General features: G+C 40.6%; 1 pseudogene; it reads right to left on the minus strand.

The window, feature by feature from the left end:
• Positions 1-19,833: 19,833 nt before the first annotated feature.
• On the minus strand, positions 19,834-51,804 carry LOC146398990 (Y-box-binding protein 1 pseudogene; annotated as a pseudogene).
• Between the last annotated feature and the right edge of the window lie 20,111 nt (positions 51,805-71,915).

Consider the following 71,915-nt stretch of genomic DNA (forward strand, 5'->3'; position numbering starts at 1 on the left):
TTATACTGATATTCCCCTCTGCCTCTTTGGAGAAATTTCACAAGAGCTAGCAAATGCTGCCTCCCAGGATCTAATCCTCATTTTGCCCAGAATAAAACTTAAATCACAAGTCTCATGTTGTGCATTTTTTTAAATTTGATAGATGTTAGGATTGTATTATGAAAAATATATGTGTGAGAGGAAAAAGGGACAAGGCTGGGGGAAATGTCAGGCTGTTGTTCAAGTCCAAGGCTGGGTACAGGATCAAGACCTGGGTGGGTGCCCTGGAAACCATGCAATTGGCAAAACAGTTAGGGAGCCCTGGAGCCAAAATCACTTATCAGAGGAGTCCCATGTCTCCAAGGAGCAGGTCTGCCCAGGCATCCTACCCACTATGTCGTTGGCTAAGAACAGTCTGCAGGAAGCATGACCTTGGTGTCCTGGTGCAGGACACATGGGTGCAGGGATGGAGGACTATGGTCTGTTCCCTGCCCTGGGGGCACCCTGCAGTGTTGTCTGGCTACAGTGGGGCAGTGGATGCCATAGTGAGGCCCATTCTTGAATCACCACAGCTCATACACACAGAGCTCTTACATCTCAGGAATTTTCCTTTTAGGTAGAGAAGAGGCTTTGAATCTCCAGGCAAGTTGCTTGCCATCTCTGAGCTCCATTGTCTTCTCTCTCTGGTGGGACAATGAACGCCAGTCCCCAAAACTTACCACAGTGTTTCTGGGGATCAGACCAAATAAGACTGTGGCTGAAAATGCATTCTATAGATGAAAGGATACACTGAAATCACAGTTTTCAGCTCACTCCAATCTGAGGGAAAAGAGAGGGGATAAGGGGTATCTGCCAGGGTGAGGAAGGGGCAGCATCATTCTGCCTTGAGACCTACAGTGCTGGCTCTGAGGGCTTATCTGGTTACGATGGGCTGAGTGACTCTGGGAAGAGACTTGTCCTGCCTCTCTTTGGCCACAGATCCCCCTTGAGGGGTCTCATTGCCATCCTGCTGCAATGTTGAAGTGCCTGAAAAGGGGTCATGGCACCTGGATGGAAATGAGTCCATGCAGAGCAGGCCCTCTTTGACAGAAACTGCCTTCCCACAATCAATGGCTACTGCAAAGCCCAAGAGAATGGCAGCTACAGTGCCACATGGAAAGTGAAATAGAAAATGTGGTAGGCTGGGGTTCTGGGAGGTGGCTTGTGGCCCCATCATCCATCTTGGTAAGGTGCTATTTTGGTTTGGAATTTGACTCTTCCCCACTTAATGTCATGTTTCCCTATGTTTGTAACCTACTTTGTTCATGCTCTCCTACTGTGCCTCTTTTTAGTGCTAACAGGTATTATTTCCTCCCCCAGGGGCTGCGGAATGTTCCATGGGCATCCTTAAACTTTGACCTTTCAGGACAGATTAGTATGCCTGTCTGGGCAAGAGATTCCACACCAGAGAGGTATGCCGAAGGAGGCTTTGAAAAGAGGGAGGATGTTACACAGTGCTGGGAGCTGGGAAGCAGAAAAAGAGCAGAGGGTAGAAACAGCCAGCTGCCCTTGGCTGCAGACACAGTGGGTAAGTGATTTTTCAGAACTAGGATGTTTTCACAGGAGGCCCTGCAGGCTGGGAAGGGTGTCTGCTGGCTGCTCTGGCACCACAACAGGGCACTGTATGGATGGAGCTGGAGGGTTGAGGCACTTTCTGTTGCAACTGGGGGGCTGATGGGGCAGGGAGTCAGGGGAGACTGCCTCCTCCTTCTGCCTTCCAGGTGGTCTTTAGTGCCTCCTATTTATAGAATCTCTCAGGAAGCAGAGGGTAGGGGGGCCCCAGCCCTGCATCACAGAGCAGAGAGGCACCATAGGCAGAAACAAGCTGTAGTGCAAAAAGTGGTGCCCCCCTCCACCAGAGATTTTTCCATGTGCTGACTCCCTAGAATGTATGTGAGTGTGACCTTCTTTGGAAATAAAGTCTTTGCAGATGTGATTCATTTAAGAATCTGGAGATGATATCATGCCAGATTTAGGGTGGGCCACAGATCCAATGACAGTGTCCTTATGAGCAAGAAGGGAGGTGAGATTTGGGACAGAGAAGAGAAAGAATGAGAAAAGCCATGTGATGACAGAGACAGAGACAGGAGGGAGGCAGCCCCATGCCCACAAATACCAAAAGCTGTCACAAGATTGTAGGGGCCAGAAGCAGGGGGTGGTGGTTGGGTATCATCCCTTAGACCCTCAGAGGGTGTGACTATGAGACACTGTGGAGGGAAGGTGTCACCTGCCATATCAGTGAACAAAGGATGCTAAAGTCACCAAGCCCTCAGCCACTGCAGCCATAAAGACTGCACACTAAAGGGAGTAGGATTCTGAGTTCAGGTAACTAAGCTGCACAGGAAAGGGATGAGTCCAACCAGGCCAGCTTCTTGCATCTTCCCATACAGAAAAAATAAATAAGGATATGAATTTGAAGTGTGTTTTCTTTAATTAACAGTATGCTTTTGATGTTCTGACTGCCTGGCCATTGTTGCAACTCCTGCATATCCTGGCTCCCCCCTTGCCACTTCTGAGCTGTTCCACTGAATAAAACATAATTCTCAGATTTTAGGGTGTGCTTTTTTTTTGTATTCAGTTGACAACACTTGATTCTGGACTGGGGCTTCCAGAACCAGGAGCATCCAAATGTCTGTTGTTTCAGCACCAGGACAGTGACCCTTGGTCTGGGCTGCCCCAGGGCACTGACATAGCAGCACATTTACAAGGGAAGCAAAAGCCCCATGACCTGTCCCACAGTTTATTCTCCAAATTATCAAGTAGATTAACTCCTAACAAGTGGGGTGGGAGGAGTAGGGGATAAACATGCTTTTGTCCTATCCATGTTGGTGGGGAATTATTTAAAGAGAGAATTGGGTTTCAGAGACCGAGTATAGGGAGAAGAGGATGCATGAAGACACTAAAACTTGGGGAGGATGATCCATCAATGGTTGAGCTGAGCTCCTGCTTCTAGAGATGTGGATGGGGAAGGGTGAGGGCTGGTGCAACCTTCTGCTCCTTCTATGGCACTGGCTGGCAGCTGTCAAGGTGGATAAAGCTCAGACAATAGGTGTGCATTGGGAGGGGCTTAGAGGGGTGTCAGGAAACCCTTCTCACTCAGCTGAACCATGGTAGGTAGATTAAGGAAGCCTCTCTCAGCCTTTTCTTACTTACAATATTTTTTAGTATAGTTAATTTACAATGCTCTGTCAATTTCTACTATACAGCACAGTGATGTAACCATACATCCACATATTCATTTTTTCATATTATCCTCCATCGTGTTCCATCACAAGTGATCAAATACAGTTCCCTGTGCTATCTAGAAGAATTTCATTGCTTATCCATTCCAAATGCAACAGTTTGCATCTACTAAACCTAAACTCCCAGTCCCTCCCCCTCCCTCTTGGCAACCAAAAATCTGTTCTCCATCTCCATCATTCATGCTGTTCCAGACTCCAGAGCCAGTGGAACTGGAACTAGTAGCCACCACTAGAAAGCAAGGCTTCATTATTAAAGTTCCTAGAAGTCTAATTGCTAAACTGCAAAGGAAACTAATACACATACCTGGTTCCCCTGGGTTGTGCCTGTGGTTGTGCCTGCCTCCCCTTCCTTCAGTTCTGCTTCTTTCTGCTTCTGGTAACCACAAGCTTGGCCACCATGCTCCAGGTGACCCAGCTGGAGGGGAAGCCAAGAGTCATAGAAGGTGGGAGTGGCCAGACTCAGAGATAAAATCCTACTATAGAGTGGTGTTTAGACAGGGCAATACCTTATCAATAAAAAAAAAATGCTGGAGTGCCCATATGGTTCAGTGGTTTAAGAGCTCAACATACCATCCTTAAGGATGCAGGTTCTATCCCAGGCATTACTCAGTGAGTTAAAGATCTGACATTGCCCACAAGCTAAGGTGTACTTTGCAAATATGGATTGGCTCCAATGTTGCAATGGCTGTGGTGTAGGATGGAAGCTGCAGTTCTGACTCATCCCCTAGCTCAGAAACTTCTATGTGCCACAGGTGTGGCCATAAAAATGGAAAAAAAAAGAAAAAAAAACTGCCTCACATGTATGTACACAAAGGATTTTGCAGCCATCAACCCATCCCACTGCAGCCACCCAATCATGGACCATGAACCCTTAGGGAACTCAGGATGGAAACAGGATGCCTGCCATCTAGCCCTCAGTCCCCCCACAGTGCATCCTAAAGAGACTCAGGATTAGAAAGCACAGGACACTGGTACCAGATGGATGAGATGCCTGGTACATCACTGAATGATTTCAGTGATCCCTGGCTTATGCATCTTCCCATATGTAAAAAAGTGCCAATTTCCTTAATTTTAGATGTCTGGATTTCTTTAATTAAAAGTAACCCCTTGATGTTCTGACCACCTGTTCTTTTTTGCAAAAACCACTATGATTCCTGCTTTGCATTTTTGGAGCTGCTCCTCATACCCATCTGAGATGCTGTGTCCCAGGCATACCAAATACGTTTTGTATTTTGTCCACCAAATAATATACGACTCTAAAATTTTAGGTTATGCTATTTTTTGTTGTTTTTAGTCCACAAATGATACCCCCCCAAAAAAAGAATGCCTTCCATTCATGTTTACAGCATATTATCAACTAAAGTGCCCCATGCCCTGAATCCCGATGTTGAAGCCCTGACCCCCAGCACCTCAGAATGTGACTGTGTTTGCAGCTGAGCCTTTAAAAAGTAAATTAAAGAGGAGGTGGGAGGGAGAGGATTAAAATGGCAGAATAAAAGGACTGGAGCTCAACTTCTCTTCTAAAAACAACAAAATTCACAACTAAAAGCTGGGTAATATCCACCCAAATGGACTGGAAACTTTAAAAAAAATACCCTACTTAAGAAAAAAGGAGGCCACATCAAGAGGTAGGAGGGGCAATTTCATGATATAAACAACCCCATACCCCCCTGGTGGGAAGCTCCACCGACTGAAAACTAACTGGTTCACAGAGACTCACCTACAGGAGTGAGAGTTCTGAGCCCCACATCAATCCCTCACATGCGGGATCTGGCACTGGGAGAAAGAGCCCCTGAAGCATCTGGCATTGAAGGCAAGTGGGGCTTGTGCACAGGAGCTCCAGGGGACTGGGGGAAATGGAGAACCCATTTTTAAAAGGTGCACACAGAATTTCACGTGCACTGGGTCCCAGGGCAAAGCAGTCTCCATGGGAAACTGGGTCAAACTTGTCTGCAATTCCTATAGGATCTCCTGGGAAAACAGGGGTGAATGTGGCATGTTGTGAGGGGAGGACATTGAAAGCAAAGCTATTGGGAATATTCAGCAGCATGCCTTTCTCTGGAGGTGGACATTTGGGGAAAATCTGGCCCCACATGTCACTCAGCACTGAGAAGCTCCAGGGCAAACAGCAACCCAGGTGGGTTCACAGCACCTCCCCTCAGTAAACAGGCTCCCTAAAGACCCCTCAGGCACACAGCTGTGTCTAATCCCATCCAGACACTAAGCCCCTCCCACCAGAGGGATTAGAATCAGCTCCACCTACCAGTGGGCAGGCATCAGCCCCTCCCATCAGGAAGCCTACACCAAGTCCCCATACCAACTTCAGCCACAAGGGGGGCAGACACCAGAAGTAAGAGAGGCTACAACTTTATTATCTGGAAACAGGTCACCACACCAAAAACCTATAAAAATGAAAAGACAGAGGACTATAACTCAGATGAGGGAGAAAGGAAAAAACCCAGAAAATCAGCTAAGTGATGAGGAGAGTCTCAGTCTCCAGCAAAAAGACTTTAGACTGTTGATGCTGAAGATAATGCAAGACATTGGAAATAAACTGGAGGCAAAGATCGATAACTTACAGGAAACACTGACCAAAGAGATACAAGATATAAAACTTAAACCAGAAGAGATGCAAAATACAATAACTAAAATAAAAAATTCACTAGAAGGAGCTAACAGCAGAATACAGGAGGCAGAAGAATGAAAGCGAGGTGGAGGACAGAGTAGTGGAATTTAAGGATGTGGAACAGAAAAGAGAAAAAAGATTGAAAACAAATGAAGAGAGTCTCAGACAACTCTGGGACATCGTTAAATGCACCAACATCCATATTATAGGGGAGCCAGAAGGAGAAGAGAGAGAGAAGGAGACGGAAAAAATATTTCAAGAGGTAATAGCCAAAAACTTCCCTCACAAGGGGAAGGAACCACTCACTCAAATTGAGGAAGCACAACGAGTACCATATAACATAAACCCAAGGAAGAATACACCGAGACATATTAATCAAACTGACCAAAATTAAAGACAAAGAGAAAATCTTGAAAGCAGCTAGGGAAAAGGAACAAGTAACATACAAGGGAACCCCAAAAAAGGTTATTGGCAGATTTTTCAGCGGAAACTCTGCAGTCCAGAAAGGAGTGTCATGATATAATTAATGTGATGAAAGGAAAAAACCTCCAACCAAGATTACTCTACCCAGCAAGGCTCTCATTCAGATTTGAAGGAGAGAGAAATCAAAACCTTCAGAGGTAAGCAAAAGTTGAGAGAATTCAGCAACACTAATCCAGCCTTACAACAAATACTAATGGAACTTCTCTAGGCTGAAAGAACAAGAAAAAAAAAAAGAGCCACAAAAGCAAATCCAAAGCCATTAATAAAATGGCAATAAGAACATACATATCAATAATTACCTTAAATGTTAATGTACTAAATGTCCCAACCAAAAGACACAGACTGCCTAAGTGGATACAAAAAAGACCCATACATATTATGTCTTCAAGATAACCACTTCACTTCTAGGGTCACATACAAATTGAAAGTGAGAGGATGGAAAAAAAATATTCCTTGCAAATGGGAAACAAAAGAAAGCTGGAGTACCAATACTCATATAAGACAAAATAGACCTTAAAATGAAGAATATTTTAAGGGACAAAGAAGGACATTACATAATGATCAAAGGACTAATCCAAGAAGATGATATTACAATTTTAAATATCTACGCACTCAACACAGGTTCACCACAATACATAAGGTAACTACTAACAACCTTAAAAGGAGAAATCGAAAATAACACAATCATAGTCCGGAACTTTAACACTCCACTTACAGCAATGGAGAGATCAAACAGACAGAAAATAAATAAGGAAACACAGACCCTGAATGATACTAAAACCAGATGGACTTAATAAATATTTATAGGACATTCCATACAAAAGCAACAGAATACACATTCTTCTCAAGTGCACATGGAACATTCTCTAAGCTTGATCATATCCTGGGCTACAAATCCTACCTCAGTAACTTTAAGAAAATTGAAATTGTATCAAGCATCATTTCTGACCACAATGCTATACGAATGGAAATCAACAACAAGAAAAAAATGGCAAAAAACACAAACATGTGGAGACTCAACAACATGCTACTAAACAACCAATGGATCACTGAAGAAATCAAAGAGGAAATTAAAAAAATACCTAGCCGCAAATGACAACGAAGATACGACACTCCAAAACCTATGGGATGCAGCAGAAACCATTCTAAGAGGAAAATTTATAGCAATACATGCCCACCTCAGGAAACAAGAAAAAGCCCAAATAAACTAGCTAACAGTACATCTATAGCAGCTTGAGAGAGAGGAACAGACAAGACCTAAAGATAGTAGAAGGAAAGAAATCATAAAGATCAGAGCAGAAATCATTGAAATAGAAACAAAGAAAACCATAGAAAAGATCAATGAAATGAAAAGCTGCTTCTTGGAAAAGATCAATTAAATGGATAAACCCCTAGCCAGACTTACCAAGCAAAAAAGAGAGAGGACTCTAGTCAATAAAATTAGAAATGAAAAAGGAGAAGTAACAACGGACACCACAGAAATACAAAGGATCATAAGAGACTGCTATATGCAACTATATGCCAATAAAATGGAAAACCTAGAAGAAATGGACACATTCTTAGAAAGGGACAATCTTCTAAGACTCAACCAAGATGAAATAGAAAAGATGAATGGACCCATCACACGAACTGAAATTGAAACTGTGATTTAAAATCTTCCAACAAACAAAAGTCCAGGAAAAGATGGCTTCACAGGTGAATTCTATCAAATATTTAGAGAAGAGCTAACACATATCCTTCTGAAATTATTCCAAAAATTGTAGAGGAAGGGCCACTCACAAACTGATTCTATGAGACCACCATCATCTTGATACCAAAACCAGAAAAAGAATCCACAAAAAAATAAAACTACAGGCCAATATCACTGATCAATATCAATGCAAAAATCCTCAACAAAATACTAGCAAACTGCATCCAACAATACATTAAAAGGATTGTACATCATGATCAAGTGCGATTTATCCCAGGGATGCAAGGGTTCTTCAATATCTGCAAATCCATCAGTGTGATACACCACATTTACACACTGAAGAATAAAAACCATATGATCCTCTTAATAGATGTGGGAAAATCCTTTGACAAAATCCAACACCCATTTCTGATAAAAACCCTTCAGAAAGTGGGCATAACGGGAATCTACCTCAACATGATAAAGGCCATATACGACAAACCAACAGCGAACATCATTCTCAATGGTGAAAAGCTGAAAGTATTCCCACTGAGATCAAGAACAAGACAAGGAGGTCCACTCTTGCCACTACTCTTCAACACAGTTTTGGAAGTCCTAGCCACAGAAATCAGAAAAGTAAAAGAAATAAAAGGAATCCAACTTGGAAAGGAAGAAGTAAAAGTATCACTATTTGCAGATGACAAGATACTATACCTAGAGAATCCTAAAGACTCTACCAGAAAAATGTTAGAGCTCATCCATGAATTTTGCAATGTCTCAGGATGCAAAATAAATTCACAGAAATTGATGGCATTTCTATACACTAACAATCAAAGAGCAGAAAAGGAAATTAGGGAAGCAATCCCATTTACCATCACATCCAAAAGAATCAAATACCTAGGAGTAAACCTACCTAAAGAAACGAAAGACCTGTATTCTGAAAACTATAAGACACTGATGAAAGAAATCAAAGATGACACAAATAGATGGAAAGATATACCATGCTCATGGATTGGAACAGTTTATATTATGAAAGTGACTATACTACTTAAGGCAATCTACAGATTCAAGGCAATCCCTATCAAATTACCAAGGACATTTTTCGCAGAACTCAAACAAAATAGTTTAAAGTTTGTTTGGAAGCACAACAGAACCAGAAGAGCCAAAGACTTCCTGAAAAAGAAAAATGGAGCTGGAGGAATCAGGCTCCTGGACTTCAGACTATACTACAAAGTAACAATCATTAAACCATATGGCACTGGCACAAAGACAGACATAGAGATCAGTGGAGCAGGATAGAAGGCCCAGAATTAAACCCATGCACTTCTAGCCAACTCATCTATGACAAAGGAGGCAAGAAAAGACAATGGAGAAAGGACGGCTGGTTCAATAAGCGGTGCTGGGAAAAGTGGACAGCCACATGGAAAAGAATGAAATGAGAACACTCCCTACCACCAGACACAAAAATCAACTCCAAATGGATTAAAGCCCTAGATAGAAGACCAGACACTATCAAACTCATAGAGGAAAACATAGGCCAAACACTCTCTGACATAAATGACAGCAACATCTTCTCAGATCCACCTATCAGAGTATTGACAATAAAAAGAAAAATAAACAAATGGGACCTACTCAAACTTCAAAGTTTCTGCACAGCAAAGGAAACCCTAAACGACACAAAAAGAAAACCCACAGAATGGGAGAAAATCTTTGCCAGTGAATCGACTGACAAGGGATTGGTCTCCAAAATTTATAAATACCTTCTGCAGCTCCATACCAAACAAACAAACAAACAAACAAACAACCCCATCAAAAAATGTGCAGAAGATCTAAACAGACAGTTCTCCAAAGAAGACATACAAATGGCCGAGAAATACATAAAAATATGTTCAACATCACTCATGCTTAGGGAAATGCAAATGAAAACCACTCAAAGGTACCACTTTACACCAGCCAGAATGGCCAGCATCAAAAAGTCTACAAACAATAAGTGCTGGAGAGGGTGTGGAGAAACAGAAACCGTAGTACACTGTTGGTGGGATTGTAAATTGGTGCAATCACTGTGTAAAGCATTATGGAGATTCCTCAGAAAACTAAACATAGAACTACCATTTGATCCAGCAATCCCACTCCTGGGCATCTATCCAGAGAAAACCATGACTAGCAAAGACACAGGTACTCCGATGTTCATTGCAGCACTATTTACAATAGCCAAGACATGGAAACAACCTAAATGTCCATCAACAGAGGAGTGGCTAAAGAAGTTGTGGTACATATTCACATGGAATATTACTCAGCCATCAAAAAGAATGAAATACCAGCATTTTTAGCAGCATGGATGGACCTAGAAATTATCATGCTAAGTGAAGTCAGCCATACAATGAGATACCAACATCAAATGCTTTCACTGACATGTGAAATCTGAAAAAAGGACAGAATGAACTTTTTTGCAGAACAGATGCTGACTCACAGACATTGAGAAATTTATGGTCTCCAGAGGAGACGGTTTGGGGGATGGGGGGATGTGCTTGTGCTGTGGGATGGAAATCCTATGAAATCAGATTGTTATGATCATTATGCAACTACAGATGTGATAAATTCATTTGAGTAATAAAAAAATGATACTACATGTAAAAAAAATAAAAAGAAAATGACAACCCACACAATGAATAAAAATGTGAAAATTACCTTACAGATATAGAGACCAGTATACAGAATATGGCCAAACTCTTAAGTCCACTATAGAAACAGCCCAAGTAGACATTGGACAGAGGGCCAGAATAGACATTTCTGCAAAATTAACCCAACTTTAGAGATCAAGGCCAAAGGGCACAGGAGACCAGTCTCAACATTAGCATCAGGGGGATGCAAATCGAAGCCAGCAGAGGACAAAACTTCTCACCGACTGGAGTGGCTGTTACTGATCAAATGAGGATGCAGAGAAGATGGCACATTCCTGTTTGACTGGCAGGATTGTAAAATGGGGCAGCTTCTATGGAAAACAAGTCCTTTCTCCAAAAGTTAAATGAAGTGTTGCCTCATGATACAACAGGTCCATTCCCAGGTATACACCCAAGAGAGAAGAGTACAGGGACACAGATAGATGTACATGCACATTCATAGCAGAGCTACTCCCAAGAGCAAAAAGGAGGGCCCCTTCTAAGTAGCCCTGGAGAGGTGGCTGGAGTACCAGGATGTGGTGATACATCATTCAACCAGAAAAAGAGGGAAACACTGCCATGTGCAGCAACATGGATGGATATTATGCTCAGGAAAGAAAGCAGACACTGAGACCACATTCTGTGAGGTTCCATGGAGGTGCTGTGTCAAGCAGATCCAGGCCCAGACAGAAAGAAGTCAGTGGCCCCCAGTGCTGGGGGAGGGCCCAGTGGGGGTATGTACTGATAGGAGATTTTTTTTCATGAGGTAGAGGAAGGCAGAAATAGTGGTGATGGTGGCATGGCTCTGCTAATACACTAAATGCCACTGAATGGTATAATGTAGCACCTGCAATTGATGTGTAAATTTTAAGAAAAAGCTCTGAGCCAGATTTCCCACCTTCTGGGCCCCAGGAGGCACTGACGTTGGGAGTGGAAGGTGCACAGATGAAAATAAGCCCTTGTGTTCTCCCAGCCAAGGAGAGCCCTTTGCTCCAGCCCACTAAGTTCTTCCCTGACCATGTGCCCTCCCTGGATGTGTCAACTAGGGAGGCAGGGTGGGGTGTGGGGATCAGGGATCTCTAGGACAAGAGGATCTCATCTGTTCCATTCCGTTTTGGGTTTTTTTTTTTTTTTTTTTTTGTCATTTTGTCTTTTCTAGGGCCACATCTGTGGCATATGGAGGTTCCCAGTCCAGGGGTCCAGTTGGAGCTGTAGCTACTGGCCAATGCCACATCCACATAAATGCCAGATCTGAGCCAAGTCTGTGACCTATAACACCACTCACTGCAATGCTGGATACTTAACCCACTGAGCAAGGCCAGAGACTGAACCTACAACCTCATGGTTTCTAGTTGGATTCCTTAACCACTGAGCCATCATAGGAACTCCTGCTCCATTCCTCTTAATTCTCAGCTGATTCTTCCTGGTGAATCAGGGAAGAGTACCAGCCCATTGGTTGGTGGTGGAATTGGTAAAAGAATAGCATATTTGACCATAGGCAGCCTCTGTGTTATGAAAGCATCCCTAGGTTCACAGTTCTCAACTAGTCACAGGGGGAATGGCCTCATTTTCCCTGTTCACATGGTGGGACACATCTGTCCTGGGACAACACAAAGAGGGTCTAGCCAATACAGAACACAGCTGGGGTCTGTGCGTCAGATGACACTTGGAGAACTGGGGGACAGGATGCTGAAGTGGGTGAGGCCACACATGCTCACCCAGCTGTTGTCCCTGATCTCAGGTGGGTTGAATGGGAAACCTCCAGGATCCAGGCCAAAGAGGCTTGGAGGGACCATTGGAACATGGAGAGTTGCCTGAGCTCAGACCTCCTCTCTGGAACTGCCCATGTTCCTCCTTGTCCTTCCATTCACATCTCTTGATTTCTTCCTCCTCTGTCTGCCTAATGACTGCCTCCCACCACCATTTTTCCATATTCCTTCAACATCCACACTCATCCACAGTGGTCTAAATGCTGCATTCTGCCCATTCCCCAGGGCCCATGTTTCCTCCATCCACCTCCACAACAGTCCTCTATGTTCCTCCTCCCCACCCACAGCTCCTCCACCAGCCATTCACCCTTCCACCTCCTACATCCATCTCTCCACCTGATCCAGCTTCCTTGTATGTCCACCTCCTCCTCTTCCTCCTCCTGCATCCTCTCTCCTCGCTACTCCTCCCCACCTTCCCATTCTGGGCCAGGGGTCTGAGCTCGGAACTCAGGCTCCTCACAGGTATTCAGGCACCTCTGGAAGCATCCCGCACCCCATGGAGACTTGAGCAGGCTGCATCCTCAGTGGTTGGTGCTGTAGGTCCTTGTCACATTGGCTATAGACCAGAGAGGTTCAGGCTCCCACCAGTGACCTCTGCCCCCTAGTGTCAGTATGTGGTGAGGGAGCAAGTCACATTTACCTTTGTGACCTCTCACTGCTGGAGATATGCCTCTTTGGTGGAAATGCACCCAAGGATGGAGCAGGAGAGGTAGAGAATTGGGCAAGTGTCAGAGCAGGTCAGAGACTTCAGGGCCTCCAACTGCCTGGGGAGAAGAAAAATGTGAGTGCCAGGTAGCAGACAGAATTTTTGGGTTGCTGTTATCCCAACAATAATAGGGCTGAGGGCTGAGTTCACACTGAGCCCATAAATAAAGACTCATCATCTCCAGGGGCAGGGCTGTAACCCAGCAGGACAAGATGGCAGGGGAAGATGACATGGGAAGCTGTAATCTGTCAGATGGTGTGCCCGGGAACATGGAAACTCAGGAAGGTTTGGTCCCCCAACCCTCACCTTCCTCACTCTTCCTCTCTCCATCCCTCTTAGGAGTTCAGTGGAGATAATGATATGGACCCTAAGCTCCTGGTTTTTACATGACTCAGGCCAGCGGAGGACCACCCAGGTAGGAGCAGCTCCCAGATTTCTCTGGCTCTGAGAATCAAACCAGTGGCTCACATGGGTACACTTTTATGTGACACCACCTGGATCCCAGTAGATCAGGCTGTTGGCTGGCCTGGACCTGAAACTACTTCAGCCCCTTCTCCAGCTCACCTTCATTCTCTTCCATCCACCTCCACTGCTCCATCTCCTCGTGCTTGGTCCTCCCACTCTCCATCCTCCATATACATTTCCTCCATCATCCCCCTCCCCATGAGTCAAAATTTTATTTTATTCCTCACAGTCCTGTCTTTAATGCTCCTCATCACTCACCTGCTTTCTCCATCCTCCTGCATCCACCTTTCCTCCTACATCCATCCCTTATGTGGCTTGACCTTCCTTCCTCCCCATCCTCCTTCTCCACTTGTGCCTGCATCCTCTCCCCTCCTCCTCCTCCTACAAACTCTCCTCTCCCTCCTACTCCCCCTCTTCCACTTCTGGTCCAGGATCCTGAACTCTGACCTCAGGCTCTGGTCAGGGACTTAGGCACCTCTGTCAGCAGCCAACATTTCACAGAGGCCTAAGGGGGCTATGCACATGGTGGCTGGTGCTGGATCTCCTTGTCACCTCAACCTCAGAAAAGAGTGGTCCAGGCACCCACCATGGGCCTCATTACTTGATGTGTTGATAGGGGGTGAGGGCACAGCTCTTGCTCACCTTTCTGACTCTCACTGTTGGATGTGGACCTCTCCTCTCAAGATGGTAACAAGGTAACCAGGCAGGTGAGGGGATCAGATGGGTCAGAGCAGGGCGGGCAGGCAGTTGAGTGAGCATCAGAGCAGATCAGTTACCATGAGGGCCTCCAACTACCTGGGGACAAAAACCAGAATGGGTTCATAGCAGCAGATATAACTCTGGGGTCTCTGCTATTCCAATCACTATAATACCCATCCCACTGGACAGGAGCAGCACTGACTCCTTGACCTTAAAAGTGACTTTCTTTTCTGGGAGGGTCCTCTCTCCACATAAGGGAGCATCAACAGGGGCAGATGGAGTCTGGCTGGGCTTGAAATTTGTGACAAGCTGGTTCTCAAACACTTCTTGCACTCCTCCTCTCCCCTGCTGGATAGCAGTGCCAGGAGGCTGATGTGGACCCCAAGCCCTTGTCATTGGACTTGAATCAGGCCAGCTATTTCATACCACCTTGTCCTCACCCAGCTTTCTGTTGTCCCTGGGTCTGAGCATCAACCCAGAGTCTCAGTAGGGTACAAGCGTTGCAGGGACCCCATCTGGATTCCCATAGAGCTGGCTCTGGGATGGCATGTACCACTTGCACCCCCTCCATCCATCCACCTACTCCTGCTTTGTCCTCTACGTCCAACACATCCTCCACTTATCCTCTTCCTGCTCCTTTTACTTTCCTTCTTCCCCTCAACTTCCTTTCACCTTTCTTCTTCTTCCTCCCCCTCCTGTGTTTCCTCCTTCTTCTCCTCCACCCCCTGCATCCTCTCCCCTCCTTACTGCTCTTCCCCTTGTGCCCCTGCCACCCATCAAGCCAGCTGTCTGAATTCTGACATGTGGGTCCTCACATGGACTCAGTCACCATGGGCAGGCCACATCCCTTTGAGCCATGAGGGGGCTGCATGCTCCTGGCTCTTTATCAAGGCTGAGTTCAGCATAACCTTGGCAGATACCATGGAGGATAGAGCCACCCACCCTTTTGCCTCTGTCGCCAAGGGTCATTATGTAGTGAGGGTCCTCTTCTGGCTCATCTTTCTGAACTCTCACTGTTGGATCTGGGTCTCTGATGTGTAAATGGACCAGGGATCAGGTAGGTGTGTCAGACCAAAGAGGTCAGGTGACTGCAAGAGCAGGTCAGTGACCACAAGGGCCACCAACGGCCTGGGAACACAAAGAAGAGAGGATGCTGGGTGGCAGGTGGAACTCTAGGGTCATGGCTGTTCCTCCCACGATAGGCAAAGGTTAGATGTCAGGGTCAGTATTGAGCACATAACCAAGGAGTTTATCCTCTCCAGGGATGGGGCTGTAACATGGCAGGAGAAGTTGACAGGAGCAGGTGTCACCTGGCAGGGCAAACGGACCTTCAGTAACACTTGGACCCCAACTGCAACCTTCATTCACTCCTCCTCTCCCACTTATGGTTTCCAGGAGAGTACTCATGTGGACCCTAAGCCCTTGCAGTTTGACTTGACTCAGGCCATTAATTTGCCATCCAGGCCTCACCACGCTGCAGGATTTCACCAGGTCTAAGAATCAAACAAGGAGCTCATTCAGGTAAACCTTTTAAGAGATACCACCCAGATCCCAATACCAACTCCACTTGGATGGCCAGGACCCCCTGCTTCCCCTCCCCCTCCTCCATCTGTCCTTCAACCTCTTCCATCCATCCATCTCCTCAGTCCTTTCTTCCCCCTCCTCTATCTATTCCTCTTCCTCCTCCTGCTCTTCATGCTCTTCAAGATCCATCTTCCTTGCATCCTTCCCCTCACATTCATACATGTTTTATCCTCTTCCAATCACTCTAGTCCTTATTTCTCCACCTCATTCACTTCCTCCCTCCATCGTGCTACAGCCACCTTTTCTCCTGAATCCATCTTTCCTCTTGCTAGACCTTCCTTCCTTCCCATCCTCCACCTCCTCCTGCATCCTCTCCCCTCCTGAACTTCCTGCAACCTCTCCTGTCCCTCCTTCTCCCCCTCTTCCTTTTCTGGCCAAGAGTCTGAGCTCTAACCTTGGGCTCCTTGCAGAGAGTTGGGTGCCTCAGGAAGCAGCCCTTAGTTAATGGAACCCAGAAAGGGCTTCACGCTCAGGGATTGGTGCTAGAGGTCCTTGTCACTTCAACCTCAGACCCACATGCTCCATGCACCCACCACAGTCCCCTGTCCTTGTGATAGTCATAGCAGGTGAGGGTGCAACTCAAGCCCACCTTTCTGACACTCCTTGTTGAATGTTGGCCTCTCCTCTCAAGATGGTAAGAAGGTAAGCAGGTGCGTGTGGAGATCAAGTGGGTTGGATCAAGGACAGAAGATGAGCAAGCTTCAGAGCAGGTCAGTGACCACAAGAGCCTCCAACTGCCTGGGGACCTGAAACAGAGTGGGTTCATTACAAGTTCATTGTAATTCCACACAATATTGGACCGAGGTCAGAAGTCAGGGTCAGCACTGAGCCCAAAATGAAGGAGGTCATCCTTTCCAGGGACAGCGATGTAACACATCAGGGGAAGAGTAGCACAGACTGGTCTAGACTGGCAGGTGATAGAATGGGTACATGAAAATTTAGGAAAACCTGGTTCCTAACCCTGATCTTCCTTAACTCCTCCTCTCCCCTCCACCTTAGCGGTTCCATGGTGGATCTTAAGTCATTGCCATTGCACCAGAATTAGGCCAGCAATTTCCCACCCAGGCCTCCCCCAGCTCCCTGTGTTTAGTGAGTTTTCAGCATTAAATCAGGGTCTAAATCAACTATAATCTCTATCAACCCAACTTGGAACCCAAGACTGACTCTCAGGGATGGCCTATATCGCCTGCTTCTCCTCCACATCCTCTTCCATCTCTGCTTAATCCTCCTCCATCCACCTCTTGCACCATCCATCTCCTCCTGCTCAGTCCTCCCCCTCCTCCAACTCCTCTACCATAAATTGCCTAACAACTCCATTCATCTATTCTCTTCTTTCTCTTGCTTCTGTCTTCATTCCTTGTCCTCACTCACCACCTCCTCCCTCCCTCATCCTACATCCAAGTCTGGTGTAGCTGGACCTTCCTTCCTCCCATCCTTCTCCTTTCCTGAATCTGCTTCCCTCCCTCCTACTCCATGTCTTCCTTTTCTGGACCAGGTGTTTGAGCTCCAACCTCAGGCTCCTGACAGGGACTCAGGCACCTCTGGCAGCAGCCTGCACTGCAGGGAGCCCTGAAAGGGCTGCATGCTCAGTGCTTGGTGCTGGAGGTCCTTGTCACCTCCCCCCCAGCCCTGAGTGGTCCAGGTACCCACAAGTGACCTCTGTCCTTTAGGTGTTGGTAGGGGGTGAGCGTGAAGCTCCTGCTCACCTTTCTCACTCTCACTGTTGGATTTAGGCCTCTCCTCTCAAAATGGTAATAAAGTAACCAATCAGGTTGGGGAATCAAGTGGGTCAGAGAAGGTTGGGCAGACAGACGAGGAGGCATCAGAGCATGGCAGTGACCATGAGGGCCTCCAAATGCCTGGGGACACAAATCAGAGTGGCTGTCAGGCAGCAAGCAGAATTGTGCGTTCACTGTCATTTCACCTGCAGTAGAGTTGATGTCAGAGATCAGGGTCAACACTGAGTGCATAACCAGGGAGGTCATCCTCTACAGGGACAAAGCTGTCAGGAGAAGGTGACTGGGGAATCTGTAGCCTGGCAAGCAATGGACTTGGGCATATCAACCCTCAGGAATCCTTGGTCCCCTAACCCTGACCTTCCTTCATTCCTCCATCCTAAAGCTTTCTGGGAGGATAGTGATGTAGACCCTAAGTTTTTGCCTTTGGATTTGAATCAGGATGGAGTTTTCCCATCCAGGTCTCACCCAGCTGCCTGAGGTTCCCTGGGTCATAGCATCAAACAAGATGCTCCCTCAGGTACAATTTTTAAGAAACACCATTTGGAACTAAATACAGTAGACACTGGGCTGGCCTGGACAACATGCTTCTCTTTCACTCCCTCCTCCATCTCACATTTATTCTCTTCCATCCACCTCCTTCTCTCAACCTCCCCTCTACTTCCTTCCTTCTGCCCTCCACTCCCCTCAACCATTTCCTTTTACTTAGTTACCCTCCTGTATTATTATATACTCCTCTTCACTCAACTCCTACTGCCTAATTTCTCCATCCAACTCTGGTCCAGCTAGATCTTCCTTCCTCCCTATCCTCCCCACCCTCCTCCTCCAGCACCTGGATTCTCTCCCCTCACTCCTCTTCCCCCTCTTCCTTTTCTCAGCCAGGGGTCTGAGCTCTCACCTCAGGCTCCTCAAAGGGACTTTGGAGTTCTGGCCCTGAGGGGTGCTGCATGCTGGTTGGTGCTGGAAGTCCTTGTCACCTCAGCCCCAGACCTGAGTGGTGCAGGCACCCACCAGTGGCCTCTATCCTTGAGGTGTTGGTAGTGGGTGAGGGAGAAGTTCAAGTTCACCTTTCTGACTCTCACTGTTGGACTTGGGCGTCTCCTCTCAAAAGGGTAAAAAAGTAACCAGGTGAGTTTGGGGATCAGGTGGGTCAGAGCAGGGTGGGCAGGTGAGTGAGTGTCAGAACAGGTCAGCGATGATGAGGGACTCCATTAGCCTGGGGACATAAAGCAGAGTGGGTATAGGGCAGGGGGCAGAACTCTGGGGTCCCTGCCTTTCCACCCACAGTGGAAATGGGCCATCCCTTTTTCCAGGAGCAGAAGCAAACTCTTGACATATAAAATGACTTTCCTTTGGTGTGAGGTCCTCTCTCCACACAGGGTAGTGTGACCAAGAGCAGGTGGAGCCTGGCAGACCTGGACATGGGCACCTGGATTCTCATGACTAGCTGGTCCTCCAACCCTGACCTTCTTTAACTCCTCCTCTACCACTATTGTCAGCAGTGACAGGTGGATACTGATGTGGACACTAAGCCCTTGCAGGTGGATTGGAATCAGGCCAGTGATTTCCCACCTCATCCTCACCCAGCTCCCTGAGGTTCCCCAGGTCCAATAATCAAACCAGGGGTTCATTTGGGCATGGCTTTTGCAGGGACCCTTCCCAGACCCATAGAGCTGGCTCTGGGCTGGCCTGGACCTGATGTTACTCCTCCATCCATCTATCTTCTCATGTTCCTTTGTCCTCCTCCTGCTACACTTTTCCTCCTGCTCTTTTGTTCCTTCCTCCCCTTCCCCTCCATTTTTCCTCCACTTCATCTTCCTCCCCCTGAAACCCCTCTGTCTAGTCTTCTTCACACTGTGCCCCCCAACTGGAGTCAGTTTTCTGAACTCTGACCTTGGGCTGCTCACATGAATCAGGCACTGTGGGCAGCAGTTTTCACCACTTGGAGACACAAGGGACTGCATGCAGCTGGCTCATAGTCAGGACTGGGTTTGGCATCATCTTGACCAGACCAGGGAGAACTGAGCCATCCACCTGGTTGTCTCTGTCCCCAAGAGTCAGTATGCAGTGCAGCTTTTTCTTACCTTTCTGAGCTCTTGCTGTTAGAGCTGGTCTCTGCTGTATAAATGGACCAAACTTCAGGTCCATGGGTCAGAACATGGAGGGCAGGAGAGTGTCAGAGCAGGTCAGATATCAGGAAGGCCTCCAACTGCCTGGGGACACAAATCAGAGAGAGCACCACACAGAGGGTGGAACTTGAGAAGTCTCTGCCATTCCACCTAGAATAGGGCCAAGGTCAGAGGTCAATGTTAGCACTGAATCCATAACCAAGGAGGTCATCCTCTCCAGCGACAGGGCAGTTAGCTGGCAGTGGAAGGTGACTGGGCCAGCTGTACCATGGCAGGCAATGGACCTGGGCACAGGGACCCTCAGAAACACTTGGTCCCCCAGCCATGACATTTCTTCACTCCTCCTCTGTTCCTTCCTATTAGGGATTCCAGGACAGTACTGATGTGGACACTACTCCCTTGCCAATGGACTTAAATCAGGGCAGAGATTTCCCACCCAGGCCACACACAGCTCGCTGAGGTTCTCAGGGTCCAAGCATCAAACCTGGGGCTCACTCAGGCACACCACTGAATCAACCCCATGCAGACAGCAGTACCACCTGCTCTGGGCTGGCCTGGACCCCCTATTTCCCCTCATCATCCTCCTCCATTTCTCCTTCATCTTCTCTCCACCACTTCCATCCATCCATCTTGTCCTGCTTATTTCTCCCTCTCCTCCATCTACTCCTCCTCCATCTACTTCTCCTCCTCCATCTTCCTGCTCTACTTCCTTCATCCTTACTCTTCTTGCTCTCACTCCTGTCTTTTTAACTCCTCCTAATTCACCTCCGCCCTTGAGCCTCCTGTATACACCCTTCCTCCTACATTCATCTCTCCTTGGCTAGACCTTCCTTCCTCCACATCCTCCTCTTTCTCTTCCTGCATCATCTCCCCTCTTTCCTCCTCCCACTCTTCCTTTTCTGGGCCAGTGGTCTCAGCTCTCACCTCAGGTTCCTCACAGGGATGCATACATCTCTGGAAGCAGCAAACACCCCACAGAGCCCTGAGTGGCCTACTTAGTAATTGGTGCTGGAGGTCCCTGTCACCTCAGCCCCATACCTGAATGGTCCAGGCACCAACCAGTGGCCTCTCTGTCCTTGAGGCATTGGTATAGGGTCAAGGGTGCAGCTCATGCTCACCTTTCTGACTCTCACTGTTGGATATGGGCTTCTCCTCTCAAAATGATAACAAGGCAACCAGGAAGGCGTGGGGATCAGGTGGGTCAGAGCAAGATGTGCAGGTGAGCAAACATCAGAGCAGGTCAGCAACCACAAGGGCCTCCAACTGCCTGGGCACACAAAGCAGAGTGGGTGCCAGGCAACAGACAGTACTCTGGGGTCACTGCTATTCCATCCACAGTGGAGCCCATCCCATTGGCCAGGAGCAGCCCTGAACTGTTGGCCTGAAATTTTACTTTCCTTTGGGGGAGCGTCCTCTCTCCACACAGGAGAGGGTGACCAGGATGGGATGGACCTGAGCACCTGGACCCTCACAACCAGCTGTCCCTGAACCCTGATCTTCCTTTACTCCTCCTCTCCCACTGCTTGTTAGCAGTGTAAGGAGGATCCTGATGTGAACATTAAGCTCTTGTGGTTAGTCTTGAATCAGGCCAATGATTTCCCATCCAGAACTCAATCAGTACCTTGAGGTTCCCCAGGTCTGAACATCAAACCGAAGGATCACTCAAGTGAAATATTTACAGGGACCCCAATATGACCCTCAAGGGGCTGGCTTGGGCTGGTCTTGACCTCTTGTCCTCCTGCTCCCCCTTACTGTGCTGGTCCACCTCCTGCTCATTTTTCTTTCCCTGCTCCTTCACTGTCCAACTTTCCTCCTTCTCCCCTGCACCACCTCCTCATTCCCCCATGCTCCCACTTCCATTTCTCTTCATCTTCATTTTCCTCTCAACTACCCCACCTTCCCCATTCCAGATGTCTATGCTCTGTCCTTGGCCTCCTTCATGACCTGGACACTGTGGCTGCAGTTTGCACCCCTCAGCACCCTGAGTGGTTGCATCCCCCTGGCTCACCTTCTGTGTTCCAGTGTTAGTGTCAGCTCAGCTAAAGCTCTGGGGTAAGGAAGTCACATGCCTAGTAGCCTCTGTCCCCAAGGTGCCCGTTAGGGATGAGTGTGCCTATCTTGCTCACCTTTCTGAGCTCTCACTGTTGGAGTTGTGCCTCTCTTCTAGAAACAGTGACAAGGTGGATGAGGGGGATGGTAGGTCAGAACAGGACAGACAAGAAAGCTCCAGAGCAGGTCAGGGACCATGAGGGCTCCCAAAGGCCTTCAGACAAGAAGAGGAGTGGGTGCCAGGCAGCATCAGAACTGTGAGGTCATTGCCAGTACATCCATGAGGGCCCATCTCATTGGTTGGCATCAGCCCTGATCCTTTCACCTGGAAGCTCTTGCCTTCAGGGGAGGGTCCTGTGACCAAGCTGGTCTCCCCCAGGAGGAGGCCTGGCCTTGTCCCACTGCCCCTCAGCCCACCTCCCCAGGTGTCCAGCACCCCTTGGAGGGGTGTGTATCACAGTTGTGCTCTGTTCCTTCCCATAGGACACTGAAAAGCTTTTGCACTTATACCAACACTAGGGATCATCATTAACTTGGGGGCCAGTATCAGTGGCTGTTTAACATGTGTATTGTGGATCCATCATGATTTTATTAAAGGTCCTTATTTTGGATCTCTCAGGTCTTTCCATTTGGCAAATATGCAGGAGCCCAAGGGGAACCGCAGTCCCTTGCTTTTCTCCCATTTGGAGATGCTGTCAGTCATCTCTGCCTATGGTTATAAATAAGGGTATTTGTGGTGTCCCACTGACCCCAGCTTCACTCTCTGAGACCTCCTGACCCTCAGACATTCTCTCTCAGCTCTGACAATAAAAGCTGTTATTCTGAGAAGTGCTTGTTCTCAGGGCTTTTGCTCTCCATCTGCATATTTCTTAGTAGTGAGGTCAATAGGCATATTTTATCTCTCCTCCCTTTGTGTTGTGACCTATATGTCACATCATTTCCCATCTATTTGCTTTTAAAAATTTGATTTGAAGAAATTCCTCACTCATAAGGACTTTAGAAGTGCAAATGTCTTCAGTTTAAAATTTTATTTAACTCCATTGAGTGCCCCCCATGCACAAATTTGACTTCTCTGTGTTTGAATCTGTCCCTTTTTATATGTAGCCTCTAGGATTTTGTGTGACTTAGCAAGGCTTTTCCTATGTATGTTATTAAGTTTGTTTGTCTTCTTGGCTGCCATGGACACCCCTCTTGAACATATTTTTCAGTTTTTCTAGCTATAGTTGCTTAGTTACTCTGCATGTGCACTTTTAACGCCACCCAAGCAGGCCTCCAAAGAGCTGGCATGACATTTTTCCTGGGCTCATCTGTGTCATCCACTTAGGGAGAAGCAGGTCCATGGAGGAGCCACCCCTGCAGTGGACACTGATGGTGGTGGGCTTGAGAGTTACCTGCCTGGGCCTGGGGTGGGGTGTGAAGGCTAGAGAGACAGTCACATTACTACAGAGAGGGGTGGGTTTGGGGTGGGGCCTCTGTAACTTCTCTGATACCAAGAGTCTCCCAAAAAATAGCAACCTGGGAGTTCCCATTGTAGCTCATTGGAAATTAACCTGTCTTGTATCCATGAGGATGTGGATTTGATCCCTAATCCTGCTCAGTGAGTTAAGGATCCAGCATTCCTGAAAGATTTTGTGTAGATTGCAGGCTTGGCTCTGGCTGTGACATAGACTGGGATCTGCAGTTGTGATTCAATCCCTAGTCTGGGAACTTCCTCATGCCACACCTGAGACCCTAAAAAAAATAAAAGTAAAAAGAAAAAATATAGCAAAGTGATTAAGACCACTGGTGGACCCAGGCCAGTCCATTGTGCTGGTGGCCTGGATCACAGCAAAGTCACCTGGTATAGGTGTCCCCTCTAGCTCCACCTCCGACAGTGGCACATGTATGCTTTGTGGATGTGACAATTCAAATGTGCTGTGTGGGTGGGCATCTGGCTCCTCCTCTGGGCCCAGCTGGTCCACCCTACACATAAGCATTTCATCACTGTCACCCACAGCTTGGGGTGGATCAGGCATGGCTGCTCCCCAATCTCCCTCCCTGACCTAGGTATGTGCTGAGGGTACAGAGGGGTATGGGTACTGGTCCAGGACTACCCATCAGGGCAGGAATCCACAGCCCTTCCCATCACCTACCCTCCTAGCTGGTGGGGCTCAGATATGGCAACCACACAAAGGAAGTTCAGTCCCACATGGGCCAGAAGGTGTGGCTGCCAGCCCCCAAGGCTTGAGTGGCTGGGATCCCTGGAGTATCAACTCACTGCCTCTGACCCCAAGGGTGACAGATGGGGTCCCCCACTGTCAGGGAAACAGAGGAGACCTGAAGTTGACCATGACCATGGTGTGGATCCTTCTCAGCCAGCCCTCCTGCCTTGGGCTCTTGCCTTTAACTTGTAGCATGGCCCCAGAATAGCAGCCATACAGGCCTGGAGACCCTACTGACCATGCCCACCATGTCACCACCTTCCTTGGGACAGTTTCTTAGGGAGACCTGCTACCTCTCCCCTGTTCCAGTTTTCTCCTCACTCAGCACCTGTGAACCACTTTAAAACATGTTACTGATTTCCAATGTTCCCAAGTTCACATGGGCAGGGTGGCCTCTCTTATAGTCTCTGTGCCCTGGATAGATCCTAGAAACAGAGCACAGACCCCAGAATGAAATCCGTTTAAACATGTGTGATTTGAAGGCATAAGTTCTAGAGATGCCAGTGGGTAATAACACTGCCCTGTGATGTAAAAGTCAAAAGGGTAGATCTCATGATTACATCACATTAAAAAAGAGAAAAATGAAGTACAGTCAATGTAAAGTAAGACAGTAAAAATAAAGCCCAATACATCAGTCACTACAATAATTGTAAAAGGGCCTCACTTACTCTTTGAAAGTAGTGATTTTAAGCAAAAAAAAAAAAAAAAGTTCTACCTAAATGCAGGTAAGTCTGGCATTTTCTGTTGGAGTTAAGGATTCTGTGTTGTCAGTGCAGGAGCTAGAGTTGCTCCTGTGGCACAAGTTTGATTCCTGGCCCAGTAATTTATGCATGCTGCAGATGTAGCCAAAAAAAGAAAAAGGAAAAAAAATGTTTCAGAAACACATGTGTAGGTATTTCCCATAGTAGCTCAGCAGGTAAAGAACCCGGATAATATCCATGAGGATGCAGGTTTGATCCCTGGCTCTGCTCAGTGGGTTAAGATTCCTGCATTTCCACAAGCTATGGCATATGTTGCAGATGTGGTCCAGATCTGGCATTGATGTGGCTGTGCCATAGGCCAGCAGCTGTAGCTCCAATTGTACTCTTAGCCTGGGAATGTTAATATGCTGCAGGTATGGCCTTAAAAAGACAAAAAAACAAAAACAAACATATAAAACAAAACACATGTACAGCCAAAAAATATACAAGTTTAGTGGGGAGTGGCCCTCTTGGTTATTTCAGACCCAGAACACAGTGACAACTCTGTGGTGCTCTCAATACTTCCTCATTGATGGATTAAAAACCCATAGATTTTGAAAGAAGACTCATTTATCAATGGATCACAGGTCTGAGCAGAATTCACAATGGGAATTAGAAATACTTAGAATGACTATACAAACAGGCATGTGAGATGTAGCTCAAGTGGATTTCAGAAGAGTTGAGTCAGTGTGGTTGAACAAGGTGACAAGAGAATCTGCAAGTCCATGAGTGGGTCATGAACTCATGGGGCTGGATGCAGAATAGGCTGAGTCAAGGGCAGGAGAAGAGTTTTGAAGAGGGCCCAGGAGCTGATCCTTCCAAAAAGCCTGGAGCCCATGAGCATGCAGATGAGCACACAGCTCAGGGGCCTGATGGTGGGTGAAAACTCCCCAGGAGCAGTGGTGGAGGCAGGGACTTGTCTGCTCACCTGAGGCTCAAGAGATGTGCCCAAGGGTCCTGTGGATTTGGCCTTATTGCTAGTATTCACTGAGCTCACTGAATGCAGTGGGAGCCTTGTCATTGGCAGAAAGCCTTTTGTGGTCCTGGCCATGTGGATATGTACCAAGTGATGCCCACCAGGCCACCAGATGCCATGAAATTCTGGAGAGAGTGAGGGGAGTCTTGGGGCCTCTGCAGGACAGGTGATTTTTCAGTGACAATAAGATCCCTGAGAGCTGTGGGACCAGTCAACCAGAGTGCCTGTTTCCCTTCCACCCTTCCCTGTCCCTGAAGAGGAACCAGGCTCTCCATCCCTCTGCATATTCGGCCCTGTCAATGACCAGCACCAGGAGGCTGGCCAAAGCTCCACTTTCCTGACTGCTCCCAGACTGGCCCAGGCTGGAAAGTTCTGAGGGTGTGCCAAAAGGACACTTCCAGTTCACTGCCACATGTGATCATCAACCACTTCTGATTTTCTGATCCCTACAGAGTTGAAAATGCCAATGAAAACCACAGGAAGTGCACTATCCCTGACCAGAACTCTGAGGAGGGCATTGCCCCTGCCAGGTGCTGGATGACATATCCTGTGCCCCCAGCAGGAGTCTGGAACCTGATTCCTCAAGAGTGCTGAGACCCAGCTGGAGTGGGCAAGCAGTGGGAACTTTATCTGTGTCCAGAAGCTCTGTTATAGCAGCTCAGTATAAGTCCCACCCAAGGCCACACTACAAAGGGACAGAGTCACGAAAGAGGAACTCCTGTGCCACCACTTCTTCTGTCTCTGTCTCTCTCCATCTGTATCTCTGTCTCTCTCTGTTTTGAACTCCATGAGCTGATGGGCTTAGTCCAGGTCCCTCACTCTGGCCACCAAGTCCGTGCCACCTGGTCTTGTGGTGCCCATCTAGTGTCACCATCTGTGCCCATTTGTGGAGCCAGCTACACCATGATCACTGCAGATAAGGACCCTGTGTTGCAAGTGACACTGAACACCACATATGTGTTCTCTTTGGATGGCATGTGTGGCAGGTCCCAGCTCTGGCCCCAGCCTTTCCATGGAGTGGGAATTACTCAGCAATATGCTCCCCACTTCAGGGAAGCCCTGAGAAACCCATCTGCTTCCAAAGGCAAGAAAAAGTAAACTAGGCGGGAATAATCAAACTCCCCATTTGCAGAGGACATGGCTGACTAGACAATCTCAGGGCTGGTGCATGTGTTTTTTCAAGGAAAGTTTTGTTCGGATATATGCCCAGGAGTGGGTTTTCTGGGTTATATGGTAGTTTTATGTATAGTTTCCTAAGGTATATCCATAATGTTCTCCATAGTGGTTGTACCAGCTTACATTCCCATCAACAGTGCAGGAGGTTCCCTTTTCTCCACACCCCCTCCATAATTTGGTATTTGTGGAATTGTTAATGATGGCCATTCTGATTAGTATGAGGTGGTGTCTCATTTTGATTTGCATTTCTCTAATAATCAGTGATATTGAGCATTTTTTCATGTACTTGTTGACCATCTATACATCTTCCTTGCAGAAATGTCTATTCGGGTCTTTTGCTCATTTTTCAATCGGGCTGTTGGCTCTTTTTGCTGTGGAGTTGTATAAATTGCTTGTATATTCTAGAGATAAGCCCTTGTCAATTGCATCATTTGAAACAATCAACTTCCATTCTGTAAGTTGTCTTTTTGGAAATGTGAAATTTTAAAATAACATTTATAATAGCTCCAAAAAATCAAATACTCTGTAAAGATCTACAGAAAACTTGCCCATGGCTAGGACTTCCAGTATGATATTGAATAAACTTGGTAACATTAGATTTCTTTGTTTTTTTACTACTTTCAGGGCAGAGAGGAATCTGGTTTTTGCTTTATATGTGAGTTAAGCTGTACTTTTTGGTAGATGACCCTTATTGTTGCCAAAAATCAGCCTCTATCCACCAGTGCTCAGTAGAAATGCAGAGACAGAGTTTTGGCTAAAGAAAAAAACAATAGCTTTTATTGCTTTGCCAGGGAAAGGAGGCCACAGCAGGTTAATGCCCTGAAGACTCTGCCCTCTTTGGGAGAATTTCAGGGGAGTTTTATTGCAAAACAAACAAACAAACAAACAAAAACAGGCTTTCAGATAGAAATCAGGATTGGGGAAGACATGCATTCTACTTTTTTAGGGGGATTTTGTCATCAAAGCTGGTGTCAGGAGATAGCAGGATCAGGATAGTTGTCTTCTGGGTTATTGCCTAGAATAACAGTACTTGAGAAATGGGCATATTGATCACAGATTAGTAAAAAAAAAACTAGGATATATCCTGAGAAAACCTCATGTGCTACTCATCTTTAACCCACAGGCAGTTGTGCTCAGGGTACCTAATCTTTAGCTTATGGGTGCTTGTGTTTAGGGTGCAATGAAGCCAGTGATAAGGACAATGAAAGACTATGCTGTTCAGTTTTATGTATTCCTTTCTAAATTAACCATAAGGAATATCACTTTTCTCAGAGGTGTAGAAGATGTCTATGTCATTCTGTGTATCCCTTGAGAGGGAATCAGGATACTGGCCTAAGGTTGTACTTTTTTTTGTTTTGCTTTTTTTTTTTTTTTTTTACTGATCCTCCTTTTTTTGCCTCTCCTTCTTTCCCTAATCAGAAACTGTCTGAATCTGCCCCTGGGAACTCAGGGAAGGCCATGGAGGCTGAATAAGGACCATTTCCTAAAACCAAGAAATGTGGAGCCCCCAAAGGCCTTGCTCAGTTACAATGATTGGCTGTGACTGTTTCAGTGTTGGGATAACTAGAGTTCCCTCATCATTTCTGGAATGTTCCCCCTCATCAGCTGTTCCTCTCTCTTTGTTATTTTACTCTTTGTGTTTCCATGATCAGAAAAACATGTAAGCATCATTATGCAACTGGGAGAGGCAGACAAAGAATCATGCAAACAGGCATGGTAAAGAGTGAGGGTCAGTGTTCTGTGGTTTTCAACTCTCACACTGAGTGACTGTTTAGAAGAGGGTTTTGAGAGTCAGTAAAGGCTTAAGAACCTCCACCCAGAACAGCAGCCGGGAAGAAGTTCCTGCATTGTCCTGTAGGTGGCAGTAGACTAATCTCTGGATCAGGAACAAAACCAAATTCAGATTCTGCAAGGGCCCTGCTCTCCCGAAAAGAGGCTTCCCACATGGAAGAAAGTTAGTGCAGGAGAGCTCATGGAGTCACAGTGCCTAAGTGGAAGATGGCAATTCCTCTCCCCATCTTCCCCATGTCTAGACACCTACTAAAGATAAGCCTGTGTTCCATCTTGAAACTCTGTCCTCCAGTGACTTCCGTGAGGCCATCCTGGTTTTCATGCTGCAGAAGCAGCTACTCTTTATGTTTCCATTCTTCATAAGAAATAAGTAACATACCTAAATGAGAACCCATGTCCATCTTGACCCAGAGTCTATTATTCTTCCAGAATACCACGATGTTGGAGCCCGAGTGAAATGCAAGGTCACTGTGGCCTATGAGTCATGTCTCGTGCACAGAGAATTAGACAACAAAAATTAAAGGGTGAACAGGAAGCAGATCTGCATGATGAGACGATAAGGAGGCATCTTGCACAAATGCTCTGTGCCACATTACACCCCGTAATGGGCCAGGTGGTGCTTCAAACTTTTGACATTTATGCCATTTGATCCTACAAACAGGTCTATAATTGTCTTCACTTTTCAGATGATGATGTGGAGTAGGAAGTGTTGGGTCACCTGACCAAGAGGTAAGGTTTGGCAGACTTGGGGACTGATCAAGAAGAATGATGTGGCCATGAGATGGCAGGTGTCCATACTGAGTTTACTAGGGTGCACTCTGCCAGTTTGTTGATAAGGGATGTCCCTCACAATATGGGACCTTCTAGAAGCTATAGCAAAGATAGCATCACCTGCCTGATAAAAGCAGGACAGATGCTGGGTTAGAGGGAAATGGCAGGGGACTTGTGTGTCCAGAAGACATCACTCAGTAGCATGGAATGAGCCTCTGCATCAGAGATAACCAATGGGAGCTATGACTTGAGGTCTTTGGCAGCCAGATGTTTGTCTTATCTATGGCAAGCAGGTGCTGTGTGCAGTGGAGTATGATAAACAGACAGGTTCTAAACGGCTGAAAATCTGCTTATTGGAACACTATAACAACCAGGTGTGTGAAATTAAGTATGATTCTGATGGGCTTGGAGCTAATGGGTCCTGGCCTGCTGTGCAGAAGTAAAAGATATGGGACTAGTATACCTTGACTCACAGATGTAACCATGCTCATTATGATGGTGGAAAGGAGAATGGGGTTTAAGCCCCCATACTCAATGGCCAGGTGGCTCATACTCTTCATGACCAAATGTGCATTGGGTTCTTTTGGCCCAGGCACTTGTGTGTCCCTCCTCCTCACACAGTAACCTCCTGATTGATGATTGTGATTCCAGATACAAGGAAGGAAATGAGGCTGTGACTTATGCTCAGGGAGACTATGCCTGGAAGTAACCTTCCCAAGACGTAGTCTTAATCAGCATTTTTTCTTCTATCTCATTTTGCCATTATTGCTCAAACAATACTTTAGGGAATGGTCCAAAGCACATTGGAAGTAGGTTCTAATTTTGTGTTCTAGCTGCCACAGTCTGTTTCTCATCTGTGGAAGTGTCTGTCCCAGAGTTTCCTGGTGGTGAGCCTGAGGTCCTAAGAGTAAGTCAATATCAAACACTCTGTTCCACCACCATCACACAGCAACATTCATGGAAATGTGAGGATTTGGGGCCTGCTGGGAATTGTCTTATGTTCTTCATAATATACTGCAGCTTGATTTTTATTTCTATAAATTGTGGCCACTGGACATTGGTCCCTCCAGGGTCATTCATCTGGGTCCCTTCTAGAATAATCCAATTGGACAGAGAAGGAGGTGAGTCTGTCCCTGGAGGGGAATCCAGGTGTGAGCTTGGGGTAGGGAGGTGGAAAAGAGATGTGGGATGTCTGAGGGATGTCTTGTTCCCACTTTTACTGTGAGTAGAAAACCCTCTCACTCCCTCTTGGACACAATCTCCTCTGGACACTCAGGTGAAATGACAGGAAATGTGTGGCAAGGGGAGAAGTAGAGAGGAGAGAGTTATTTGATTAGCCTTACACTAGATCAGTGTCCTGTACATATTTTTCATTATATTATATATATGTTGGTTTGCTTATTTTTAGAGCAGCACCTGTGCCATAGAAGTTCCCAGGCTAGGAGATGAATCAGAACTGTAGCTGCCAGCCTGCACCATGGTCACAGCAATGCCAGATCCAAGCCACAGCTGTGGACAACACCACAGCTCATGGCAGTGCCAGGGCAAGATTTTTTGATGAAATTATTCACAAAATAAAAGCAGAATGTACAAAATAGTCATCTAATGGAGAAAATGTTAAAAATTGGATACAAACCACACTACATAAATCTAATTTTCATATCATGTTTAATAGTAAAATTCCATAAATTTGTTGGTGCTGGGCAATTGTCTTATGACGGATATGTGTATTCCAGGGAGGGTAGGTTGTATTTTTATTGTGCAATTGATTTTCCTTGCACTTAATCATTTTAAAAAAGGATTGATGCTGAAAGAGAAAAATAAAATTTTGATGGGCAGAAAGGGGAAGGGGCAGTGGAGCACCTCCATCAAAGATTTGTGTTTTCCTGGGTATTGCTGCTTAGATACATCCATGGTTCATTAGAGGTCAAGGGCAGTCCTGTAAAAAAAAAAGTTTCATTCTAAGCACAAAGATAAAGCCCAACCCAAAATATACAAAAATCTTCCTGAGTGGAGTTCCTATAGTGGCTCAGTGGTTAATGAATCTGACTAGGAACAATGATGTTGTGTGTTCGATCCCTAGTAGGACATTTGTGAGCCTGTGGTCCCCACCAAGGGTGATAAGAGCAAGGAGGCAGGGGAAGCCACAAAGACTTAGGCTCCCAAAGGTCCTACTAGGGAAGAAAAGTAATGGGGCCCCAACTTCAGACTCAAAACACAGCAACCCTGAGGCTGCCCCATCCTCCAAGGAGACCCCAGAAGCCACAGAAGCACCCAGTTCCATGCCCAAGGCCCAGGCCCCTGTGGCCCCCAGAGCCCTTGACAGCCCTGCAGATGAGGTCAAATATAAGACCCCATGCTAATTCAGTTCAAACCATAGGACTCAAAAGTAACAAGGACAGCCTCTGGAGGAAAAAATGTACAGCTTATCAATGATCTCTCTCTCTTTCACTCTCTCTCTCCTCTCCTACACTAACTTGTTTCAAATTGGATGTCATGATAAGCATTCCCTGAGTAAAAGAATGTGGTCCCATCAAGGGAGGGAGGGAGGGGGTGGGGAGAATCCAAATAGTATTTTTGTGGGGGAAGAACTAATATACCTTCAGTCACCTCTACCAATCAGTCCAGGACTTCAATGTCTGAAAGTACAGTACATCTCTTTGTACCTGAACTGCTGTTACTTGCTCTTTGCCACTAAGTTCCCAAATATCTTGCCTTCTGCAAGGGGGAATTGGGAATGAAGCATTTTGATTCTGGAGCAGGGCCTATGTTAAGGCTACCAGATCTTTATGAAGGCAGTATTTTCTGAGTTTTCTTTTTAATTTACAGACTTTCTTGTGTGTGTATATATATATATATATATATATATATATATATATAAAACATTATGGATGAATGCCATCTTTCAGACAGCCGCTTTAGGCTCTCCATATGTATCTCCATAGAGGGACTTGATGCTTCCTCCCCAGGTATTATTGGGAAGAACAAACATTCTCTCATCCTACTCAGCTGCCCTAGATTTCTCGTGACATGTTAGTGCATGTCCAGGTTTGGGTGCACCTGTAGTTCTGCTCATTCATCAGTGGAAATGAAAAAAAAGCCTACATTCATTGAAGTTCCATGTTCTCTTTCATTCAATGTCACAGACACCAACATATCACTCATTGGAAAATGGAAAAAATAAGAAAACAACAACAAAATATGTAACATGGGTGCATTGAAATTTTATATAATTGCATAAATGCTATAACAGTAATAAGCAAGTAAAAAATGAACAAAATGAAAGTTTGGTATATCATTTCTATTTTATCAATATACATCACTACATTGAAAAAGTAGAAAGCCAGTCACCTCAACAGATGTGGAGAATAGTTAATGATAATAAGCAAATATTTATGATAAAAATACTCAGCAAACTAGGGATGGAAGGTTAAAATAAAGAATTAACTTACTTGTTTTTGGTTAATTATCAATAGCATGGAAATCGGAAGCCCTGGAATTTTAGTTAGAAGGAATAAAGCTTTTTCTTTAGAAAAATATGAATGAATTCCTTCAGAGACCGAGGAATAAAGATAACAATTAGGATGAAATCTCATTTCCTTTTGTAGCTGGTTTTTTTTAATTGAAACAAATTCTCATAATATAAAATTAACTATTGTAAAATGAAAAAAAGCTCAGTATATTTAGGCCATACTGTGCAACCATACCTGTATTTACCACCAAAATATTTCCATCACCTCAAAAAAAAAAAATGTTGTACCTATTAAGGAATTTTTCACTTACTTCTGCCCCCAAGTCCTGATAATGACCTGATAATGACATTCTGTTTAGATGTAATGTTTACCCATTTTGCATACTTCATATAAAATGAATCATAAAGTATGGGATTTTTGTGCTTGGCATCTTTCATTTAGCATAATTTTTCAAGGCACATCCACATTATGCCATATACTAGTATTTTGTTTTTATAATTGAGTAATATTTCACTGTAGATACCATATTTAATGTAGCCTTTTCATACTTTGAAGGTCATTTGGGCCATTTTTCTTTTTGGCTGTTGTGAATAGTACTGTTATAAACATTGAGCGGTGTGTATTTCTTTGAGTACCTGATGTCAATTCTAGTTGGTATATACCTAGGAGTGGCATTTCTGAGTACCTGGAATTAGATATGTTTTGAGGTTTGAGGACATAATACCTGATACTGCACTCACTTCAGATACAAATTTCATGTCTGAAGAATTCATAAGACCTAATTTGCTAATTTGTTAAAAGGATTCAAACAGCTTACCAAAAACTACACTAGCAATTAGAGTTTATCATGAGATAGGCATACAGATCAGTATGCTACACAAATTAAGAGATACATAGGACCAAGCCTATGAAAGTTTCAGAGACCCTTTCTCTAGACCCCTCTATGTTTAGAAACATAGGAACATACATATATATACTCTCATAAGAAAATAGAAAAAATAATTAAACTTGGATTAATAAAAGCTATCTGTAGAATATTGTCATATAGATGGTTTTTCTCTTACATATTTATATGTCTTATGTCCAGATGAAAGCAAGATATGTAGTCTTGTCTGTTTTTCTTAAGACTAAATGAATGGAGTTGATTATACAAATGTCCTAAGGCTTTAGGAAAATAATGTACAAGCTAGATATCACACAGGACATGTTGGCATCTAATTACTGAAACTTCAGTCTTTAATGCAATACTTCAGTGACTTTCTCTAGTCTTCATTCTTGTTGGCATGTATTTGTGATGCAGTTTGGTGCCAGGATTTAATTTTCAGGTTTTATCTTATCTTTGATATCTCTGGGATTTCTTCGTATGTTAGAAAATGGTAAGATATTTTTGGGGGGTTGTATTTTAAAAGGAATCATATTATATATTCATTTTCTAATATTTCCTTGTTATTATACATAAATGTAACTGATTTCTGAATGTTAATCTTACATCTTGCTATTTTCCTGAATTTCTTCATGAGAAATACAAGTTTTGTGTGGAGTCCTTAGGGTTTTCTATATATATTATCATGTCATCTGGGTAGAATGACATTCTTACCTCTTCTCTTCCAATTTGGATGCCTTTTATTTCTTTGGTTTGTCTAAGTGCTGTGGCTAGTACTTCCAAAACTATGTTGAATAAAAGTGGTGATAGTGGGTATTCTTGTCTTTTTCCTGATTTTAGTGGGAAGGCATTCAGCTTTGCTCCATTGAGTATTATGTTGGTATTATATTGGATGTGTGTTTGGCTTAAATGGCATTTATTATGTTGAGATATGTTCCCTCTATACCCACTTTGGTAAGAGTTTTGAATCGCGAGTGGATGTTGGATTTTGTCAAATGCTTTTTCTGTATCTATTGAGATGATTGTGTGATTTTTTGGCTTTTCTTTTGTTAATGTGGTGTATAAAGTTGCTTGATTTGTGTATGTTGAACCATCCTTGAGAACTTGAGATGAGCCCCACTCGGTCATGATGTATGATCTTTTTGATGTGTTGTTGGATTTGATTGGCTAAATTTTGTTGAGATTTTTTGTGCCTATGTTTATCAAAGATATTGGTCTATACTTTTATTTTTTTGTAGCATATTTTTCTGCTTTTGACAGTAGGGTGGTGGTGGCTCCAGAGAATGTCTTAGGGCTTATTCTTTTCTCTTCAACATTTTGGAAAATTTCAAGAAGGATGGGTGTAGGTTCTTTTTGTATGTTTGGTAGAATTTGCCAGTTAAATCATCCTTGACTTTGGTATGTAGGGAGTGTTTTTGTTACATATTCAATTTCATTTCTGGTAATGCATCTGTTTAAATGATCTGTGTCTTCATGATTCAGGTTTGGAGGGCTGTATGTCTCTAGAAAGTTGCCCAGTTATTCCAGTTTTTCAAATCTGTTGGCATATAATTGTTCATAGTAACTTTGGTCATTTTAAATGTTGTAGTTGTCTACTATTTAAATTAGTCCTGTGATTTAAACCTTTTGCAGATATATTGTTTATGATGAATTCCCAAATAACCCCTACATTTTAGTAGCATATCACTATATATTTTCCCATGTAGCAGTGCTGGGAGGTCAGTTAAGTTGGAAAGACTGAACCCCCTGACAAGATCATTCAGGTACACAAAGTTGTCCATCACCTATCTATTCAGCCCCAGGACTTCATTCACATCTCTACCAATTGACATAAATAAATTCCCATGCCAGGATTTTATCAGCCAGTCTAGAATGTCACATATCACTACTTTTCTTTTCCATTGGCAAACAGAGGGTCATATGCTGTAAGTGGTGCCAGATAATTGAGCCCAGCTCTGTGCTCCCAAGAAAGGCACAATGGATTTTGATAGACACAATTTTATGCCAAGTAAAAAAGAGTAAACAAGAGTAAACAAGAGTAACTTCATTTTCATACATAGTCAAGATATGGTTGATGGAGGAGGATTACCACAGGAACTCTATAAATAGGTTAGTCACGTATAAGATACAATAAAGAACACTGAACAGCAATTAACATACTATATTCTGAAATATTAAATGACGGGGTAATTATTCATACTAAATAAGAAATGAATCATCATATAGGATTCACATCTGAAGTTTGGAATAACTTCAGATCTAAATTTAAATGATAGTATACAAATATGCTGATTAATAGTTTTCCAATTTTCAATAAAATAAGGGGTCTTTTAGTCAGAAAGATGCCATAAATACACTTTGATAGTGATAAACTATCTTTTTAATCAGATATATAAAGTTGTGATATAGATCAGTTATCCCAGTACCTCCCCACCACACTCCTGTGTGGTAGTGACATCCTAGATTCTGTCTTAGAAAGCAGGACCTGACTCAGATGCTTAATAAATACTCCCTGAAATATTTCACTTGGAAATAGACCTATTTTTTCATAGTGCAAAATGACAAGGGAAGGAATTCCATTAAAAGTCACCCCAAATGCACCAACTCTTACAGACTTGGGAAGATAGCTGAAGTCAGCAATATCTGACAGAACCCGGGAGTCCTGCAGCACACATGCGTTTCTCTTTGAGCCACCAGAGGGCACTGTGTGGCTGTTTATAACAATGACATTTTCCCACATCCAGAGTTTTACAAGTTGGACTTCAAGTCATGTTTTATAATCTTATAGTATTGCATTAAGAAACATTGTTTTAATTTTATTTTCCTAGTTGATTTAAATCTAAAGAAAATCTCCTACAATAAATAAATAGAGGATAAGCCACTGATAGAAAAATATTCCTTCTGTTCACTGGAGTTTGGCACTTGCCATCAGCCTCTACATGGATTAAATCATGGTCCACTGCAGCTGCTGACCTGCAACACCCCCTGAATGGTGCTCAGGTTGGAGATCAGGAGTGAGGTATTCTGTGCTCTGGGAAAACTGCCAAACAGGTCTATAGATATAATTGGTATTTTTAGGAGAAGATTTATGAGCTCAATCCTTGAATCTCCTCCTGTCTAGAAAAACACTAAAATCCTTCCTGGTGATGTCTGCTCCTCATGACCAGTAGTAACCTTCATGAGACCAGTAGCAAATTTTGTGAAATAGTATGAACCCTCCTCGATCACATATACACAAGGTTATTTCCCCTGCCTCTTTGGAGCTTTATTTCAGAGCTATCTGAATGATAGCCCAGCCAGTTAAAAGCAAAAGCAAATGATGTCCCAGTCATCAGTGCCTTCAGCCACCTCCAAGGGTGAGCAGGTGAACCATGAGGGATCTCAATAAGGAAACAAAGAATACCTGCCATCCAGCAGCCATCAGACTGCAGCCACTCCTAACACTTTCCCTGTGAAATCACAAGATTCTGGCTTCAGATAACTAAAGTGCATGTCAAAAGAATGATTTCAGGGAGCCCAGACTTTTGCATCTTCTCACAGAAAAGTATTCAATTCCTTGATATATCTGGTTTTCTGTTATTAATAGTTTTTGTTCCTATTCCATACTCTTGGTTGCAAAAATTCCTACATATACTAACTCCCTCCTCACCTCCTCTACGCAGTTTTCTCAGGACTACTTGAGACACCTGCTTCCTGCCAGGCTTAAGTTCTCAGTTTGCCCCAAATAAAACAATTCTACACTTTTAGATTGTGGATTATATTTGTTTGAAGCAACAACCAGACTCTCTCAGGAGGTTGGAGGGAGTGGGCTCTCCATCCAGCAGCCCTCACAGTCAGGCAGAGGAGCTCTGGGACGCCCTCCCAGCACACACTGAAGCCTGCAGGGTCTCTGAACCAAAAAGGAGACTGGCTCATGGGCTCACACTCAGTGGGTCTGCTGCTGCTTTTGCCACACACTTCCAAGCAGGGGTTTGCTTGGATCAATTCTTATATCTTGAATGCATTATAAAATCACCATTAGGAAGTTCCCATTGTGTCTCAGTGATAACAACCCAACTAGTGTCCATGAATATGCAGCTGGATCCCTGGACTAGCTCAGTGGGTTAAAGGATTCAGCATTGTCCTGAGCTGTGGTGTAGGTCAGAGATGCCCCTCACATTTGGCTTCCTGTAGCTCTGGTTCCCATTCAACCCCTAGCCAGGGAATTTTCATATGCTGCAAGTGTGGTCCTAAAAGTGGTAGGGGAAGTGAGGAAGAAAGAAAGAAAAAGAAAGAAAGGAAGGAAGGAAGGAAGGAAGGAAGGAAGGAAGGAAGGAAGAAAGAAAGAAAGGAAGGAAGGAAGGAAGGAAGGAAGGAAGGAAGGAAGGAAGGAAGAAAGAAAGAAAGAAAGAAAGAAAGAAAGAAACAAAGAAAGAAACAAAGAAAGAAAGAAAGAAACAAAGAAAGAAAGAAAGAAAGAGAAAAAAAGGAAGGAAGGAAGGAAGGAAGGAAGGAAGGAAGGAAGGAAGGAAGAAAGAAAGAAAGAAAGAAAGGAAGGAAGGAAGGAAGGAAGGAAGGAAGGAAGGAAGGAATAAAAGCACCATTAGGTATTGATGGGTTATTTTAGGAGAAGATTGGTCTTCAGGCACTACTGAGCCTGAAGACCAGCCTGTGGTGGCTATGAGCACCCCACACCCACCAGCTCCCTTGCATCCTGGAGCCACCTACTGTCACAGGGTCACTGTTTCCTGTGTCCCCAACAAGGGGCTTTCCTTTCACATTTCCCCTTGGGGCCTCAAGAAGCAGGGGAGGCAGGCAGTGCTTTGGAGTCTTCTGTGACTGTTGGGGGATCCTCAATTGTGGGTTGGTTAGCTCCCACAAGGAGCACCCCACTTGTCCCTACCCAAGGCTGGCAGTGCCAGGTGGCACTGTTCACAAGAGTTTGGCTTGGGCAGGGAGCCAGCATGGAGCCTCAGGCTGGATAGTGAGGCCAGCCCCTCCACTGCCTTCTGGGCTCTGATTTCTCTCTCTAGACAGTGCTGGTGGAAGTTTGGCTTCAGGCCACTGGGTAACTGGTGCACCTTGCCAGGGACTCACAGAGAAGCCTCTCAGGACCAAGGGGTGGCAGACCTGGTGAGGGGTGGTGGCCTGGCTGGCCCCCCACCCACATATCTGAATGCTGCTCTTCTTCTTTGCTGTTAGGAGCCTGCAGGCTCAGCCTGGAAGGTGGTGCAAGGCCCAGGGCAGCTCAGGCAGATGCGGACCTGGCTTGGTGACTCAAAGATGTGGGTGAGGCTGGAGTGCTTGCTGGCAGTAGGGGTCGGTGGTGGCAGATGCAGCAGCCATAGGCTGGTGGACAGGATGTCTGTTAGACAGATCTAGAAACTCCCAGAGGCTCTCTGACCAGCTGGTGGGCCTTCCCCTCTTCCACACCATTCACTGGACCCTCCCTGGCCCATGTCCCTGCTACCAGTCCTCTCTGAACTGACTGCCGACCACCTCTCTGAGAGAACAGAGTGAGGGCAGGGAGAAGATTTGCAGGTGGCCATGGTGGGTGCTGCCTGAGCTTGAGGACACTGGGGGACCTTGTGCTGTGGAAGGGGTGGAATGGTGGCAATAGAGGGACAGCCTATCCCTGGGGGTCCTTATGCCCTTAGGCTGCAGCAACTGCACTGTGTGAAACACACAGCAGATATGGCTATGCCCAGTGCCTCTGTTTCTTGGCTTCATCAGCCCAAGGTCTTGTCAAATGGCTTTTGGTGGGCTCCACCACAGTATATGTACCCACCTACCTAGTGGTCTCCAATGGGATGGGCCAGGAACTCTTCTTCCACTCCATGCCCAGCTCCTTCCCCAAAGCCACAGAGGCCATTGCTTAAGAAAACATGTGTATGGTTGATGTCAAAGAATGTTTTACCTATGTTCTCCTCTAGGAGTTTAAGGGATCATGCCTTATATTTCAGTTTTTAAGCCATTTTGAGTTTATTTTTGTGCATGGTGTGAGGCATTGATTTACTTGCAGCTGTCCAGTTTTCCCAGCACCACATGCTGAGGAGACTTTCTCTTTCCCATTTTATATTCTTGCCTCCTTTGTCAAAAATTAATTGACCTAGGTGTCTGGATTTATTTCTGGTTCTCTATTCTGTTCCATTGGTCTGTGTGTCTGTTTTGGTACCAGTACTACACTGGCTTGATTATCGTGAATACTGCCTGAAGTCTGGGAGAGTTATGCCCTGCTTGGTTTTTGTTCCTCAGGATTTCTTTGGCAATTCTGGGTCTTTTGTGGTTCTATCTAAATTTTTGGATTGTTTGTTCTAGTTCTGTGAAAAATGTCATGAGTAACTTGGTAAGGATTGAATCAAATCTGTAGATTGCTTTGGGTAGTAGGGCTTTTTAAACAATATTCATACTTCCAATCCAGGAGCATAGGATATATTTCCATTTCTTCAAATCCTCTTTAATTTCCTTGATTAATGTTTTATAGATCTCTCAACATGTAAGTCTTTCCTCTCCTTGGACAGGTTTACTGCTAGGTATTTTGGGGTGTATGACTTTAAAAGTTAACCTATTTGGATACCTTTTATATTTAATTTGCTTGTTTGATTACTGTGGCTAGGACCTCCCATACTATATTGAATAAAAGTTATGAGATTGGGCATCTGTGTCTTGTTAACAGATGTTAGTGGGAAGGCATTCAGATTTTGTATGCTGAGAAGTTATCATACCAGGGATGTTCTACCATATAACCCAGCAATCCCATCCTTGGGCATGTATCTGGACAAAAAGTTCCTTGAAAAAGACACATGAACCTATATGTTCATTGCTACACTATTCACAATAGCCAAGACATGGAAACAACCTAAATATCCATCAACAGATGAATGGATTAAGAAAATGTGGTATAAATATGAAATGGAATACTATTCAACCAAAAAAGAACAAAATACCACAACTTTTAGCCACATGGCTGGAAATAGAGACTCTCATACTAAGTGAAGTATGTCAGAAAGAGAAAGAAAAATACCATGTGATATGAGTTATATCTGGAATATGATATATGGCACATATGAACCTTTCCATAGGAAAGAACATCATGGATTTGGAAAACATACTTCTGGTTGCCAAGGGAAAGAGGGAAGTAGTGGGATGGACTGGGAATCTGGGGTTAATAGGTGCAAACTATTGCCTTTGAAATGGATAAGCAATGAGATCCTGCTCTACAGCACTGGGAACTGTATCTTGTCACTTCTGATGGAGCATGATGGAGACTAATATGAGAAAAAGAAGGTATATATGTATATGTGACCCAGTAGAAAATTGCTATACAGTAGAAAATTGACAGAACACTGTAAACCAACTGTAATAGAAAAAATATAAATCATTAAAAAAACAAAAGGGCATTTAGGTCAAAACCACAAAACCAGTGACTATTTGAAGGCCATTTTTTTAACCTACAGCAACTTCATATGGATCAACATGGTATATTTGCAAAATATTTGAAGTCTCCATTCCTTTGTAATACTTATCTATAATAAAAAATATACATTTAGCTTCCCCTTCCTGACACATAGCTCCTAAAACAAATGGAATTTCCTAAGTGATAAGAGCATAAAGGTGACAATGGATTGTCTTTTATTCTATGTGTGAGTTTCTGTTTAGAAGGTGATTTTGGTAAGACATTTGGGATTTTGGCCAGGTATCAGGGAATCATCCACACACTGTTGGAGGGTGGAGGAGGAGGGGACAATCTTGTGGGATAAGCCTGTAACCATTAGGGCTGAGCTAACACCAGTTAGTTTCAGAGTTAAGTCAGATCACAGAATGCCTGGCTGGTAGTCTGCCAAGAACTGGAGAATTGCTCAGTGTGAAAAAAACACATGGTCTGGATTACAGAACAGTTCAGTGGGTGATGGATAAAGGAATCAGACTTTTCCTTTAGTTGGTATAGTTTTTCCTTTATCCCTTGTGAAGTGCTTGCCCTGAAATATAACAGCATATTCTTATTTTTAGAATGTCTTATAACAAAGAATAAGAAATACAACTTTAAGTTGAATAAAAATTTGTGATGAGCCTGAGGAAAAATTATAAATGCATTTAAGTAACTGTTTATATGAGAAATTTCACAGCTATAAAATACATTTGGTAAAGGATTTGCATGTTATGGGGTTTTTTTCTTTGTTTTTGTTTATTGGCTGCACCCTCGGTATATGGGAATTCCCAGGTCATGGAACAAATCCACACCATGGCTATGACAATGCCAGATCCTTAATCTGCTGCACCACCAGCAAACTCCTGCATGTATATTTTTTTAGGTTTTTTGTAATAACATTCTTTCATATTTTTATTTCCTACAGTTAATGAAATATTTTCTAAACAGAAACCTATTTTAACAGAAAAGCAAAACTTGTTCTTTTTCACCATATTTTCTAATATGACAAATAATACTTTTCAAAACTTTTGCTATTCTGTGAACATTACTTTCACAGCTCATTTTTTAGAAACTCATACCTATTGACTTGCTTTTATAAGTTGCTGTTGGTAGCTGGTGGCTGTTCTTTTTATTATAGGAACATTTGAGTACAGCTGATCCTTAAACTATGTGGGCCATTTACACAGATTTTTTAAACCCTATGCCATAAGTATGACACAATCCATGGAGGAGCCAAGGATAGAGACAACCGTCAGTGGATTTTCAACTGTGCATGAATTTGTGCCCCTAATGCCCACAACTTTTCAAAGTCAATGGTATAGACAAAAGATCAGTAGCGTAATGAACCCCACACCTGACACTCAGCTTCAACAATCAGCCCTAGGATGGCCTGACTGCATCAACACTCTGGTGCCTTCTTCCCATCTCCACCTCACATTATCCTGAGCAGAGTGTAAACAGACTGGCTTAACTGTAAACATTTCAGAGGTATATATATTTTTTTAATCTAGGCTCTTCCCCTGTTTTATCCTTTCCTGCAAAATACAATTCTACTCCACATTCCATTAGCTATGCCTAGCCAAGGAGCTTCATCTACCCTACAACTGAGGTTTACTTCTGGTCTTAGAACAACCAAGTTCTTTTCAGCCTAAATAAAGTCCCTTTGTGTTTGCTGTCCCTCTATATGGAAAATGTTGCCAAAAATGTACTATAATTAATAAACTCACAGTTACTACAATTAATAAATTCATTTTTTGGAGATCCCATTTTGGCTCAGTGGGTTAAGGACCCAACTAGTATTCATGAGGATGTGGGTTTTATCCCTCACCTCACTCAGTGGGTTAAGGATCTGGCATTTCCATAAGCTGCAGCATAGGTCATGGATGTGGCTCAGATCTGGCATTGCCATGGTTGTGTTATAGCCTGTAGCTGCAGCTCTGGTTCTACCCACTAGCCTGAGAACTTCCATATGCCACAGATGTGGCCCTAAAAAGCAAAAGAAAAAGTAAAAATTTATTTTTTTGTTTGACCTTCCCCTTCTTTTCATGTTTCAATTAAGAAAGCTAACAGTGTCTGGTGCAATGTAGCAGCACCAGAAATATCAAACCAAAAAATGAATAAATCCATTGAATATCTTACTGAAAATTTACCTAACTCTTGATAGTCATATAGCCCATTAAATTCCAAGCAAGGCACAATCAGAAAGTGCTGGCAGTTACCCATGAGTCCCACAGAATTGGGTGTGCCATTATCATTCTTACTTGATTGCACATGTGGAGCAAATGAAACAGCAAGGATATTTTTACATTCCCAAGTGTTTTATCCAGCTTACACTGATGGAACTTTTCCCACCTTGCACTAAATGTGTTTGTCGCCCATGCTGTTAGGTATGAGGACATATCTACCTGATCTTCTATAGGCATGACTAGAATGCCTCCAACTTTTAGTAATATTTTCATGTAGTTTTCATGGCCTTTCTGAACTCCAGCTCCACGATAAATTCAACCATACTCATGACTGTGGCACTATCTAGAGTCAATAACCAACCACAAATGCAGGCTCACAAATCTCAAATCTTTCTGGAAAAAACAAAAAAAAATAGTTAATTCATTTTAACAAAAGATTAGATCTAAATAATTTACATAATCCAGTTCTTTGGACTAATGAAGTTGCCAAAATTAATTATAAGGGTAAAACATCATTATAAAATCTAATTTAACTATCTTATTTATGGAGTTTAACATCAATCAGATACACTGTTTTATTATCAAGATGTAGTGTACATTTTGTGAAAACATTAATGTATTTTTGGCTACACTGAAACCTTACTTAAGGCTAAAAAATGAATATAGTGAAAAACCATCACAACACAAATCTTGTGATACCCCAAAAATGACCTTTGATGAGGATGAATCACAAGGGTCAAACAGAAGAGAAAAGACCTCACACTTGATGGCCATTTCCAAAAGAGGCAGAAGGCTTGTGGCCACAGGAAGGGCTCACACAGTCTCTGGCTCTGTTGGGCATCTTGCTGCAGTTAAGAGCAGAAAGTCTTGTCAGGAAGATGCTACTGCCCTGACCATATTCTCTTGCAATGACTGAGATTATGGAGATTTTCCTAATAAAATCTGGCAGAGCTATGGTACATCATTGGAACAGAGAGTAGAATGAAGTGCATTTGGCCCTTATAATCTCCCTCTGCAATAGAAGAATAAAGATGGTTTCAAAGCAAAGGCATTTTTATCCAGGCTGCCTGTTCCTGGTTATAGTGTTGATTCATGATCTAGACTCATGCTTTTACAAATTATCATATTTAGAATTCTACTTTATTACTTTAATTCTGACAGAGCTGAAAAGTCCCTAATATACATAATTAAAAGCCCAATGTGGTAAAAAAAAATGGTAATCTTTTTAAATTAATTCATGGAATGCCTTTTCACTTTTAAGCTGTTTGAAGTTAATATAATTATATAAAAAATCTAGCTATCATTTTAAGATGAAATAATTTACATGAAAAGGTTAGGCATGAAATGAAGTATGACTCTGAGTCATAATCATTCTATTTTGTAAAATGTTATCCTATCCTTTGGTAATTAGTAGATTTATTACATGTTTCCACTAAAGTTCACTAAAATACATTCACATTATGGCCACTGATATTTAAAGAGTTTAACGGAATGATATCCTGTCCTCAACTTCCTGTTCCCTTGATGGAGGGGTTTGGGGGTGAGGAATGGTGTAGAGCCTGCCCTTCCTCTCCACACACTACAGGAGGCCATGTCCCTCCCCTCTGTGCATCCTGCTGTGACTACCCCTTGGGACTCACACTTTCTGAGTCTCCCCCAAAACTGCCATGCGCCCTGCTGTTCAGAATGGATTCATGCCCCTGAGAGGTCCATATGAGAACCATTTTGTTGCTGCTATCACACTGTCCTTCCAGACTCACTTCACGATTCTGCTTCCCACTCCATCCCACCACAACACACTGTGCTGCAGCTACAGGTTGAATTACTGCCTTCTAATTGTTTAGAGGTACTATCACAAACCTCATACCCATGTTATGTGCTTCTCCTTTGATGGAAATACCCCTCCCTCCCTTTGGATAAATGCTGAGCATCCCTTCAAATATCAGCTATGAATGAAATCTTACACAACTCTTTAGCAGGATCTCATTCTTCTACTTGCAAAATACACACAAAAATGTAAACTTACCTACGTAATGGACACTTTTAAATTTCTCTTTTATACTCAAGATTAGCACAACCTGAAATTATCTAAAATGCCACCAAAATGTAATTCATTGGCTTTTAAATTATTAGATATTTGGACCACATGGTTTAATCATCCTATCAAACTCAGAGTGAGCATACTTTAAAAGAAGAAAAAACTACCATTTTCATCTAAAATTTTCCTTCTTTCATTTTAAATAATTTTATTTTATAATAATTTAAGCTGGTCTCATAATTTTCAGAATAAATGTACACATATAATTTAAGTTAAAAGAATTTGAATTCTTAAACCTCTTTTATCAAATCTGTTAAATCAACTTAAATATGCTTATAGTTTAAAAGGTTCCTACCAGTTAAAAATATATGATTGCTTACAGAACTATTACCTAGGAAAACACCATTACATGCAAACAACATACAATTAAAACCACTTCTCATATTGGTGATATTTTTATACATTCTCACCCCAGCAAAATGAATTAGAAAGAATTTAGAGCCTGATTCTAAAATCAATCATGTGACCCTGGTCAAGTGACCTTATACAAGTGATTAGCACAATTCACTCCAAATACTATTTATGGAGCACAAGTTGTATATAAAGACAAAAGGAAAAAGGAAACACTTCTGTCTACATATAGTTGCATAGACATACATCAACAATCTCACTCATTAAAGATTAATTTACAACTATGATAAATGCTGTAAAGAAAGGTATATGACTAAATAAGACTAAGTATCCAAGGAAACTATAGGCCTTGGGAGCCAGAGAAGTCCTCCTGGAGAGGTGCTAAGCTGATCTGAAAGGTGAGTCAGGACAATCAGAGCCTTGCTACCCAGGATGGTAGCCACAAGCTGCAGGTGGATATGAGCCCTAAAAATGTGGCAGGTCCAAACTGAGATGTGATGAAAGGACAAAATTCACACAAGATCTCAAAGATTTAGTATAAAAATGTAAAATATCTCAGTATTTCTTTTAAGTGTATGTGTGTGTGTATGTGTGTATTTCAATAGCTACATAAATTGAAATACTAAACAACTACCCTTCTACATTATCTTCTAAAAATACAAGCTTAAAATCCTTTCTTTAATATCATCTTTACGTTGGAACCCTCTCCTGGCTTTCCTGCTATCTCTTTGAATACTTCTGAATTTTAATTTTATGTCCATCTCCTATTATAGTCCTCAAAAAAATAACTAAGTGGAAAACATAAGAAACAATTGTTTCATAAATTTTCCACCTTCCAACTTTTAATGTGAACCTAAATTTGACAAATTAAATATGCTAATGACAAAAAAATCTCAGGACTGGAAAGGAAATTGCCCAGAAAATTAAAGAAAAACTGTGCATATGGCACTCTCTATATCAATATAATTGTTCTTATTTTACTAAATTAAATACTATAAATAGGTGTAGGTTCATGTTACAAAGTAGAATATTTTTCCCAAAGTGCCAAAAAAAGCAAAACAAACTGTTAAAAAAAAACTTGCCTTTAATGAATAAACAAACTGTCATCTAATTGAAAAATGCTTTCGGGAGGTTTTTTTCAAATCTTTAATAAGCCACCCTTATACTAAGAAATAAAGCATTTCAATGAAGATCTGAACAAGTATGCTGCTTCCACATACCAAGTATTACAAAGAATCATAGAGAAAAATCAGACTTCTAAGTTTATAAATCATTCCTATTAATACTATTTCTAACAAATACTTATGGGATTTTACACTTTCATTTAAACAAATCAAATTAATTCCCTTTACCAGAATACTCAGATTTGAAAGTTTAATTGAAATTGAGATAACGTTCCAAAGGACTGGACTATTTCTAGGTATAAAACAGTAACACATCAGGACATAATCAGGGAGAAAAGTGTAAGATTTTCAAATATGGGTACTAAAATATCTGGAACATAATGGAGAACTCATATATCAAACACATTATTTAAAAATTGTAACACTAACAATTTTATAGTTATAAAAATGTGTCCACCAGAGACTGAATTCCACTGGGGACTATTTATTATACTGATAGCTATGGCTTCACATTTTCCACTAATGATGCATGAATCCTTCATGTTATTAAAAAAAAATCTCTCAAACTGCCTGTACTTATATCACTATTTTAAAAATATACAAGTGGGTTGTGGATTTTCTTTCCTAACAAAGGATTCAGAGAAGGGCTTTAATATTTCTGACTTAGACAGAGTTGAGTATCTTACTTAGACCTTTTGTACTGAAAGTATAGTTTGTTTTTATAATAGCATTTCATGCAAATAAATTCATACCAATTCTGCTGATAATATTTTTTTTCAAAATGTCTGTGTTAAAATTTTTCAAGCAAATGTTTATGAATATGCTCAAACATGTATGAAGACTGATTTGAGACTTGGACGGTAACTACCATGTGATCAGAGTAAATTACAACTGCTACTAATTTTTCCAGTGTAAAGAAGAAAATGAAAAAATATTTTCTTCCTTCAGCTTCAACTGCATTCTAAAATCTGCACATTTCCAAAGTTCCACAAATCTCTGTAATAAAAAGATATATTTTATACCACACAGGAAGGCTCCTGAACACTGATCACCCATATGGGCCTCTACCCTGATCTCCAAACATACCACAATGCCCTGCCTGGGCTCTCCACCATTCAATAATTGGTGTAGAATATGCTCTTCCCATTCGTGTGCTTTGTGTTCACATCTACCACTCTCCTCACACTGAAATCCTTTTTTTTTTTTTTTTTTTTTGGTTCACCCATAGTTTATAGAAGTTCATGGCCCAGTGACTGACCCACACCACAGCAGTGACCCAAGTCATAGAAGTGACAACCCCAGATCTTAACCCACTGGAGCACAAGGGAACTCTGATGTCCTGTATTAACTTGTCTCCAATATTCTAACAGGTGAGTATTTTTGAAAAACAAAGCAGAACAAAGAAAACAAATAAGTGAAAGACAAATTAGAAATTAATAATCTAAAACTGAGTCATTAATTTATTCCAACAGGATTTGAGGCAAGTTCTAAATAGAAATTAATAATAAGTATTTCTTTTTTTGCTTTTTTTTCAAAGGCCACACCCACCGCATGTGGAATTTCCCAGGATAGGGATCAAATCTGAGCTACAGCTGCCAGCCTACTTCACAGCCACAGCAATGCAGGATCTATATCACAGCTCACCAAGTCATGGCAACCTCAGATCCCTGGCTTACTGAGCAAGGCCGGGGATCAAACCTCATGGATGCTAGTCAGATTTATTTCCACTGTGTCACAGTGGGAATTCCCAGTATTTTTTTTAATTTCATCATGTCTTGTGAATATTAAAGAGTAATCACATCATAAAGGCTTTGAAATGTAGGAAATATGATTATTAATCAATATCTATCCAACTTATAATTCCCTCCTTAATATTACCATAGCATAAAGTATCCTTAATATAAAAATATTGAGCATTATCCCTTTGAATTTGGAATTTTTTTTCAGTTTTTCCAGGAATACCATTCATGAATGACTTTATCACAATTTCAAAAGAGATATTTGTCTATAAAATTGACAGATATTATATATTAGAACTGTGTTGGGTTAATATAACATCCCTAGACATTTTAATAACCCAGAAAATTTGAAAGGATTGAGTTACAAAGAAAAAGTGTACAAACCCAACAGTTTCTAACCACAAATCCTATTCTAATTCCACTACATGCTTCAAACTCTGATGGACAGTTTCTACTTGTGTTAAATTATTTTATATTTAATTTCCAAAAAAATGTCTTAATGAAATTAATATGTTCTGCAACATGGAGAACATTATTCACCATATCAAGCACCATGGCTGTCAACAGTTTATTTTCTCAAATGATATTTAAACAATATGAGAATCAAAGACCAGATGAAGTGTAAACTACAGAAAGAAGAAAGGGAGAGGATGGGGGACAGGAGGGGGGCAAGAAGGGAGGAAAGGAAGTAGGAAGGAAGTGGGAGAAAGGCCACAAGCTAAGAATTCTTCAGCACATTTTCATACTAAAATATTTACCTGTGAGTTCCCATTGTGGCTCAGTGGTATGGAACCTGACTAGTATCCATGAGGACATGGGTTCTATCCCAGTCTTTGCTCAGTGGGTTAAGGATCCAGCACAGCTATGGCCATGGTGTAGGCCAGTAGCTACAGCTCCAATTCAACCCTTAGCCTGGGAACTTCAACATGCTGCAGGTGGAGCTCTAAAAATAAAAGGTAAATAAATAAATAAATACATAAGTAAATAAATAAATACATAAATAAAACAAAATATTCACCTTAGTGATTAGTAAAATATGGCCTCCAGTTTTTTAAATAAACTAAACTCATGTCTAACCTTGGAGATAAGATTAATACTATAATTTGATCCTATATATGTATCCTTTCATTTTATGCAGAGGAGAACAAAGAAAATTAACATATACTACTCCAAAATTAGTACTACTCACAGTCCTCTTTTCCAGAAACCCTTCAGGGTGAATAGTAAATAATACCTTGATTCTTTTATTCTTTTAATTGAGGCTTTTTCCTGCAATTGAATTCTTTACCAAGGGACACAGTTTTATTTTAACTAATGAACTTAGGGCTCCAAATTCCCTTGGATAGGAACGAAGACACTGAGTTATATGTGAAATTGGATTTTTTAGTATTTTTTTAATCAGAAAATTATTAGTCCAATGATTTTTTTAAATACCTTAAAATGTAAGATTCCTTTTCAAGATAGTGTTTCTTTGGAAATAATACATTTCATTGATGGTCATGTGCAAAACATTTTTTATTTATTTTTTGACAATTATTTAGGACCTTTATTAACAGTGCTTTCAGTTTATTGACTTTTTTGAAAAAAATCAAGCTATAAATTTTATTACAAATTAAAAATGACGTTCTTAAAAATCTCAACATAACCAGATATGAAACAATTTGAAAACTTTTAAAGGTGTCTTTAGAAAAACTAGACCTTTAAAAAAAAAAAAACAGCAAACACACATACACAAACACTTTTGCCATTACCAAAAAGAGACATCTTTAGGTAAAAATAATAAAAACCCCATGCTGCATAGATAATGCATATAGTTCTAGTTATCTGGTCAACAGGCAAAAAACAAGCACTTCATTTCTATGGCTCCAATCTTTTGTTCATTTCTTATTGCCGAAATTTCATACTCATTTCTTCTTACTTGGTGGCTAAACTGGAAGATGGTAGAGACAGTAAGATGGCATTTACTCAGCTCCACCCTGCTCAGGCTTGAGAGAAGATGAATATTCAGCTGGTGGTTCCTCTGCTTTTGTCTCTTTGACATCTTGTGGTTTAGGGTTTCTGGGCATCTGTGCCTGTAATTGAAGTTGCAGTGGTATGGATGTTGAAATGGCTGCTGACCCTGGGTCTCATCTCCTTAATGTTCCTTATCTTCTTTTTTTAATTATTATTTCCCCAATACAATTTTTTTCTACTCTACAGCATGGTGATCCAGTTACACATATGTGTACACATTCTATTTTCTCACATTATCACGTCCCATCATAAGTGACTAGACATAGTTCCCAGTGCTACACAGCAGGATCTATTGCTAATACATTCCAAAGGCAGTAGTGTGCATCTGTTAACCCCAAGCTCCCAATCCACTCCACTCCCTCCCCCTCCCCTTGGCAACCACAAGTCTATTCTCCAAGTCCACTTATCATCTTCATTGCCATTGTCTCTGTTATCTTTGGTGTGGAGGACCCATGTGGAATCGTGGTCTATAGCTCTGATATATATGCTGTCCCACTCTGTCCCTTGTTCTCCTGCACCGTGGTTGTCAGCACCCTCCATCACTTCTCCCTGCACAGGAGTGTTGGAATACTGTGGTCACTGCCCATCTGTAAGTAAGGTGGGAACTTTTGCCTGTGGTAGGTCTGGTAGAGCCAGTAGGGACAGCACTGTTGGGCCCAGCCTTGAAGAGCACTGTGATCCCCCATTCTTTCCCCCACTCTTACTATTCTGGCAATTCTTCTTGCAGTTGCATGGAGGATGCCTGCAATATGGATAGTGTCTATAATGGTTATGGTTTTCTGCATATTTGCTGCCTTGCACTGGAACTCCACCAGGGCCTGTACATTTGCTGCCTCTACACACCCTTTTCTCCTTCAACAACATCAAACTCCACAGTCTCCCCATCTCCTACACTGCCAGGGTACCTCCTGGGGTTATTCTTTATGGAAATCTTGTGTACAAATACATCTTCCTTGGTGTCTTTCCTGTTGATGAAACCATATATGTTTCTTACATTGAACCTTTGTTGAGATGAATTCTTGTTCCTGACAGCAGACATCACTGATGTGAAGCCTCCCAGGCCCAGCTGCCTCTCCCTGAGGGTGGGGGTGTCCTGGGGTGGGAAGGGAGTGGCAGACAGCTGCTGAATATCAGCTGACCATACCTGCTGTGATGGTGACTGGAGCTTGCTGCAGCAGCTGCAGCTCCTCCATGGTGTGATGGTAACTAGGCCAGCAGCAGCAGTGGGGCTACTCAGTGCTCTCTGGGGCCTGCTCTCCTCTCCCACTACCGATGGAACTCAAAACTTATTTTTAAAATAGCCAATTACTGCCTTCTCCAGTAAGTTTTAATGTATTAGATTTTTTTCAAAACTACCTCAATAATGTGAATAACTTTTGTTATGTTCTAACAATGCATTTCAAATTCTTGTAATCATTTATCTCACTCATTTTCTGACAGAAAAATGTAGATGTCTGAAATAGAGTTTAACTTATTAAGTTTAATATATTATTCTGTTAATATACTGTAAATATTTGGACTTTCTGAACTTTGACATTAAAGATGTAATTTGCTAAAAATATCTAAAATGTAAATCACACTTCTGATGAAAAAGTGCATGTGTACCCTCACAGACTGGAATGAAATTATTTCTTTCATTTACACAGATTTTGTATATGTTTTTCTTTTGACTTTCAGCTTTAAAATATTTGAATTTGAGTTGCCAATAACTTTCTAAATTGTTTTTTTTCCTTCAAAACAAATAGTGCCCTATAAGTACTTGTTTTTTGTCTTATGGGAATTAGTCCTCTTCCATATCACTAGGTAATTGAACCAACTCATTATAATTGGCATTCAAATATTTTGGAAATGAACCAAAAAAACATTTCTGTCCATAGCATGCCTTTATAGTGACATCTTACTCTATATTCTCTCATTTTGTCTTTCTTGTGCTTTGTTTATTTGTTTTTGCAGACTCTGATAATCAAATGTCTTTAGTTACATATTCTATAGTGCTTTTGATTAGTGCATAGACTATGATTTGCAGGTATTCTCTTGACATTTACAATTTAGACACACCCCTGACCTTTCTACTCATTCCTAATCTGTTACTTATACATAAAATTCTCTTGTGATGAAATTCAGAATGGACCGTAAGTGGAAGAATGTATAAAATCTGAGTGTTTGTGGAAATAAGTGTCACTACTGAGATTTCAGGGAATTGTGAATTATAAGTGAAGCATGGTAGATGATTAGAGGGACAAATTAAATGTTTGTAGACAAAAAAAGCAGAAGTGTAGCTCATTTTCTAAATATGTAAAATTTCAAACATATACAAATGTAGACAGAGAAATATGGTTAAATCCCTTGAGACATAGTAAAAGCATATAACCAACTTTATTTCACTAATATTATCATCATGTCAACCTTACAGGATTAATATTGAGTTAATTTTTGTATAAAATTTGAGGTTTATATAGAGGTTGAGTTCTTCACATTTTTTTTTGGTTTGTTTTGCATGTAAAATTTTTCAACAGCACTTTTGAGACTATAGTTTCTCAGCTGAATGGTTTTGAAATTTCATCGAAAAATATTTATGTTTGTGTGGGGCAATTTTTAAACTGTCTTAAATTCCATTGGTATAGTGGCTACCCCTCCACCAACACTATATTGTTTTCATTATTCTAGACCATAAAATATGCAATATGTACATATATGTATATATGTGTGTTCTGTTATAAAATTCAATGTAAAACTATAACAAGCCAATTGAGGCAGATGCATTAGTGGCCCAGACCCTTCAGGAATTAAGTTTTGCATCTCACACCAAACACATAGCCATGACCACCTGAAGATCTTTCTGGGGGCAATGGGAATAAGGATTAGATGGTTAGAAGGAGAGAGTTATCAATTATAGTTATTGCTAATAAAAACTTGAAGAAATAAGGACTGTAATCTATCATTGTTGAGTATTTCTTCTTCATTTGATTATGAATATATCAAAGTATCAAGAACCAGAAAGAACATTACCCCATTACTTTGTATCTCTTTTGGCAAAATGATAACAATTCTTTCGCTGCATTTTGAATGCTGATATCATGTTAAGTGGATTTATGTCTTTGTTGTTGCTCTTATTTGGAGATCAGTCAGCTAAGGAGATGAGTATGGTTATCAAGTTGACAAAGGATGGACTCTGACAGCTAGTTTTATGTCAATATGTCCAGGCTATGGTGCCCAGCTATCAAACAATAATCTAGGAAGTGTTTTGAGATATTCTGTATAAGTGATTAACACCTAAAATCAATAAGTTTTTTTTTTAGGTTTTCTGGGGCCACACTTGGGGCATATGGAGATTCCCAGGTTCAGGTATAATCAGAGCTACAGCTGCCAGTCTATACCACAGCCACATCAACACCAGATCCAAGCCATGTCTATGATCTACACCACAGATCACAGCAATGCTGGATCCTTACTCCAGTGAGTGAGACCAGAGATTGAACCTCAACGTTACAGTTCCTAGTCAGACTCATCCACTGCACAAGGATGGGAACTCTTCAATAAGTTTTAAGTAAAGGAGATCACCCTGTATAATGTAGGCCTCAACCAATCATTTGGAAGCTCTTATAATCAAAACTGAGGTTTCCCTGAGCAAAAAATTCTGCCTAAAGGCAGCTTTTTCCTGAGAGTTTCAAAATCAACAGTGAGAGAAGAAACAACCTAATTAGCAAATGGACCAAACACTTAAATAGATTTTTTTACTTAAAGGGATAAAAAGAGGTCAAATAATTGCATAAAAGATGCTCACCACAATTAGCCATTATTAAAATGCAAATTAAAACCACAATAAGGATATTCTACAAATATATATTTAGTGGCTAGAATTAAAATAAAATAAATCACAAAGTGATATAATTAAAAATTGGTACATAAAGAGATAAGTCTTTATTAGTGATAGTTTTCAAAGCATGGACATAATATTTCTAATATAGGTTGCTCCATGTCTCTACCCATTCTTTATACAAGTATAAATCTATTCCTGCTTCCTATGGTTAAATCTAATATTCTTCCCCATTGTATTTTGTGTGTGTCTATGTGTGTTTGTTTGTAGGAGACATTGCAGAAAAATTATTCTATCACTGCATACTCACTAAGCTGAGAAGAGCCACAATTAACCTGAGGACACCTCTGGCTGGGAACTCAACAAATGTTCTATTTGGAATTTTAAGCTGTGACAAGTAAGGAGAGTTGAGGATAGACATAGGTCTTGTCTGGTCACTTCGCAGTACTCCAAGAAATATTCCTAACCTCTCTTCAAGCTTGGTGTGATCTTGTAATTAAAGTTGAGGTGAGGGACTGAAACCCTACATGCTGTTTTTAGTTTGTACAACTAAAAAAGAAGTGAATACTTCCCTTATCCATGGCCCCCTTTCCAAAGTCTGGGAGGTTATGAGGACTACCAGGCTAGAGTGGATGCGGGGGTGGATGATATGTGTTTAAGACGGCATTACTGCCCCCACAGACCTAGATTCCCCACTTCTGAATTTATAATGGCAGAGAAATAAACTTCTACATCATTTAAGATACTGTACAATTGCATCTTTTTAGAACATCTTAGTTTGTGCTGCAGGTAATATATAGTCATAAATTTCTGATTTTGAAAGTCTTCTATTTCTTAGTAAACACAAAATTCAATAAGAGAGGTAGAGAATTTAGAGAGGGAGTTATATAGACAGATATGTTGTTGTACTAAACTCCTTGAGTTGCAGGCAGAAAAGTTTAATTCATTTAGTAAATTGCTTGGGGAAGGAGCTAATATCCAGGGTAAAGAATATTTCCTATTTAAAGAACATGTTTGTTAAGACAATAGAATATATTATAGACACTGGTTAGCCTCTGTTTCAAATAAATGTGAATTATCTAATTGTCAAAAATAGTTCTCATTTTCTCTCTTGTAACTCAATCCATAAAGGTAAGCATTATCTTTAATGTCAGTGCAAACTGGTCAGCATGAATCATTTTTGTCTAATAATTTTACATACATCTGTACATATTTTGCATCAACTTAAGAACACTTATGTTGGATAATTTAAAAGAGAAATCCTTTGACAAACTTCTTATTTAATTTCAAACTCTGATTCAGACAGATTTTGACAGTATGATTCTCAGCATTACATTATCAAATGCGAAATTACAAATTATTTTGTAATATAATGGGGCAGTAGAAGATTACTGCCTTCTTCTTCATATTCATCATCATCTTAGGTGCTATAATTTAAGGGATGACTATATAGTAACCATATATTTAATATTTATACATATTAAATCTTGGGATATCTCATCAAAATTTAATTGTATATAACTAAAGAATAAGATGCTGGATTAACCTTATTAAAATGGGTTTGCATCATTCTAATACCAAGGGAATAATTTTTTGGTTAAAATCAAGTTTGATGGTAAATAAGTCTGAAAATGTTAAAGAAATAATAAGGTGTTTTCACTTTTATCTTCAGAGGTGTCTCCTAAAGAAAAATGTTTTCTGACATTAAAAGCATTTAGGTTATTACTTATGTTCAATTTGATTTTATGAAATTGCTCTAAATAGCATTAAATGCATTGTGATGTAGCTAGTGCACAAAAAAAAAATCATTATTAAAGCGAAAAGACCAGTAGTTCCTGTCATGGCTCAGTGGTTAATAAATTTGACTAGGAACCATGAGGTTGCGGGTTTGATCCCTGGCCTCGCTCAGTGGGTTAGTGATCTGGCATTGCTGTGAGCTGCGGTGTAGGTTGCAGGTATGGCTTGGATCTTGTGTTGATGTGGCCCTGGCATAGGCTGGCAGCTACAGCTCTGATTAGACCACTAGCCTGGGAATATCCATATGCCATAAGTGCAGCCCTAGACAAAGACCAAAAAAAAAAAAAAAAAGGAAAAATGTGGAAAGACCAGAAAAATAAGCACAAGTTATTTGAGTAAAAACAAATGTGGCTACATTTTCCTGAATTATTTCATGTTTTTCTTTCTGAATTTTATAAATAGAAGATGTAAATGCTCCCAAAATTCAGAAACCAGCAAATATGTTGCAGGATTTGTGGAAATCTTTGTATCTGAGATTGAATTTTGAAGGTAAGTATGTATAGATAGGATTTGAAAAATTATTTCTTAATTTGCAAATAGTTTTACATTAATAATTTCATTTAATAGTCATAAAATATTGTTCCATTTAACAAATAATAAGTTGAGGCTAAAAGTGTTTTCAGTAAATGTGGATGCACTATATTCTTGGCTGCAAGCTCTGTTGTTCTTAGTTTTTCTGGCTATTTTATGTACCTCAGTTTCAGTATGCTTTTCAAATGCACTAACCTGCTTGAAGAGTAAGGAAACATTTAGAGAGAGGACCAAAAATGAGAGACGACCTTACATAAAGAGCAGAGAGAAAAAGAGGAATAAAGTAGGTGATGGTCTCTGAAGACAATGGTTAGTCCATCAAATGTAGAAGCATGATGCATGCTGGTCTGAAAAGATTGATTTATACAACAAATAATTGTAATCACAGTCCACATAGTACACTTTACACTGAATTAAATAAGTGAATAACATATGATTAAATGTGTCAGGATGAGATAAATAAACCCCCAAAAAATATGGTCATGTAGTCTCAGACACATGAAATTATTATTTACTAATACCACCTATCAGCCATTAGGTTCTGACCATTTTAAAGAGAGAGTTACAGCATTTCCTACAATCATATTTTCTTTGATAGAACTGTGTAGTAATGAATCAAGTTTGAAATGCCTTTTGTACTTTAATATGGAATCTGAAATATTGTAAATGTTAAAAGAAATTACTCTTTAACTTTCCTTTTTTAACTCACAGAAAATCCTCAGGATTCACAAGTTTCATTTATTTATTTATTTATTTATTTATTTATTTATTTATTTTTGTCTTTGTGTATTTTTAGGGCTGCACCCATGGCATATGGAGGTTCCCAGGCTAGGGGTCCAATCAGAGCTACAGCTGCTGACCTATGCCAGAGCCACAGCAATGCCATATCTGAGTTGTGTCTGTGACCTGCACCACAGTTCATGAAAATGCTGGATCCTTAACCCACTGAGCAAATTCAGGGATTGAACCTGCAACATCATTATTCCTAGTTGGATTCATCTCTGTTGCTCCACCATGGGAACTACAGGATTCTACAAGTTTTAGATGAACTGTTGCTTCTGCCCCATATGTGCATATATTTTCATAGCTGAAATCTGGACAATTGTCTTCATCTAACACCTCTTGAATATGGATATGTGTGTCTCTTCTTTGTAACAACTTATTCTCTGTGAACTTTCACATCAACACTATGAAAATAATGTATAACATGCTGAAAACAGAAATAATTTGCTACTTCTGCCAGAGGGAGTGAAAAGAGTATAATTTCTATCCCCAGCCAAACACACACACACACACACACACCACAGAAAGCATGCTTGAACTGTACCTGGGGAAGGAGGAGGTCAGTCTGAATTCTGGTTAGGAACCCTCACTTACACCTTAAGCACTATTTCAAAGAAGCAATCAAGTTGATTCACTTTTAATTTATTCAAGCATTTAGTACATAATTTTTGTGGGAAAAATATGCTACACGTTTCAGTAAAAGATGTATAGAATATCAAAAGAAGCATATAACCTACATAGAGCAAAAAGAAAAGTATAACATAAAGCTGGGCCATCTCAACTTAACATATTCACATGCCTCAACTAGCAGACATATGTGCACAAAAAAAATGAATGGATTAAATTGATTTAGCAGAATAATAGCAATTGTTGAGGAAGTGAGTAATTTGGGAAGTTCTCAGAGATGAGTTGTGGCTTATGTCTCTTTCATATGGAGAGGAGAACATTATAGTTAGAATTGCTTTCTTGAATGAAAATGCTAGGTGCTCCAGCCTCTGACTTCATGAGTGTTTCTAGATAGGAAGACCACCTTAGAGTTTCTTTCCTCTTCACTGAAAAATCTGAATAAAATTGATGAATGTTGATTTTATAGGCCTTATATTGGAAAACACAGTTTTAAAATGTAAATATCATCCCAAGTATTGAGTGATCAGCTCACTGATTTTGTTTATAATAAAATAGATTAAACAGAAAATCACATTTAAAGAGAACATTGCAATAACTTTACAAAATAACTGTATTTATCCCTAAGGTTATTTTATATGGCTTACAAAATTTCAAATAAAATTAATTTTGAATTGATAATAATATAAAATAGAATTGAGAGGTGAGGGAAAAATGTCAACTGGGAGAAGAAAATCACTCATATAATTGAACATAAATTCAGATTTTGCATTTTGAGTATTTAGATGGCTAGAAAAATTATAATTGTATCTTCAGAATCAAATAAATATGATGATCTTTAATAGAAAATGGAGACTAGAGAGGTTTTTTCCTTAAAACATATTTAATAATAATGAAAAAATAATTCACACTTTTAGACCTCTTATCAGTTATAGGTTTTGCTTTTATAGGAAAGTAGATAAACTGGAAGGAATATAATCCTGTTTTACATAAGAAAACAAGAGCCAGTGAAAGTGAAGTAACGGTATAGCAAATTAAATCATTCCCATGAATGAAATATGAAGAGGTGGAAGAAGAAGACCATGTGTTAGAAGTTATTTTCAGAAATACCCAAAGTCACATACTCACATTACATTAGTGTACCTTCCCTAATCTTCCATGTCTTTATCTCTTCCTATAGTGTTTGAAGTATTTAAAATTTGAACTGATATTATCAAAGAAAGTGAACATCCATTAGTGGAGTTGTTAATGCCCATCCTTCCAATTTCATTCTCAAATCGGCAACACAATTTAAGAGATGATCTGGTACAACTGCTTCTAAGAATTTTGCTGGCAGTTCTTTTGACAATTATGCCATTCTGTAGTTTAATTCTAATTAGATATATGTGTAAAAATTAGTGTTAGATCTTGTTCTATATGTAGTTATATTTAAATTTATCAACCTATACATATATTCTACCAGCTAAAATAATGTGCTACATTTATTTGATTAGGTATGTTATTAACAATAGTATACACACACACACTCAATCAAATACATATATTTATATACGTATATTTAACATTTCATTCAATGTTTTACATAAGAATTTTATACACTATCCATAATGGAGAAAAGGATGTTGATGATAATACTGATGATAAAGATGATGATTATGATGGACAGAGCAATGGTGGTAGTTTTTGTTTATGAAGTTTAGTAAAGCAGTATCAAAATGTCATGGGAACATTGCTGTCCCCAAAATTCAAATAACTGAATTTTAATCTCCTTCTTACCAAATTTTGAGTAAGTGATTTAGCTACTCTTTTTCATTTCAAACTTTCAAGGAACAAAATTAATGTGAGTATGCTTTAAAGCTTTTTTTTTTTTTTTTTTTTTGCTTTATTCAACACTTTGTGAATCAGGTGACATTCAAACTAGCAGGTAGATGGGAACTCCATAGAGCTATGCAAAGCAGGAGTTTTTCAAAGACAGAAGGGAGCAGAAAAATGGAAGTCATACTAGACAAAATTATTGCAGTTGCTTTTTTGTAGGGGATGGGAGAGGCTTATCAGGTAATTTATGTAATTAAACCTAATTAGGCAATTCCTGATTGGCTGATTTGGTTCACTTTCTTGGAGAGCTAAGGCAAGTTAAGTTTGGAGACACAAGGATTGGAATAAGTGACTCCATTTTGGTTCTGTTGTTATATCTTTGACATAATAATTAGTAAAATGGTGAGAACACATTCTTTCCTATGAATTCCCAGGATAATTACAAGGCTCAAATATCCACTTAGTGTGGAAAATCACCAAAAATTGAAGTGTTGGCTCTATTTATTCATAATGAGTCACCAGTTCTGATTTATTTCATATTCAAAATTGTGGGAAAAAAAACTATGATTGTTTTATTTTTCATTGAAGTAATTGATTTATAATATCAGTTTCTGGCAGGAGTTCCCACTATAGCTCAAAGGGATCAGAAGCATCTCTGGAGCACGGGGATGCAGGTATGACTCCTTGCCTGTCAAAGTGGGTTAAGGATCTGGCATTGCCACAGTTGTGGCACAGGTTTCAACTACTACTTGGGTTTTATTCCTGGCCTGGGAACTCCATATGCCTGGGAGCAGCCAAAAAAAGAAAAAAAATTGGTTTACAGCATACTGATTTAGTACGTTTACAGATTACAGTCCATTAAAAATTTTGTATTATAAATATTTTTTCCCACTGTACAGCAAGGGGATCAAGTTATCCTTACATGTATACATTTTCCCCCCACCCTTTGTTCTGTTGCATTATGAGTACCTAGACATAGTTCTCAATGCTACTCAGCAGAATCTCCTTGGAAATCTATTCCAAGTTGTGTCTGATAAGCCCAAGCTCCCGATCCCTCCCACTCCCTCCCTCTCCCATCAGGCAGCCACAAGTCTGTTTTCCAAGTTCATGATTTTCTTTTCTGTGGAGGTGTTCGTTTGTGCTGGATATTAGATTCCAGTTATAAGTGATATCATATGGTATTTGTCTTTATTAAAAGACAATGATTATAAATCCTTCTGCTATACAATGTGTACTTGTTTCTTATCTATATTATACATAGTTGTTTGTATCTTTTAATCCAATTTCTGTAATTGATCCTAGTGCTCTTTTTGAGGGAGGAGACATTCTAAAATGTCAATTACTAGATGTTCCCCTGTTGCTAAGTGGGTTAAGAGACTGACTGGTATTCTTGATGATGCAATTTTGATCCTGGCTCAGCAGGTTAAGGATCTGTTGCTGCCACAAGCTATAGCATAGATTGCAGATGTGGCTTGGATTCTGTATTGCTGTGGCTGTGGTATAGGCCTGCAGCTTCAACTCTGCTTTGATCCCTAGGCTGGGAATTTCTGTATGCCTCAGGTGTGGCCCTAATATAATACAAATCAATTTCTTAGGGAATATAGTCCTCTTGTTTACACATTGGATTAGTAAACTATATTTATTTTTGTAAAAAATGTGCCAATCAAATAATTGCTCATCTAAACAGGAGCAATGGAACAGAAGTAAATTTCCATTAATATTCAAATAAAATACTAATTAATATTATATCATTATGAACTCAGGTTCAATTAACAACTGTAGGGTTATTAATGCCTTTGTACTTTCACAAAGTTCCTTGAGACTTCTATATTATCCATCTTATCTCACTACTACTTGTCTTCACAATCTGTTAACTCACAGTGAGGCATCCTTTAGATATTACTTTCTGGACATTTAGTTATTTATTTTCTATCCATTACCATCCAACATAACTGAGATTGACTGAAAATAAATTTATGACATGGTCTATAAAAATAGTCTTCTGGTTTAATATAATTCTTTGACTAGCTCATGATTGCCATGTAGGACTCCATTATTTTCTTGGCATATACACCAATAAATTATTCTCATTTATCTTTTTTCTTCTGATTTTTAAATTACACCATTTTTCCAGATAGTAGAATTTCCTGATCTCTGGCCACCAATTTTATACAGGATCCAATCTATGATTTTCTTGCCAGTTGATGAAGATTTAGATTCTCTGTCATGTAAAAATAGCAGCTTCAATTATAAGTATATCACAAATATATATATATATATATGTATATTGATGTATATGATAATGATAAAGGAAACATACACATTCCCATCCAGATTCATTTTGGATGAGTATTGTTATATTTTGAAGATTGCTTCTTCTAGGGGGATATTTACATAATGTCCTTAAAAATACTATTACTTTTGGCATAATGTCTCTAAAGAAAATGCTTCTTGATTTTCCCATTGTGGCTCAGCAGGTTAAGGACACAAAATTTTTCTCTGTGCAGATATGGATTCAATCTCTGGCCTCACTCAGTAGGTTAAGAATCTGATCCAGCATTGTCATAAGCTGTGGCCTACATAGAAGATGCAGCTGGGATACCATGCTGTTGTGGCTGTGGTGTAGGCTGGCAGCTGTAGCTCCTATTCAACCCCGATTCCAGGAACTTCTGTATGCACCTGATGCAGCCCTAAAAAGAAAAGGAAAAAAAAAGAAAAGAAAAGGAAAGGAAAGGAAAGAAAACTCTTCTGAAAAACTAAGCATAATTACCTATAAGAATGGAGAAACAATTATAATTTACAAAGCTTTATTTCAAAAAAAATTGGATGACCTATAGAAATGTGTCTCTAGAGGATATATAAAAAATTACAACATAATGTCTTAAGACCCAAAATTGTATGTATCCTGTATTCTCTGAGCCACAATTTCTAACACCTTTCAACTGCTGATTGACTCAACATATCACTCTCTTCCATGGATGTAGTAATTTTTAATAATAATATTAAAATTGTAGTAAATCTATTCACATTTCTTTTTAGACTTTTTTTTGTCTTTTTGCCTTTTCTTGAGCCTCTCCCATGGCATATGGAGGTTCCCAGGCTAGGGGTCTAATTGGAGCTATAGCCACTGGCCTATGCCAGAGCCATAGCAACGTGGGATCTGAGCCATGTCTGTGACCCACACCACAGCTCACAGCAATGCTGGATCCTTAACCCACTGAGCAAGGCCAGGTATTGAATCCACAAACTCATGGTTCCTTGTTGGATTCATTAACCACTGCACCAGGATGGGAACTCCTCTTTTTAGACTCTTTACTCTGTTTTCTTGAAAGACATTAAGTGAAGTTGCAAAGAAAGCCTTGTTTGTAAGTGAGGATAAAAAGTACTATTCAGTCTAAAAAGGCAAAAGGACCACTGCACATTTGTATTATATATTATATTGATATTATATATTATTTCCATTTTGTTGTATATATGCAGTACACACACATTTATATAAATTGTATAAATACTACTGGTCATAATATATAATAGAATGCTACAATATATATTATTATATATAATTCAGTGCCTATTTTTATATTACAGTGAAGTTGCTTTTAGTGACAATATCCATTCTATGAGGATAACATGCAAATGCCAATTCTACTCGAAAGCATTTTCCTGTTTACACTGAAAAATTTTTTTGGCTAGTATAAAAAAAGGAGTTGAATATCTGCTGGGGTAGTTTGAGTGTCATAAACTATTGCCTACTTTTTACCCACTAGGAATAGCAGGAACCATTTAATGGTGTTTCATCATAGACATTATATCTTCAACTCATATATCTGTCCTAGTTATCAGGAATTTGGTGTGGGCAAAGAAGTTGGTGTTCTTGTTTCTCTAAGGACCAATGAATTAGACAAGAGAAGGGGATCCCTTTCAAATTCCTAAGCCCAGAAACAAACAACAATATGAAATTTTATATTATTTTCCAATCTGAACCCCAAATGCTGTGAATGAACTCTTTGTCTGTTCCAGTCTCTACCTCTAAGTCCTGTCTGAGAATGGTTGATGTATATCTTTGCACCTGATGCAAACAGTTTACTTTGGTCTATTTTCACTTCTGAAAAATATTTATTCAAGATTTTTTCTTGACAGAATATTTTAAATCAACTATAATTTAAAAAAAAAATAAGGAGTTTCCATTGTGGCTCAGTGGTAACAAACATGATTAGTATCCATGAGGATGCAAATTTGACCCCTGGTATCACTCATTGGGTTAAGGATTTGGCATTGCAATTAGTGGTGGTGCAGGTCACAGACACAGCTTGGATCCTGCATTCTGTGGCTGTGGCATAGGCCAGAAGCTAAAGATCTGATTCAACCCCTAGATCTGGAATTTCCATATGCTACATGTGTGGCCATAAAAAAATGTTTTTCAGTGAATACACAATTATGGTACTAACAATCAGGACAACAATGTGTAACAATTAAAGCAATAATTTTGCAAATAAATCCAGGATAGAAGTACTTCACTTTTAAATGGCAAAATTCTTAGGCCTTTATATAGGATTTCCTTTCAAGCAAATCCAAGGACCAAGTCTCACCTTAAACCAGCAAGAGAAATCCTATGGCAAGCAGGAATCATGAAGCTGAGTAGCTCTCAGTAGAGAGAGATGACTGCAGAAGTTACAATACAACTGTTTTTTTTTTTTTTAACTGGGTTTTTTGACTGGTTACTGGGTTATCATTTTGTCTCATGAATTGAAATTTTTAAGATATTTACTAGATGGCCAAACACAAATTTTGCTAGGATTAGATATGAGGATGGTAAAATTTCTTATTTTACAACAAAGTCTGTGGGATTTCTTGTCACTAAATACCATTTCCTATAATTGTGCCATGAGGATGTCCAGTAAAGAGATAAAAGTATGATACAGATCTAAATGCATTAGTTTTATCAGTCTAAACACACATCTAAGGTAGTGGCCTGGTGAGGTGGACACAAGGAAATGTCTTAAGTGCTTGGAAAAGTCAGAGGGAATGTATCCTTGGTGCAGCCCTCCTGAAATACGACCTTTAAACTTTATGTGTGAAACCCAACAATTAACATGAAAAAAGTGGAATCAGACTCCTAAGTCACTTAACCAGCTTTATCCTAGGTTGTGATATTATATGATGCATTGCTGAATAATTTATATCAGTTAGGGATCTAATCCAATGAATATCACACAAGCCAACCATCCTATTTCATTAGGAGATTATGATAAAGAGAAAAATTGTTGGAGCTGTTGCTGTGGCACAAGTGGGTTAAGATACCAACAGCAGTGGCTTGGGTCACTGCTGAGGCACAGGTTCTGTCCCTGGCCCAGCACAGTGAATTAAAAGGATTGAGCATTGCCACAGCTATGGCGTAGTTCTCTGCTGCAGCTGGAGTCAATCCCTGGCCCAGGAATTTACATTTGCTGTGAGTGGGGCCATGAAATTAAAAAAATAAATAAATAAAATAAAAATAAATTTAAAAAATAAGAAGAGAATAATGGCCTCTGAGGGATAAACCCGAACACCTGGAAATTATAAATATGCTACATTACTTGACAAAATAGGCTTGGTCTATAGGCTCAATGTCAAAAACAGTTGAGATGGGGGGGTTATCTGAATAGGTCCCAATTGATCACACAGCTCTAAAAAGAAGAAAAGGAAGAAATGAAGGTATTCCAAAAATTTTTTATCTGTTTGATCAGGGAAAATTAGGACCCAATTTTTCATTGCTGGTGCCAAAGACTGATGGGGTCATGAGCCAAGGAATGCCATGATCTCTTGAAGCTGAAAATGACATTTGGCTGGCAGCCAACAAGAAGTCTCCAGTCACATGACCTCAAGGAAGTAAACTTTGCCAATAATCTAATTGAAGAAGAAGTAAATCCCCACTAAAGCACACAGGAAGAAATGCAGCCCTGCTGACACTTTGATTGTTTCCTGGGTAGACATATTTTGGACCCATTATCAATGAAGCTCCAAAGTAATAAATGTGTGCTGTTTTAAGCTAATCAATTTGTGGTAATTTACTACAACATCAAGAGAAAAGTAATACAGATATTCACATAAAACCATGTAGGAGATGTTTTAAACATGCTCAGGATATACCAGCGTAAATCTTCTCTCCCTATAACAACTTACTCTAGAGTATGGATATTTGAAATACTCAATTTCTCAGCCTCTTTTCCAGCTGAGTGCGAGAATATGACTCAATTCTTGTTAATGAGTGTAGATATCAGCAAGTGCTCTGTCCTTTGCTTCCCCTTCTTTTCCTTCTTGGAAGGTGCAGAAGTAATATCTAAGAATGGAAAAGCAGGGAGATATATAAGAAACCTGCCCCTCTGATGTACCTAGATCTCCTGCTTCTGAATTTTTGGGGAGAGGAATGGGGGGTTATTCCCAGGCCATGTAGAAGTTCCAAAACCAGGGATCAAGTACTTGCTGCAGGAGTGACTTTAACCCTTGCAGTGATGATGCTGGGTCCTTAACACACAGGAAAACTCGTTACATCTGAATTTATAATGACACAAATAATTTCTATTTAATTTAAGATATTGTACAATTGCATCTTTTTAAGAACACCTTAGTTTACACTTCAGGTAACATGTAATTTTCTGGTTTTATAAGTCTTCTATTTTTAATAATCACAAAATAAAGGAAGGGGGTAAATAATTTATAGAAGGGATAGTATGGACAAATATGTTTTTGGTTGTTGTGCAAAACTATTTGAGTGGCAGGCAGAAAGTTTTAGTTCAATTAGTAAGGGACCTGGGGAAGACAATGATCCCGAGAGAAGAATATTTCCTATTTAAAGAGCACTACTTATTATGACAGTTAAACATATTATAGATGATGGCTAAATTCTGTTTTAAATAAAAGTAAATTAGCTAACTGTCAAAAGAAATTTCTCATTTTCTATCATTTAACTCAATGCATAAAGGTAAGCATTATATTTAAATTCAATGCAAACAGGTAAGCAGGAAGCATTTTTGTCCAAGTCAAATTTAGTTTTAACTGAAACTGTTTATATTTAGCATAAGTAAAAGAACATTCTTTTTTAAAAATTTCAAAAGAATGCTTTGTTGTTATTGTATTTGTTTAATTTCAAAACCCTCATTCATATAGCATTTTACATTCTTGATTCTTATCATTATACTATCTAATGAAAAAATACAAATACTTGGTAATCTAATGGGCCAGTGTAGATTAAGGACCTCTTCATACATATTATAATCATTTTAGTGCTAATACTTATATGGATTATTATGTGTTTAGCAAATATTTAAATAATTCACTGAATTAAATCTGGGGATAGCCCATAAAATTAATTGTAGATAAATAAAGAAGAAGATAATAAAGGGACTTTTTCTTACTTTTTTATTACTCAAATGAATTTATTACATATGCAGTGGTATAACGATCATAACAATCTGATTTCACAGGATATCCATCCCACAGCCCAAGCACATCTCCCCAACCTCCAAACTGTCTCCTCTGGAGACCATAAGTTTTTCAATGTCTGTGAGTCAGCATCTGTTCTGCAAAGAAGTACAGTCTGTCCTTTTTTCAGATTCCACATGTCAGTGAGAGTATTTGATGTTGGTGTCTCATTATATGGCTGACTTCACTTAGCATGATAGTATCTAGGTGCATCCATGTTGCTAAGAATGCTGGTATTTCATTATTTTTAATGGCTGAGTAATATTCCATTGTGTATATGTACCACAACTTCTTTAGCCACTCCTATGTCGATGGACATTTAGGTTCTTTCCATGTCTTGGCTATTATAAATAGTGCTGCAATGAACATCGGAGTACCTGTGTCTTTGCTAGTCATGGTTTTCTCTGGATAGATGCCCAGGAGTGGGATTGCTGGATCAAATGGGAGTGGAGTTCTATTTTTAGTTTTCCAAGGAATCTCCATATTTTTTCCCACAGTGGTTGCACCAATTTACAATTCCACCAACAGTATACTAGGGTTCCTTTTTCCCCACACCCTCACCATCACCTATTGTTTGTAGACTTTTGGATGATGGCCATACTTCATAGTGGTTTTGATTTGCATTTCTCTAAGAATGAGTGATGTTGAACATCTTTTCATGTGTTTTTTGGCCATCTGTATGTCTTCATTGGAGAACTGTCTGTTTAGATCTTCTGTAACATTTTTTGATGTTTTGTTTTTTGGTATTAAGCTGCAGAAGGTGTTTGTAAGTTTTGGAGATGAATCCCTTGTCAGTCGACTCACTGGCAAAGATTTTCTCCCATTCTGTGGGTTGTCTTTTCATTCTGTTTGAGGTTTCCTTTGCTGTGCAGAAACTTTGAAGTTTGATTAGGTCCCATTTGTTTATTTTTGTTTTTATTGTCAATGCTCTAAGAGGTGGATCCAAGAAGATGTTGTTGTGGTTTATGTCAGAGAGTATTTAGCCTATATTTTCCTCTAAGAGTTTTAGAGTGTCTGGTCTTCTATCTAGGGCTTTAATCCATTTGGAGTTGATTTTTGTGTCTGGTGGTAGGGAGTGTTCTCATTTCATTCTTTTCCATGTGGCTGTCCACTTTTCCCAGCACCGCTTATTGAACAAACTGTCCTTTCTCCATTGTCTATTCTTGCCTCCTTTGTCATAGATAAGTTGGCAGTAGGTGCGTGGGTTGAATTCTGGGCTTTCTCTCCTGTTCCACTGATCTCTATTTCTGTCTTTGTGCCAGTGCCATACGGTTTAATGATTGTTACTTTGTAGTATAGTCTGAAGTCCAGGAGCCTGATTCCTCCAGCTCCATTTTTCTTTTTCAGGAAGTCTTTGGCTCTTCTGGTTCTGTTGTGCTTCCAAACAAACTTTAAACTATTTTGTTTGAGTTCTGTGAAAAATGTCCTTGGTAATTTGATAGGGATTTCCTTGAATCTGTAGATTGCCTTAGGTAGTATAGTCACTCTGATAATATTAACTCTTCCAATCCATGAGCATGCTATATCTTTCCATCTATTCATGTTATCTTTGATGTCTTTGATCAGTGTCTACATTTTTCAGAGTATAGGTCTTTTGTCTCTTTAGGTAGGTTTATTCCTAGGTATTTTGTTCTTTTGGATGCAATTGTAAATGGGATTGCTTCTCTAATTTCTCTTTCTGCTCTTTCATTGTTAGTATATAGAAATGCAGTAAGTTAATGTGTATTAATTTTGTAACCTGTGACTTTGCCAAATTCATGGATGAGCTCTAACACTTTTCTGGTGGAGTTTTTAGGATTCTGTAGGTATAGTATCATGTCATCTGCAAATAGTGATAGTTGTACTTCTTCCTTTCCAATTTGGATTCCTTTTATTTCTTTTACTTCTCTGATTGCTGTGGCTAGGACTTCCAGAACTATGTTGAAGTGGAGTGGCAAGATTAGATATCCTTTTCTTGTTCCTGATCTCAGTGGGAATTCTTTCTTCTTTACACCATTGAGAATGATGTTTGCTGTGGGTTTGTCATATATGGCTTAATGATGTTGAGGTATGTTCCCATTTTGCCCACTTTCTTAAGTATTTTTATCAGTAATGAGTGTTGGATTTTGTCAAAGGCTTTTTCTGTGTCTATTGAGAGGATCATGTGGTTTTTATTCTTCAGTTTGTTAATGTGGTGTATCACACTGATGGATTTGTGGATATTGAAGAACATTTGCATCCCTGGGATAAATCCTACTTGATCATGATGTACAATCCTTTTAATGTATTGTTGGATGCCATTTGCTAGTATTTTGTTGAGGATTTTTGCATCAATGTTGATCAGTGAAATTGTAGGGTCTGTAGTTTTTTTTTTTTTTGTGGTATCTTTGTCTGGTTTTGGTATAGGGTGATTGTGGCCTCATGGAATGAGTTTTGGAGAATCCCTTCCTCTGCAATTTTTTGAAATAGTTTCAGAAGGAGAGGAGTTAAGTCGTCACTAAATGTGTGATAGAATTCACCTGTGAAGCCATCTGTTCCTGGACATTTGTTTGCTGGAAGTTTTTTAATCCCGGTTTCAATTTCAGTTCTTGTGTTTGGTCCATTCATCTTTTGTATTTCATCTCAGTTTAGTCTTGGAAGATTGTATTTTTCTAAGAATTTGTCCATTTCTTCTAGGTTTTCCATTTTATTGGCATATATTTGCATATAGTAGTCTCTTATGATCCTTTGTATTTCTGTGGTGTCCGTTGTTACTTCTCCTTTTTCATTTCCAAGTTTATTGATTTGAGTCCTCTCTCTTTTTTGCTTGAGAAGTCTGGCTAGGGGTTTATCAATTTTATTGATCTTTTCAAAGAACCAGCTTTTCGTTTCATTGATCTTTTCTATGGTTATCTTTGTTTCTATTTCATTGATTTCTGCTCTGATCTTTATGATTTCCTTCCTTCTACAACTTTAGGTCTTGTCTGTTCTTCTCTCTCAAGCTGCTTTAGATGTAAAGTTAGCTTGTTTATTTGCATAGAGAGCAGATACAATAAATAAATAAATAAAAGCAAGAGGCAGTATCTGAAGGCAGTTTCTGTAGGTGTGTGATTCATGCTGGTCTAAAAAGATGTGATTCATTCAATGAACAGATTTAATCATTGTCCAAGTGCTACATTCTACATTGAATTAAATAAGTGAATAAGACATTGGTAAAGGCATAAGGATGAGATAGTTAAAAAATGATTGTGTAGTCTTTGAGACATGAATTCATTTCTTAATATTATAGTATTAGTACAATCACTTCTTAAAAATTTGCTTCTGACCATTTTAAAGATCTAGTTATAGTATTTTTACATTTCATACAATGACATTTTCTTTGGGAGAATTGCATACAATGGGCAAGATTTAAATACTTTTTATACCTTAGCATGGTATTGGGAATATTGTAAGTGGTAAAAGAAATTACTATTTAAATTTCCTTTTCTAACTCACAGAAAATCCTCAGGATTCATAAGTTTTAGATCAATTATTGCTTCTGCCCCATGTGTGTCTCCAATTTTGTAGCTTAATTATTGACCATTGTCCTCCCTTAACACCTGTAGAATATGGATATCCTCTTCTTTGTAAGGACTTAGTCTCTGTGGACTTTCAAATCAGTTAAAATGTACTATTAAAATTATGTACATCATACAGAAAACAATGATGTAGTTTGTTACTTCTGACAGAATGAGTGAAAATAAATTCTAAACACACACACACACACACACACACACACACACTCACACACCACTGAAGGCACCCTTGAATGATATCAGGAGGGTGGAGGAGGTCAGTCTGAATTGTGGGTAAGAACTAATACTTACACTTTGTGGACTACTGCAAAGAAGAAAACAAGTTGAATCATTTTAATTTATCCAAGGTATTAGTCAATCACTTTTTGTGAAGCAAATATACACTTCACAGAATTGAAGAAAATACAGAAATACACTTAAATCATGGCCATAACAAAGGAAAAACTACTTGATAAGGATTAGTAATCTCTCAGACTTCCCATTATAGCTCAATGGGTTAAGGAGACAAAGTTCTTTCTGTGAGAATGTGGGTTCAGTCCCTGACCTCACATTGGATGGGTTAAGGATCCTGCATTACTGCAAGCTGCAGCATAGATCACAGATGTTGCTCAGATACAGTGGAGATGCAGCTCCAGGTGCACCCTTAGCCTGATAACTTCCATATGTTGTACATGTGGTCTTAAAGAGAAAAAAAAATAGGATGAGTAATCTAAACCCAACACATTCAAATGCACGAAATAACACACACAGATGTGCAGAAGAAGAATAGAGAATGAACTAAATGGGGAC

The sequence above is a fragment of the Sus scrofa genome, chromosome 10 (assembly GCF_054392235.1).
Source record: "Sus scrofa isolate SSC_HxYL_T2T_F1_AM1 chromosome 10, Sscrofa_HxYL_maternal_Yorkshire_Landrace_v2.0, whole genome shotgun sequence".
Classification (NCBI taxonomy): Eukaryota; Metazoa; Chordata; class Mammalia; order Artiodactyla; family Suidae; genus Sus; species Sus scrofa.